Source organism: Polypterus senegalus, chromosome 10 (genome assembly GCF_016835505.1).
Source record: "Polypterus senegalus isolate Bchr_013 chromosome 10, ASM1683550v1, whole genome shotgun sequence".
NCBI lineage: Eukaryota > Metazoa > Chordata > Cladistia > Polypteriformes > Polypteridae > Polypterus > Polypterus senegalus.
In genome coordinates, this window is record NC_053163.1 from 374337 (window position 1) to 436889 (window position 62553).

General features: G+C 45.7%; 2 protein-coding genes across 2 annotated transcripts; one reads left to right on the forward strand and one right to left on the reverse strand.

The window, feature by feature from the left end:
- The first annotated feature begins 20451 nt into the window (after positions 1 to 20451).
- LOC120536163 lies at positions 20452 to 29567 on the forward strand. Its single transcript, XM_039764491.1, has 5 exons — positions 20452 to 20784; positions 21074 to 21388; positions 24005 to 24268; positions 28305 to 28397; positions 28902 to 29567. The coding sequence occupies exons 1-5, from the start codon at positions 20517 to 20519 to the stop codon at positions 29228 to 29230; spliced, it is 1269 nt and encodes a 422-aa protein (XP_039620425.1). The 5' UTR covers positions 20452 to 20516; the 3' UTR covers positions 29231 to 29567.
- Positions 29568 to 35956: 6389 nt separating this feature from the next.
- Positions 35957 to 51435, reverse strand: LOC120536419 (CD276 antigen-like). Its single transcript, XM_039764757.1, has 6 exons — positions 51290 to 51435; positions 42457 to 42795; positions 42060 to 42338; positions 40628 to 40720; positions 38586 to 38948; positions 35957 to 36207 (listed from the first exon to the last, which is right to left on the reverse strand). Exons 1-5 carry the CDS (start codon positions 51339 to 51341, stop codon positions 38596 to 38598), a joined length of 1116 nt encoding a protein of 371 aa, XP_039620691.1. The 5' UTR covers positions 51342 to 51435; the 3' UTR covers positions 35957 to 36207; positions 38586 to 38595.
- Between the last annotated feature and the right edge of the window lie 11118 nt (positions 51436 to 62553).

Genomic DNA, 62553 nt, shown 5'->3' on the forward strand with positions numbered 1-62553 from the left:
CCCAGAATTAGAAGTGTCTAACCGTTATCATGTCCTGGCGGAGCTGGACGGTGACTCTGATAATTCTGAGGTGGTAGGCAGGGTTGAGGAGCCCCAACGGGCCACCTCAAAACCAGTTCCCAAAAAGAGAGAGGTAGTGATAGTTGGGGACTCAATCATTAGGGGGATTGAAGCGCAGGTGTGCTCCAGAGAGAGAGAGTCTCGACGGTGTGTTGCCTTCCGGGAGCACAGGTGGGAGACCTCCTGGAAGGGTGGATAGGCTCTTGGCCAGAGCGGGTGGATCCAGTTGTCATTGTCCACGTTGGAACAAATGACATACATAAGGGTAGTCTGTCAGTTCTGTGATCCAAATTCAAAGAGTTAGGTACCAAGCTGAGGAGCAGAACTGACAAGGTAGTCTTCTCCGAAGTTCTGCCTGTGCCACGCGCCAGTCCAGGTAAGATTGAGGAGATTAGAAGGCTTAACGCGTGGCTCAAATCTTGGTGCAGGGTAGAAGGGTATAGGTTTATGGGGCATTGGGACTCCTTTTGGAACAGATGGGACCTGTTCGCGTGACGGGTTACATCTGAACGGAGGGGCACCAATGTATTGGGGAGGCGTATGTGTAGGCTAGTCGAGGGATAGGGGGGGGCAGGGAGTTTAGGACAGGCCAGATTTAGATCTATACATGGAAGAACAAACAATGGTGTAGAAATAAAATGCATAGTAATGTAAATTTTAAGCAAACACGTAAAGATAGAAGGATTAACACATTAAAAATAGCTTGCCTTAATGCTAGAAGTATCAAAAATAAGGTAAGTGAGTTGGAGTTGTATGTAGCAGAGCACAATTATGATATTATAGCAATAACGGAAACCTGGCTAAATAACAAAGATGGGGATGAGTGTAACATAGAGGGATACACATTTTTAGGAAGGATAGACAGAACAGAAAAGGAGGTGGGGTTGCTGTTTATGCCAAACAGGAATTAAATGTAAGTCATCTTCAGTTGGATGATGAGCCCCATCTTAGTGAGGACATGTGGCTTCGCCTGGAAAATATTAGGGAAAAGGTCTCATTTTAGGAGTGTGTTATAGACCACCCAATTCAGACAGTAATTTCAACACACATCTTTTAGTAATATCAAAAGGCAAGTTTACAGGGGATATTATAGTCATGGGGACTTTAATTATCCAAATATTAACTGGGATAACCTTACAGATGGAGGAGCACAAGAGCAGGAGTTTTAGAAGTAATCAGCGACTGTTTTTAACACAGCATGTTAAAGCACCAACAAGGGGTGAAGCCTGTCTGGATTTAGTATTCTGTAATAATCAGGATAGAATTGAGGGTGTAGAGGTGATTGAACCACTAGGGTCAAGTGACCATAATGTAATACAATTCTCAGTATTTTGTAAGAGTACAGATGCAAAGACTAAAATTGTTAAGTTGAACTTTAGTAGGGCTAATTTTGAGCAGATGACAAAGTCTAAGTAGGATAGACTGGGATAAGCTTTTAAATGTGGAGACAGTCGAGGAGCAGTGGAACAGGTTTAAAAACATGTAATGCAGGACAGATACATACCTAAATTTGGAAGTAATAGGAAACTAAAAAACTCCACGATGGATTAATAAAGATTTAAAAAGAAGTTGCAAAGGAAAAACTGCTGTATAAGGCATATAAGACTAATGACTGCAAAGAGAACCGTAGCGTATGAGAAAATGAGGGCAACCATTAAGAAGGATATCAGAGAGGCTAAAAGACAGTTGGAGAGGAATATAGCAGATAAGGCGAAAGAAGACCCCAAGAGATTCTTTCAGTATTTTAGTAGTAAAAGAACAGTTAAGGAGGAGGTCAAGTTCATCAGGAATAGTAAAGGGTAATTAAAAGATACAGACAATGAAATAGCAGATGCCCTAAACTTACATTTTTCTGAGGTGTTTACAAGTGAGCAAGTGGATAACCTGCCAGAGGTAAACAACTACTAAGGAGGTACTGAGGGATTTGGAAATTGTAGAGGGAGAAGTGCTGCTCAGATTAAATAAGATGAAATCAAACAAATCACCAGGCCCAGATAATATTTATCCTCGTGTTCTTAAGGAGGCTAGTGAGTACATATATAAACCCTTGACACATATTTTTAGGAAGTCACTGTGCACTGGAGAGATTCCAAAGGACTGGAAAATGGCAAATATCATCCCATTATATAAAAAGGGTGACAGGGCAGATCCAAGCAACTATAGGCCAGTAAGCTTAACAAGCATCACAGGAAAATTAATGGAAGGAATTATTAAGGATAAGATTGAGCAACACATGACAAGGACAGGAGTTATTCTGAACAGTCAGCATGGGTTCAGAAGGGGAGGTCGTGTTTTACTAACATGTTGGAATTCTATGAGGAGGCAACAAAAGGATACGATCAAAGTGGAGCTTATGATATTATTTATCTGGACTTTCAGAAAGCATTTGATAAGGTGCCACATGAGAGGTTGGGCATCAAGTTAAAAGAAGTGGGAATTCAGGGTGATGTTTTTAGATGGGTGCAGAATTGGCTCAGACACAGGAAGCAGAGGGTGATGGTGTGAGGAACCTCATCAGAACTGGCGATGTTAAGAGTGGTGTTCCACAGGGGTCAGTGCTAGGGCGCTGCTATTTTAATATATATAAATGATTTAGATAGGAATATAAGTAACAAGCTGGTTAAGTTTGCAGATGATACCAAGATAGGTGGATTAGCAGATAATTTGGAATCCGTTATATCATTACAGAAGGACTTGGATAGCATACAGGCTTGGGCAGATTTGTGGCAGATGAAATTTAATGTCAGTAAATGTAAAGTATTACACATAGGAAGTAAAAATATTAGGTTTGAATACACAATAGGCGGTCGAAAATCGAGAGTACACCTTATGAGAAGGATTTAGGAGTCATAGTGGACTCAAGCTATCAACTTCCAAACAGTGTTCAGAAGCCATTAAGAAGGCTAACAGAATGTTAGGTTATATAGCACGATCTGTGGAGTACAAGTCCAAGGAGGTTATGCTCAACCTTTATAATGCACTGGTGAGGCCTCATCTTGAGTACTGTGTGCAGTTTTGGTCTCCAGGCTACACAAAGGACATAGCAGCACAAGAAAAGGTCCAGAGAAGAGCGACTAGGCTGATTCCAGGTCTACAGGGGTTGAATTATGAGGAAAGATTAAAAGAGCTGAGCCTTTACAGTTTAAGCTCAAGAAGATTAAGAGGTGACATGATTGAAGTGTTTAAAATTATGAAGTGAATTAGTACAGTGGATCGAGACTTGTATTTTAAAATGAGCTCATCAAGAACACGGGGACACAGTTGGAAACTTGTTAAGGGTAAATTTCACACAAACATTAGGAAGTTTTTCTTTACACAAAGAACGATAGACACTTGGAATAAGTTACCAAGTAGTGTGGTAGACAGTAAGACGTTAGGGACTTTCAAAACTCGACTTGATGTTTTCTTGGAGGAAACAAGTGGAGAGGACTGGCGAGCTTTGTTGGGCTGAATGGCCTGTTCTCGTCTAGATTGTTCTAATTCTAATGTGTTCTCAGCAGTGTTTTAAAGTGCTCTACTGTATCAGCCTGGTGAATTCCTACTGGCAGGCTATTCCAGATTTTAGGTGCATAACAGCAGAAGGACGCCTGCCCGCCTCACCACTTCTTTTAAGTTTAGCTTTTGGAATTCTAAGGAGACACTCATTTGAGGATCTAAGGTTACGATTTGGAATATAACGTGTCAGACACTCCGATATATAAGATGGAGTGAGATTATTTAAGGCTTTATAAACCATAAGCAGAATTTTAAAGTCAATTCTGAATGACACAGGCAACCAGTGTAGTGAGATCAAAACTGGAGAGATGTGTTCGGATTTTCTTTTCCTAGTTAAGATTCTAGCAGCTCCATTCTGCACTCATTGCAAGTGATTTCTGTCTTTTTTGGGTGGTCCTGAGAGGAGTGCGTTACAGTAATCTAGTCGACTGAAAACAAACGCGTGAACTAATTTCTCAGCATCTTTTAGTGATATAAGAGGTCTAACTTTACTTATGTTTCTTAAGTGAAAAAATGCTGTCCTAGTGATCTGATGAATATGTGATTTAAAATTCAGATTACAGTCAACAATCACCCCTAAGCTTTTTACCTCCGTCTTGACTTTTAATCCTAATGTATCCAGTTTATTTCTAATAGCCTCATTGTATCCATTATTGCTGATCACTAAGATTTCAGTTTTCTCTTTATTTAACTTGAGAAAATTATTATTCATCCATTCTGAGATACAAGTCAGACATTGTGTTAGTGAATCGAGAGAGTCGGGGTCATCAGGTGCTACTGATAAGTACAGCTGTGTGTCATCAGCATAGCTGTGGTAGCTCACGTTGTGCCCCGAGATAATCTGACCTAACGGAAGCATGTAGATTGAGAAGAGCAGCGGACCAGGATAGAGCCTTGTGGAACACCATATCGGATATCAGGGGTCTTCGAGTTGTAATTCCCACAACTAACAAAAAATTTTCTCCCTGTCAGGTAGGATTCAAACCAATTTAAGACCCTGCCAGAGAGGCCCACCCATTGACTAAGGCGATTTCTAAGAATATTGTGATCAATGGTGTCAAATGCAGCACTCAGATCTAAGAGGATGAGAACAGATAAATGGCCTCTGTCTGCATTCACTCGCAAGTCATTTGCTACTTTAACGAGTGCAGTTTCTGTGCTGTGATTTGTTCTAAAACCCGACTGAAATTTATCAAGAATAGCAGGTTTATTGAGGTTGACATTTAACTGCATAATGGCTGCCTTCTCCAGAACTTTACTTAAGAAATGCAGGTTAGAGATGGGTCTAAAATTATCAAGAGCTGAGGGGTCGAGATTATGTTTCTTAAGTAGGGGTTTAACTACAGCAGTCTTAAGACAGTCTGGGAAGACCCCAGTATCTAGTGACGAATTTACTATGTCCAGAACATTATCAATTAGCACGCCTGATACTTCTTTGTGAAGCCTTGTTGGTATCGGGTCAAGGACGCAGGTGGAGGGTTTTAATTGAGAGATTATTTTCTTTAAATCAGGTAAATCTATCCTAGTGAAAGAGTTGAATTTGTTTATAACAGGATGTTGGGGTTTAGGAGGATCCTTAGTGTTGGAGGGATATACGATGTTATCTCTAGTATCATTTCTAAGTTATTTCTAATATCATTAATTGTTTGATTGAAGAATACAGCGACAGCCTCACAGGTTTTACTGGAAGTCATTCCTTTGAGTTACCTGGTTTAGCAGACGATCAATTGTTGAAAATAAGACTCTGGGATTCCTAGCATTGTTATTTATAATCTTAGAGAAATAGCAGCGTCTCTCAAGACAGACAGTGTGATTGTATTCTGTTATTTTAACTTTTAATATCTCATAATGGATAGTAAGTTTAGTCTTCCTCCATTGACGCTCAGCTCTACGGCATGTTCTCTTTAAATCAGACACTCTTTGGCTCTTCCATGTTATAACAATACTAGAAGATTTTTCACTGTCTTTTCAGGTGCCACTCTGTCAACAGCAGCTCTCACTTTAGTATTAAATCTTTCCACTTTACTATTTATTATCCTCACTATTATAGCTGGCACTATAAACGGACTGATTGCTTAGAATGTTTGTAAGTTTTAAAGCTGCTGCCGAGTCAAAGAAGCGTTTTTTAACAATATGCTTCTCATGAGTGTTTTTTATCATTATTTCTATATTAAAAAGTAGAAGAAAATGGTCTGATAGACGAATATCAATGACCTGTTTTATATCAACTGTCAGTCCTTTAGTAATCACTAAGTCTAACGTATGACCTGCTTTATGTGTAGGCTGATTAACGAGCGTCTTAAATCAAAAGAGTCCACGAGGTTCATCAATTCTTTTACTTTTAGATCACACTGATTATCGATATGAAAATTAAAGTCGCCGACTATCAGGAGTGTCATAGTTTGTAGGCAGTGACACGTTGACCTCTACTTGACAAATTGAATTTCTTTTTGTTGCAGCGTTCTGAATATCGGGCAGGTCTGGGCACTCAAGTGGCACATTGCTATTGCTCTCCTTGCCGCTGGTCCCCGTTTGTCTTCCATTTCTTGCTTTTTCTCTGCTTTGCGCCAGGTGAACTTTCCCTTCCTGCCTTGTTCTCCTGTTTTTCCGTGGTGTGCCATAAAGACATACGCCAGGCACTTGGCTAGCTGAAAATGCTGATGAATCGTCAAAAGACCCCAGGAGCCCAGCGGAGCACGACGGTCCCAAGAGAGAATTCCCTCCAATTGTCAAGAGCTGGCCAGCGTTGAGAAACATTTCAAAAGATCCTTTTTAAGAGGAAGGCTCGTCACAAAGCTTTACTGTAGTCGTGGCTGATCTGCTAAAGCAGAGACAATGAGGGACGGCCTTAGAAAGACTCCTAATGTGCGTGCGGGCAAATAAAAAGGAGCGTTAAAGTCAAATTAAAGCCCCGGCCTCCTCCAAGTGCCTCCAGAGCTCTGCCCTTCCCGAGTCCCACAGGGTGGGTCGTCCTCATTAGAACTTTAGAACATTAGGACACTCTGGACGAGGACAGGCCATTCAGCCCAACAAAGCTCGCCAGTCCTCTCCACTTATTAACATCAAGTCGAGTTTTGAAAGTCCCTAACGTCTTACTGTCCACCACACTACGTGGTCGCTTATTCCAAGTGTCTATCGTTCTTTGTGTGAAGAAAAACTTCCTAATGTTTGTGTGAAATTTACCCTTAACAAGTTTCCAACTGTGTCCCCGTGTTCTTGATGAACTCATTTTACAATACAAGTCTCGATCCACTGGACTGATTCACTTCATCATTTTAAACACTTCAGTCAGGTCACCTCTTAATCTTCTTCTGTTTAAACTGTAAAGGCTCAGCTCTTTTAATCTTTCATCATAACTCAACCCCTGGAGCCCTGAATCAGCCTAGTCGCTCTTCTCTGGACCTTCTCTTGTGCTGTTCTGTCTTTATGGAGACCCAAACTGCACACAGGACTCCAGATGAGGCCTCACCAGTGTGTTATAAAGCCTGAGCAGAACCTCCTGTGACTTGTACTCCACACGTCAAGGCGCTATATAACCTGACATTCTGTTAGCCTTCTTAATGGCTTCTGAACACTGTCTGGAAGTCGATAGCTTAGAGTCCACTGTGACTCCTAAATCCTTCTCATAAGGTGGACTCTCAATGTTCAGACCGCCCATTGTGTATTCAAACCTCACATTTTGACTTCCTATGTGTAATTCTTTACATTTACTGACATTAAATTCTATTGTCCACAAATCTGCCCAAGCCTGTCTGCTGTCCAAGTCCCTCTGTGATGATATAACGGATTCCAAATTACCTGCTAATCCACCTATCTTGGTATCAACTGCAAACTTCACCAGCTGCTTCCTTATATTCCTCTCTAAATCATTTATATATATTAAAAATAGCAGCGGCCCCCACACTGCCCCCTGCTGGTCACCACTCATAACATCAGCCAGTTCTGATGAGGTTCCTCACACCATCACCCTCTGCTTCCTGTGTCTGAGCCAATTCTGCACCCACCTACAAACATCACCCTGAACTCCCACTTCTTTTAGTTTGATGCCCACCTCTCATGTGGCACTTTATCAAATGCTTTCTGAAAGTCCAGATCAATCATCTCATCTGCTCCACTTTGATCGTATCCTTTTGTTGGCTCCTCATAGAATTCCAGACTGTTAGTAAAACACGACCTCCCTCTTCTGATCCCATGCTGACTGTCCTGTCCTTGCCATGTGTTGCTCAATCTTCTCCTTAATAATTCCTTCCATTAATTTTCCTGTGATGTTTCATGTTAAGCTTACTGGCCTATAGTTGCTCTAATCTCTGAGTCTCTCCAGTGCGCAGTCACTTCCTAATGGTTTCTATCTGAACTCACTGGCCTCCTTAAGAACTCAAGGATAAGTATGATCTGGGCCTGGTGATTTGTTTGATTTCATCTTATTTAATCTCAACAGTTCTTCTCTCTCTTTAATTTCCAAATCCCTCAGTACCTCCTTAGTAGTCCCTGTTACTGCTCTGAGGTTATCCACTGGCTCACATGTGAACACCTCAGAAAAATGTGAGTTTAGGGCATCTGCTATTTCACTGTCTGTGTCTTTTAATTAACTTTACTATTCCTGATGAACTTCACCTCCTCCTCGACTGATCTTTTACTGTTTAAAGAATCTCTTATGGTCGTCTTTCTCCTTATCTGCTCTATTCCTCTCCAACGGTCTTTTAGCCTCTCTGATGTCCTTCTTAATGGTTGCCCTCATGTTCTCATACGCTCTATGATTCACTTTGCAGTCATTAGTCTTATATGCTTTATAAAGCAGTTTTTTCCTTTGCAACTTCTTTTTTAAATCTTTATTAATCCACCGTGGAGTTTTTTTTAGTTTCCTATTAATTCCACAGTTAGGTCTGTATCTGTCCTGCATTACATTTTTAAACCTGGTCCACTGCTCCTCGACTGTCTTATCCCAGTCTATCCTACTTACTTTGTCACATCTGCTCAAAATTAGTCTACCAAAGTTCAACTTCACAATTTTAATCTTTGTATCTGCACTCTTACAGAACACTGAGAATTGTATGACATTCTGGTCACGTGACCCTAGTGGTCCAATCACCTCGAGACCCTCAGTTCTGTCCTGATTATTCCAGAATACTAAATCCAGACAGGCTTCACCCCTTGTTGGCTCTTTAACATGCTGTGTTATAAAACAGTCGCTGATTACTTCTAAAAACTCCTGCTCTTGTGCTCCTCCATCTACAAGGTTATCCCAGTTAATATTTGGATAATTAAAGCCCCCCATGACTATAATATGCCCCTGTAAACTTGCCTTTTTGATATTACTAAACAGATGTGTGTTGACGTGACTGTCTGAATTGGGTGGTCTCTAACACACTCCTACAATAAGACCTCTTTCCCTAATATTTTCCAGACGAGTCCAGATGTCCTCACTAAGATGGGGCTCATCATCCAACTGAAGAGGACTTACATTTAAACCTCACCTCCTTTTCTGTTCTGTCTATCCTTCCTAATAATGTGTATCCCTCTATGTTACACTCATCCCCATCTTTGTTATTTAGCCAGGTTTCCGTTATTGTCAGGCTCCAGCACACGCGGCTATGGCAGTTCTGGGTCCCGTCAGACTGGCATGCAAACCAAACGAGTGTCGCCTGAAGAGTCCAAAAGGGCCCTCGATGTGCCGGCTCTGCGGCCTTTGGCAACTTGTGTTACGGCGCCTCTCTGCTGATGCTGTGGGGTTGTCACAGTCCTTCCATCTTGGTGTTCTTCCCATGAATAATCATGAAATATTTAGAGTCCCCCCCAGCACATCAGCACTTTAGTACGGGTCTGGGACGGGCAGGTCACTTGGTCAGGCCGTTGATGACACCAGGCTCAGCTCCAGGGGATCATTTAGCTGGGCTATTGCCACCTCCAGCCAGCCATGCTCTTGGATTTTGGGGACTTTATCAAGCTATGCCCCCCTAGTACTTCAGATGCCCCCCTTACTATTGTCTTCTGGGTGGGTGTCACGCGTGTCTTTCTCCAGCACCTCCTTCCTCTGACGAATCCATCAGAGACGTCGTCTTTGGTAGTCTGGTGATGGCTTGTTGTACCAATTGCTTGGCAGAGCAGTTTTGAGCACCGCTTAGACATTCGCTTTTCCTTATCGTGATGGGGTCCATCATTGGCTGTTTCCTTTCTTACGGAGATTTCAGGGATCACCGTGCCCACCTGTTGGTTGTGACGCCACACTCCAAGTTTCTCATGACATGTTTAGCCTAAAAATGCACACAATACTTCATTCTGTTTTCAAAAACGAAACACAGAGAAGCTGTGAAGGCCTGAAGAGGGGCGTCATTGGGCCTAGAGGCCTCCATGCCAGCTGCTTGACCCTGCATCGACATTTAAGAGCCAAATCAACCTGAAATGTTGCCGTTTCCCCAATTTTGTAGCTTTCTCAGCCGTGTCAAAGCTTGTCGATGTTATATTTGGGAAAGCAGAGGTCGATGTGTCCACCAGTACAGGCCCCTCCATGCCATGAAGTGTTCAGACAGCTGAGAGAAGGCTGAGAAGAGAGTGACGGCCATGAGGGTGTGAAACGCGTGAGAGACAAATCAGTCCTGAGCCGATGAGTATCTGCTTGTAGGCAGACGCGAGGAGCAGAAAAGAAAAACTGTCGAGGCCTTGGCACGGAATGTGATGATGGATAAGCTGGCAGAAACCACTGAGGAAAACGATAAAGAGACGCAGAGGCCGAGGAGTCAGATCTCCGGTGGTGATTCACCAGCAAAACTCCTTAGCTCAGCAGAAGGGCCCAATCTGGGGGTTCCTGTTGAAGTCTTCCCAGAAGTGAGCTCAGCAGCTGCTTGTGAACGTTTCCTCAAGGCCTGGTCCTTCTGTGAAGCTGCCTTTCTTAATCTCATCTCTTCGTGGTTTTCCTCCCTAATGTCTTCTAGCTCACCCAGCAGCACTTTCTCTGATTCATATCCGTGGTTTTGCCTCAGGGCCCCCGTGCCTGACCAAGAACCTCAATCTGAGCTCATGAAGCTCCTCCGTTTCGTTCCTTTGTGGTAGCCCTTACACAAGGTGTGCTCCTTTCAGCAGATAGTGGGTATGCACCACATCCTGGTACAGGTGCTCACGCTCTGCCACTGTGCCATCTGCCAAAGCCCTCCTGTCCATGCTGCCCCCCGGTGGCACTGCATGCAGACACCCCTGACCAGCTGTTCTGCCGAGATGTGACCAGACTTACAAGAAGCCACACACAGAACGAGCGTGAAGAGTCCATTTGACTTTGTCCATTGTATGTCCCAAAGATCTGCACGACTCTGAGTAACCAATCCTGTCACAGAAAAAATGAACGACATCTTCAAACAAAAGAGACAAACCGATGGGGACAATGACGCTTGCTGCCTTTCTTCAGTGCCATACTGCTCGCTGGCTTAGACTCTCAAACAAGAAGAGCTGAGGGAAGCCCATTGGAAGAGCGTTGATCCACAGTGGATTCCTGATGGCTGTCATGCCCTGTAGCCCAGCAGGAGGCGCTGTGGCACCCGTAGTGAATATCTTTGTCTTCAGACCACTTTACAGGAACTGCGGTCAACGGCGGCCATCCCCCAGGGGTCTTTGCACCACTAGCTGCTACTGTAAGTGCCAGCTATTCACATCCGCTCGCCAGTCAGTAAAAACAATCAGAGGGCTCATCGTCGGCCATTGTTTTCAGAGACGGCTTTAAATGCTGCGCACTTCCCACTTTTGAGGTCCACTTGTTACAAATTGAATTCAGACGTCCACTGCTTGTCGCTTTTGAAAATGGACCTCCTAAATTAATTCCCGATTGTTTCGCTGCTGGTCATGAGTACTGTATGACCTTTGGTGATGTTCACATTCGTGTCTGTTGTAATCCCAAACCACTGCTGACCCTTCTCGGTGGAGCTCAGCGACGGTGTGACGGTGACAGTTTCTGCTTATCGTACACAACTTCACAGACCTGCAGATGATGAAATTCAACTTTTGTGACTAACAATACGAACTTTAAACATTAAGCCATCCCTAACATCTGTATGTTTGTGAGTTTCAGGGCAGCATCTTCATGGCTCCTTCAAGCTCACGTTGACTGAACTTCACACACCATAATGGGGTAAAAGGTCTCATTTGAGCAACTGGGAGTTAAAGAGATGTCGGAGTCGGTGGCTCCTCGTTTGTCCTCATCTCACTCTCCCCACTGCCATGCCACTGACCACAGGTCAAATACGACCAGATTGACCACTGTAAGAGACAGACAGACGTGACTCCAGATGTTCAAATCACACACACGTTTCATTCACACTGCTAGATCCTGCGTTGAGGGTTAGGGTTAGGGATTCCAGCAGCACCCTGATGTTCTCACTCACTCTAAAGGACACTTCGTGGACTTGATTTGCTGCTCTGGAGTCACCTCTCTTGATTGTACTGCACATGAACTCCCATCACTGATCATTTTCTTATTTCATCTAATGTTAAACTTGCACTTTCCAACACTAAGCTTTCCCGTCTCATGTTTTTCCGTAATATTAAGAATATTAACTTAGACTCTCACACTACAACACTGGACTTACTGGTATTCTTAAGTCTCTCACTCCATTAAAAACTACATCTGTTTCTTTCTTTCTCCTTTTCTGCTCCCTGCTTCACTCCTGAACGTCTGCTTTTGAAAGCCAAAGGCCGGCAACTTGAACGGTTATATAAAAAACTGGACTCTGTTCACAAAAGGATTACAAACACCGTACGCTTTATTACAAGGACTGTATTGCCCAAACTAAGTCTAACTCTTATACTCACATTATGGAGGAAACACCAAGTCATTGTTTCCACTACTTAATAATATGACATAAGCCGCGGATTCTTTACCTCCTCACCTTTACTCAACTGATTTTTCAATTCCCTTTGTGTCCTTTTTCAATAAATAAATCCAGAAGATTCCCCCGTCTCTCTGTTCGGATTCCTCCAGTACTTCATTTGAATCTCACCCACCAACTCCCTCATTCTCCTCTTTTCAGCTTCCTACCTTCTCAGAAATCTCAGATCTCGTCTGTAAGTCTAAGCCCCCCACCTGTCCACTGGACCCCCGGCCTACAGTTCTGGTCAAAGCCTAACCCTCCCCTCTCTGGTTCCCCCTTATCTCTGCAGTAATCCTCTCTTCTCTCACTACTGCTGCTGCTCCTTCATCTTTTAAAACTGCTGCAATAACCCCAATACCAAACAAACCTGCTGCTGATCCGACTAAGTTCAGTCATTTCCGTTCTTATTTCTAATCTATCCTTCATTTCCAAAATTCTTGAAGACATAGTGGGCATTCAACTTCACTCTCATTTATCTCACAATAATCGGTATGAACAGCTCCAGTCTGGTTTTCATCCCCTCCACAGTAAAAATGACTAACGACCTCCTGATGGCAGCTGATTCTGCTTTAATTCCTATTGTCGTCCTCCTGATCGAGTGTGGCCTTTGTCACTATTTGTCACACGGCTCTTCTCAATAGATGATCTTCGATTGGCATTACCCACGCTCCACCAGACTGGTTCAGATCCCACCTCTCAGGCCACACTCAGTTTGTTCAGCTTCAGACTTTCACATCCCGACCCACCGCTGTCACTTTGGGTGGTCTCTGTCCTGGGCCCCCTTTTCATTATTATATGTATATATATATATAACATTAGCCTCCTCTGTCATGCTGATGACCCCCAGCTCTGTCTCACTAGCAAACCTTCTGCTTCCTTTCCACCTCCTCACTTACTGATTGCATAGCAGAAATCAAATCCTGGTTTTCTTCAAATGTTCTTAAATTAAATAACAAGTGACAAGACGGAGGTTCTCCTCATTGGTACAAACTCCACATTATCCAGAGCTGATCACTTTTCATGTTATTGATAATCCCTCTGTCTCCCCTTCCCCACAGGTGTCATCCTTGACAGTAATTTATCCTTTCAGCCCCACATCAGTAACATCTCCTCGTCTCCGTATTTCCACCTGCGTAACGTTAATCGTATTCGCCCCCGTCCCTCACTCCCCACACCACTGCTATCCTCGTTCATATTCTTCTCACTTCTCGTCTCCACTATTAAAATTCCCTTGTCTTTGCTCTTTCTCGCAAATCTCTTTATAAGCTTCAACTGGTCCAGAATTCAGCTGCCCACCCTCATCATTACCAGGACCCCCTCTGTTCACCACATCACTCCCGTCCTGCAGCAGCTTCACTGGCTTCCACTTCAGTTCCGAATTCAATTCCAAATTCTCCTGCTAACTTTTAAGGCTCTCCACACCCTCACCCTCCATTTCTGTCTGACCTCCTCCATGTTGCCATTGGGGGGCTCTGGAAGTCACTATCACCTGAGCTTAGACATTGTGGAGACCGGCATGGACACAGAGAGGCAGACACGTTCATTTTACCCACCACACGTTTATTTACAGTCACAAACCCCACAAGTCCCCAGAGTCCCTGCCACACAATGCCTTTCTCTTCAGACCACCTCCTTCTCTCCTCTCCAGCTCAGTCCACTCGCTCCCGACTCTCGCCCTTGTCTGAAGGGAGGCGGCCTCTTTTATAGCACCCGGATGTGCTCCAGGTAGGTTCTGGCAATCTTCCATGGACACGCCCCCGTGTGGCGGAAGTGCCGGCTGTATCTCCGGAAGCACACCGGGTGTCCCTGTCATTACCCGTGTCGCTACCTGATCTGCGCACACAGGCGTATTGAAAGCCTAACATGCCGTAAAGTGTTCGCGCATGCGTTAAACAGATTGGGCAGCACCGTAAAGTGTGTGATGACGTAGCCTTTCAATACGCACGCGAGCGCAGATCGGGCTGCCAATGGGAACGAGGTAGTGACACACACCGCATGGGCTTAATGAAAAAAACATTAAAAAAAAAAATCACCTCACGGCACGACCCGATCTGAACTGTGCATGGAGCACAATCTGACATTACGGTTTATTCATTTTAGTTTCACATTAGTTGACCATCATGAAAATATTCATCCTGCAAAATAAACGAAGCAGCCTTTGTGGCGTAACGTTGATGTCCAATGTTTAATAACGGTAAGAAGAAGCTTAGGTGTGCACACCTGATGAGCCGCATTCAGGGCGAACTACACGCTGTGTACTCTTTGTATCGTTTGGCAGGTACTAATATATATATATATGTTATATAAAGTACGTAGTGTCACGTAATAAATCATATAAAGTTTCCTTTCCTTTTGATCTATTGTTGCAGTTTCCCTCTTATGTGCAAATTGTGTTTGTTTAAAAACATCTTTAGACGTCAATTATTATTAATAAAATTGTCATTTGTCTTAAGGCATCAGGTTTACAAAACTTAACGTATGTAACCAGTTTTATAGAAATATAAGAATTATCACAGTGTTACATTTCACTGTGCTGACTGTCCCTGTCCTTTGTGTTAACTGTGACTGTCAACTGTTAAAATTCTGTAATTCATTCTCAGTTGTGCAGTCAGGTCAGATGCTGAAGAAATGAAGAGCAGAAAGCCACCCACCGGTTCAAATCCTCATTTATTCCAATGGCTATTAATGTTACAGAGAAGTTTAACTTGATATCCACAGACTTAAATTAATGAAGTGCGCTGTTATCACTTAAATCAATCTTTTTGGTCTTTTATTTTTACAGTAAGTGCTTGTTGCTGTAGTTCATATTTGTAATACGTTTGTTCTTAGTGATGTGTTTTTAATGTTATTTCAAGGCGTCGCTGAGAAACCAACTTACCGATTAATATAATAAAACTGAAGTGAATTGAACAGCTGTAAAATAAAATATTCTGAATTTAAACAGCATGAAGTAGTTCAGTTTATGGTGAACAGTATGTGGACGGAGGGCAGTGATACTCATTCTTACAAGTTTAATTAACACAACGCAGCGCTGTTGGTGTGCAGACTCCTCGTCTCATGTCAGTGATTTTATTCACCCATATTGACAGAGAGCCAGTTCATTATTATAACTTAAAATACAATACACTTCTCAAACATTTTTATTGAAGGAATAAATGGTACATTTAAAAATAAAAGTGAAAGATCTGTGAACAATGTTTCTCAAAAACAAATTACACACCCCCATATTTATATGTATGTATATTAGGAGTAGAAAATTCAGTAATCATAAAGATGTCTAAATGGGAAATGAATTTAACTAGAATACAACTACAATGAAAATGGCCAACAAGGAGAGGTGTTAAAAATTATTAGGGAAGGAGAACACAAATATATTTACAGATTTTTACCTTCGTATTTAAAACAAAGTTAGCCAAGGGTTTAGAACACAATAAAAGTGAATCACTAAATTTGTCAAAAAAGGAAAAATGCTATTTTAGCTTTGTGAAGAAGATGCTACTCAGAGTCAGAGTTGTTATCCAGCAATATTCCATAAAAATCTGTTCTATTTAAACTGATATCTTTTCTGATCTGTCCTTTAATATTTGTTCACTAATAATATTTTTACATCACCTTTGCTTACAAGTGCAGCTCAAATTGCTCCACAAAATATTCAGTTACAAAGAAAACTGAAGGCATCATAAAAGTAAATGAGAAGCAAATGGAGGGTCCTTGTCCTTTGTAATAAATACACTGCCTGGTCAAATGGCCGGGGACAAAGACAAACTTGCAGCCTTCAAGGACACTGGAGATAATAAACCTCTGGGGGTCCCAAGCCAAAGCCCACACAGCCCCCTCTGCACATCCCACCATACATGACTGTGGCCGTCTCACTCCAATCACAATTCCATTTCAGGACGTCTTGTGAACTTTTCTTCTGTCACAGGCAGTTGGAGTTGATGTAACAGACAGTGGAGACGCAGGGGGGCACCACTGGAATAAACTGGAAAACAACAGAAACACAGCAGAGGTTAGTGCCCAGTGCAGATCTTACAAAGTGTACACAGCGCCATTTCTAATCTATTACAACCAATGCAAGTCACTAAGAAAAAGCCAAATTAGAAAAGTGGGCTTGTTGAAGTTTTTTGAAATGCTTGACATTTGTAGCCTGGCACTTCTCTATTGGCAAAGCACTCCAGATTTTGTTGCACGAGTACAGAAAGCTGCTGGTTTTTATGGTTGATCGTGGAATAAAAAGCAAAGTAACGTTTGAGAAAAGAAATGTTGGGAGCAGACACTCAAAAAAACAGGCAGGGTCTAAAATACTCAAAGCCTTCTAATTATTTAATAGAACCTTGACATCAATTCTATGTGAGACAGGCGGCCAGTGTAATGAGACGGAGACAAAAAGGCCAATACCTCGTGATCACTTGGCAAAGGCACAGCAGATCAGACCAGAGATTGAGATGGAGGATTCTAGAAGTGTCAGGAGGGCCAGCCGCTACTTCAACATGGCACACATCTCTCCGTCCTTCTTCTTCTTCTTTAACTGCTGCCCCATAACACGACGAGACTCTTCTACTTCACTGTAACTGTTAAACACATCAACACAGTAGATATTCACTCACAGAGTTCAAACATTAATAAAGTGTACTCTCACTTCTTGTTCTGCCTCCTTTCTTGGTTCACCTGTAGATTACCAAAGTAAACCATCACAATAGATGAAGGTCTGCTTAGAGTCAAGTCTAACTAATAATATTATTCTTAATTGTGTTTTTTTGTTGGATTTTGAAAGAACCCCAACTTAACTGTCATTGTATGTAACATCATTTTTTCCTTTTACATCACACATACAGTAGACATTGTGTTACAATCTCTGTATATCTGAACTTCTAATCTGATGTGCTCAGGTGTTCATTACTTACATGAATACATCTTTGTTTTGTACTCCTGCCTTAGTTTTGTATTAATTTAAAATTAAGTCTCGGTTCTTTCAAAATCCAACAACAAAGCACAGTAACTTAAGAACATAAATGTTATTTTACAAAACAGAACAACATCCCTGTTTAGTGACTGCTGGGACTGATGCTCCTCAGTCTCTGTGTTTGTGAGGATTCACACTCTGAGGCTTTCTGTCTAAAGTTAAAAAGCCGTGTTAGTTACTGGACAGAGGGAGCAGACATACAGTACAGTATTCAAAGATATTACAGATCAAGTAATAAATATGGGGAGGCTTTGTAGGAATTGTGCACAAATTACTTTTGAAACTGGAAGCCTCAGAGTCTTACCTGTAGAAATAGAAAATCTAACATGAACTGCACATCACCTTGAACTGGAAATCTTAAAAACAGAAGAAAAGAACATCCAGTTGTGTCTCAGAATTCAGGTACACTGGCATCTGTTCAGCCACATGGAAGGCTGGTTACCACCGGGCATCCTGTAGGGTCAATAAAAAAAAATACAATAAAGGGGCATTGTACTTCAAACTGCAACAATAAGAAGTAAGTTACTTCTAAGGAGCGAGGCTCCTCCATTATATTCAGTTAAATGTTTGTATGTGAACTTCTATTAACTTATAACACGTGACAACAGCAGGTGGCCAGCCTGTCACTGTGCCACATCAGACGCACACCACACTTCTCTGATGGCTTTGGATATAAATTTTAAAATTGCCTGTTTTCAACCATGGAATTTTTTTCTACTAAATAAGGTTAAAGTAATCCATTAACAATTTGTAATTCTATTATCTTCATCCTGCCTTCTTGTAATAACTTAGTTGTTGCTACTCTTGTATGTAATTTAGTCTTCATCATTGTATTTTGTTAACTTTATTATGGACAAACTATTGCATTGATGTAATCTGATATCAACATAATAAAAAATACCGATGGCTTTGGAGGGCACATTTACACCGGTCGAGTGTCAGTCCTGCACTCCTAATTCTATTCCTAATTCGACACCTCGATTACATTGTTTTACTTAATTATTAACACGCCGTTCACTCTTTAATATAAAAAATGTGGACAAATGTTAAAAGAAACACATCACCAAATGCTAATAGTGTGTTACGAAATAAATGACATACATCTATTAATCCATTAACCCAAACACGGAAAATGCTGTGATTTTTACGATTAAACCACGAGATTACGAAGTGCTTTAACTAAAAGTGATGTTCTTACAAAAAGCTGTACATATCCATTATAAAGTTCACAGACACACGTCGCATTTCATTTCGCTCCCTCTTCTTTCGACTGGAGTTACATTTTTCAGGCGACACATCTTCCATGACGTTATAAAATTCAAAAGTTGCCATCTTTTCCAGTAACAAGTCCACTTACAGACGGAGTTCAACGACAACACAAAAATGACTCGCAAGTACAAGTCAGACGTGACGGGTGACGTGTGTCGTAAAACATTCGACATGAGCAGAACAAATCGGGCAGCGTCGTGAAATGAATTTTTAATTAAGCAGAGAACGCGTGCGCGAGACAAATCGGATGGGGACTCGTGTCGCAAAGTCAAAAAACGCAGACCGGACAGGGTCGGAATAGTAAAGCTCTGCGCATGCGTGCGCAAATCGGGTAGGCACCGCAGATCGGGTAGCGACAGTCCCCTCTCTTCTTCCCCCAGCACTTCCGGGTGTGGCAGAAGTGCTGAGGTCCAGAGCTCCAAAGGCATGGGGCGCCCCCTGGCAGTGACCACGGGCGCCTACAGGGTGGAGCTTCAAAGCTTTGTAGTCGTGGCCCTCAAAGGAACAGGGCGGTCGCCCCCACATGGTCTGGGGAAGGCGTAAGTCCTCCTCCGGTCTTTTTAGGCGTCCCGGGCGGGTCACCACCCCAGCCATCTCCGACAACATACTGAATCATTTTCACTTTTCAAATCTAAACTTAAAACTCATTTGTTTAAGACGTTTTTTTCTCTTTGATCACAATTTCTCTGCCTGATTTGAACTTCTGCATTTTACTTTGGTTTATAATCTGTGTTCTGTCTATTGCTCAGTGTCCTTGAGCGTTTAGAAAGGCGTCTACAAATAAATAAAATGTATTGTTATTTACAGTTACTCAGTCCTTGGTCCTTTGGCCGCCTCCACTCCCATCTCGCAAGCTCCGTCCTCTTCCACCCGACTCAGATGGAGTGAGACGGCCCCAGATGTGCTCCAGGTGCCTGATGATGTGGCAGGAGTGCTGCCATTGCACCCAGAAGCACTCCCTGATCTGTCAGCACTTCCTGGTGTGCTGTCCATCAGAGATCAGTGACCGTCCAGGTGCCCAGGGAAGAGACGTGCCGCTCTCCCAGTCCCTCCTTCCTCCAGGCATCCCCACAGGGCAGTGTTCCCGGCCATCTATCACACCGCTAAACGACCACACAGCTCACGTCTGGTGTGCCAATGAAGAGCCCATATGGGCACTTGACATTTGAGAGCCACTGTGGTCATTTAACATGGACAGTTAGGATGGCCACTGAGGCCTTTAACACTGAAAGCCAAAGTAATGACATGAAGATGGGCAAGACGATATAATTGACAGGTCAGTGTAGATCACTCACTTCAAGAGCACCAGGTGCTAGGCATGCCCGCCATAATGAAACACCCTCAGTCCTGGATTCCTCCGCTTATCAGAAGATTTAGGTGGACACGTGTACCCGTGATCTAGTGTGCTGATTTGAAGCCCCTTGTTATGCCCATTCTCTCCCATGAACTTGTCGGAGGAGGGCAAGCTGGTGTCAGATGTCCATATCATCACAGGTGTGCTCACCACTACGTCCATCAGCCGACTCTTCATTTGCTGTCTTCTTGTGTTGCTGCAAGTGCTCAGGTCTTCATTAGGCCCGTGTCCGCTCCCACTCAAGCCCACCTCAGCCAGCAGAGCGACACTTTGTGCCTAACGTGTGCTGTGTCAGAGGTGGCCAGTCGTGGTTACCCTTTGTGAGCTGAGTGTCCACACTTGATGTGATTGGCCTGCAGTCAGCGCCTGGCTCTTTCACTCAAAACATGGAGTCACCATCTTCAAGCCCGCTATGAATGTCCTACTGCCTGATGTCCATGTTCTGTTTTCAGGTACAGAGGCCGGTCTCACTGTTTGGTCACCTGAAGCAAATCCAGTGTTTAAATTGGGGTCAGAGGTTCAAATGAAGTGTTCCTTCACGATGACCCCCGATCCCCTCGATCCAAACAAGGTAACGATGGTCTGGACACAACATGGACTGTCCATAGCAAAGTACGATCAAGGAGTGGTGACGACGATACCGAGAATCAGCCTGAATACTGAGGAGCTGGAGAATGGAAGTGTGTCTCTGGTTTACAGATTCATCAACACGGAGGACGAGGGGCAGCACAGGTGTGAAGTGGAATATGAAGGAGAAGAGGGAGAGGTGGACATGCACGTGACTGTCAGAGGTAAGTCCAGCACTCAGACACCCTGCGTGCTTCACTGAATGACCTGGTCAGGCTAAGAGTGTCCACTGGCCTTAGGAACTACACAGCATGTCAGCCTAGGATCAGATGGCTCTGTGTTCAGATGTCACCTGTGAAGACACATAAAAGGGACACGACTGTGTGGAGGGCGCTTTGGGTACTGAGAAGAGCGCTATATAAATGTAATGAATTATTATTAGGAGTGGTCAGGCCCTGACCTGAATGACCACCCTTTGGCCTGTCACTGACCACCTGTTCTTGTGTTTTTAAGCTGCTCCTGATATACTGTACTTGAGGATGGACTCGGACCCTCAAAGCTCTGAAGTTAACCTGACTTGCGAGGCCTCGAACTTCTACCCGCTGAACATCAGCTTCACCTTCAAGAGGAAGGCCGTCACCTTAAAGACAGAGAGGGTGACATCGGAAGAAAATCCATTTGTGTGGCCCGTGTCTGACGGGTCCTTCGCTGCAGAAAGTGTGTACAGCGTTGACGTGGCCACCATCTTGGGCAGCACCGAGCCGTTTACCTGTGAGGTGGCCCATGAGGCGCTGGATCAGCCAATGAGCAGGGAGGTCATGAACCCAGGTGGGTGAGGCTTTTGTGGGGCGCAGCAACACCGTGTACTTTCTGAGGCGGTGGGGGTAAAGACAAAGGGGGTGGGCACTCGATGCTAATTAAACCAATCATGGCCTTAATTAAGACAAACATTTTCTTGTGGATTTCATTGGCTGCAATGGACTGCCAATAACAGACGGCACCTTTGTCAGCGAATGGCAGACAACTTTCAGTGAACTTCGATGAAAAGGCGCCACACGTCACAAGTGCCCAGGAAGAGTACAGCTAAAGAGTTAGAAAGCTGGCGCCATGGAGGATTTGTCACGATGGCATCACCAGCCCTGCGCTTTACACTCAGTCGGCGTTGACACTGAAAAACAAAAGGTGATCTCTCGACGCCAAGGGAGGTGGCAGCTTCAGCCATTAAGTCTGACTTTGCCCAGTTGTCTCACTCGCTTATTGATGGCTCCTTTGCGGTGACAGAAAATGAATTCAGATGAGGGGGCTACGCAATGCAAAAAGCCAACGGACAAAAGAGGACCAACGTCAAAATTCAGAAAACACAATAATGAGCGAAGAGAAAAGGCCACACGTTCACAAAGTAATGCAATATGCAAAACCAGTTGTGTCAAAATGAAATAAATAAAATGTCAATAAAGAAACAAACAATCGCATGCAAAGGTACAGCAAGAGAAGTACATGAGTGGAGAATCAGTGGGGCGGCTCTGAGGCTAAAGATCTGCGCTGGCGTCCCAAAGGTTCGAATCCCCGTCACTGCCAAAAAGATCCTACTCTGCTGGGCCCTTCAGCAAGACCCTTAACCTTCAGTTGCTCCGGGGGCGCTCGCTGTACAATGGCTGACCCCAAGGGGTATGCGAAAACGAACAAGTTCCTAATACAAGAAATTATATAAAGCGAAATAAAGAACCAAAAAAAAACAAAAGTCATCTCTCCTCAGACGTCAGTCTGCTTCTCATGAAACGGCTGACATTGCAGGTCTTGGCCTGTTTTTAAAAACTATTTTTACTGCACAATGCGACTTTCGCACATCCCTTTCATTGCCTGCGCTGCTCCGTCTCATCACCTGTCAATCAAGACAGCGCCCTCCTCCGATTGGCCAATCCCTTGCTCTTCCCAGACGGCCAAAGCTCTTCAGTTCTCCTGGCATTCGAGCTGGCCGTGTTGAGATGGTTAGCTTGGGTAGATGGAGACCACCGTACACACGAGGCTCTCTGGAGACGGACCGATGACACATTGCTTTTGTTGTCGTGGCTCGATGGCCGTCATCGTTCTGCTTATCGCCTCGATGTCGGAGTTGAGGCAGCCGTATATGACTGGAGCAGATCTGCTCATCGAGTGGCGTCCACCCGGCCAGGCTGTTGTGATGAAGTTCCTTGTTCATGGTCCAGCTGTAGATGGTGGTGTGGCGAGGTGAGGTGATGGTCAGTGGGAGAAACAGATACTGAAGTGGACGGTCCGATCCCATCTGGAAAAAGTAAAACCAAGTGAGTGGCCCAACTGCAGCTGAGGAACCTGCACGTGAAATAATGAATCAAGCAGTCAGCCGCAATACAAACAACGAGAATGGACAAGTGGGAGAGGACTGCATGGAAGTGACGACAAGCTTGGGGCACCAAAGTGGAGCTCATGCCATCTTATGGGGTAACATTGAGAACTGGCCAAAGGAGACGCATCACTGAAGGTGACTGGTGGCTCTGAGGCTAGGGACCTGCACTGGCATCCCGTAAATGCTAAAATGTTGGGCCCTTGACCTGCAATTGCTGAGTGCTCTGAGTAGTGAGACAAGCGCTATAGAAATGCAAAGAATTATTCTAATTATTATTAAGGTGGGTTGAGATGTGGCCTGACAACCGAAGGTGGCTGGTGAGGGACACAAACTTCATTCATTTCAGGTCCAGCTTGATGGAGAGTGACGCTCTGATGTTTGCTCTCAGATTCATAAAGATGAATGTGTAGAACCTGCAAGATCTTACCTCTGATGGCCTCCACTCTCTTTCTCTTCTGGCACCACTTTGTCCAGTGAAGTGTTGGGCTCACGTCCTCATCGTTTCTTTCTATAAAGTGAGCCACTGCCATCCCAGGGTCAGGATTAAAATTGATTTGATACTTGTGGGCTGCTACGGTGGGCTGGTGCCCTGCCTGGGGTTTGTTTCCTGCCTTGTGCCCTGTGTTGGCTGGGATTGGCTCCAGCAGACCCCAGTGACCCTGTAGTTAGGATATAGCGGGTTGGGTAATGACTGACTGACTTGTGGGGTGCAGCAGACAGTTAGGGAGGGTGACAGATTGTCTCCATATCTTAGCCTCTTTCTCTGAGGTCAGTCAATCTGACGGTGGGCCGGGTGGTCATTCCAGGTGGGCCGCTCTGTACTTAACAGGCACAGGACTAAGTGACCAAATTCCGGTCACAGCTGATTAAACACAAGTCACCTGATGTCACTGAGGTGGGCATCAATGAGGAGTGTGTTGGTCAACCAGTGCCACCCTCTGGACAAAGACAGTATGGCACTCAGTCCATGTGAAGGCACCCTGTGGAGGTCTTGACAGTCAGGGTACTTGCTGCCAGCTTACGGGTGATGTTTCCTTTCACCTTTAACTTTGCCATTTTCTTTCATACTCTCTTTCCAGTGGCTCCAGTGGTCTCACTGGTGGGTATCGCAGTGCTGTGCAAGGAAAGTCAGGTGGTCTGCATGGCGGAGGGTTTCTTTCCCCAATCAGCGATCTTCATATGGAGGAAGAGTGAGGAAGTCGTGAAGACCGAGGATTCACAATCCATATATCATGACACCTACTCTGCAGAGAGTCACTACAAGTTCACCCCATACAGTCGAGAGCCGCTGTCCTGTGAGGTGAAGCACATGACTGGCGTGTCTGAAAGGAAATACGTCACATGTGAGTACACCGGGTGGGAAACGAGGGGAGGGGAGCTCCGTGGGACTGACCGCTCAGAGTGGATGAAGGACACCCTGTGACCTCTGACCCTCACGAGCCCGTCAGTCTGGGTGGTCAGGCCTCGTGGACGTCCTCCTTTTACGTGAGGTCAGCACTTACAGAATCTACAGGTTGATGTCCAGGTCTGGTCTGATGGCACGCACAGTCACCAGATTGTGACATTTAATGAGAGGACTTTCTGACAGTCTGCAGTAGAAAAGAACAAAGTGCGAGAGGAAGAGGGCCACTGAGGTGACTGAGCGGCGTGTTTGTGTGCGCAAGTGGACAGCGGGATGTCAGAAGGACATCTTTAACCAAGAAGACCCAGAAGAGAAAAAAGACCAAGAGACAGACGAGGTGGGCATCTGCGGTTTAACATGTGAAGGGTCAGCTGAGCGCAGGTCCTTCTTGTGTTGTTTAGTTGACCTTTATTGTCCACAAGTGGACATTTGCTTCGGTTCAGTCGGCAGCCTACCAAAGCACAAAGTGAATGAGGAATCCCAATAGAGATAAAGCAGAGTAGACGTCGAGCCATTTGAACCCACCTGAGTTTGGCCTTTTCTTACCGTCGGTGGATCGCAGTCTACACTTCGATTTGTTGTGCGTTTGGACAGGAAGTGTGGCCACCTAGAAGGTCAGGTTTGGAAGCAACTGTTCAAGCAGAGCGTCTGCTCCTTCGCCATCTTCTCCGCTCTTCTTTTGTTACACAGTTCTGGAGCCCCTCATTGTGAGAGCAGACCCCCCATTTGGTCACTATATAAATGGGGGGGTTAGTCACAGACAGACAGACCCCAGACCAGGCCGCACATCCAAAGTCCATATGGCACGTGTTGTAGTTGTGCAGGACGTCAGTTTCCGCTGCCTTCTTAACAAACAGCTGCACTGCTGACATGTTTGTCGATGTATGGGGGGCTTCAGGGACGGTCAAGCTCTTATCCACGGCTCCTAGCAGCTCGCTTGAGGACCACTACTTGTGCTGCTTCAGCATTCTTCCTAAAATCAATGAGTGGCCCTTTTGTCTTCCTCACATTTCAAAGCCGCTGGCACCACCTCTTCCTCCTCTTCATCAAAATGCTCAATGTTGTCAATGACTGCTCTGTCACCCGCAGACTTGGCAGCTACACCCGGGCTGTCAGATCTTTCCACGTTGTTGGCACTGACAGAGGAGCTCCTGTCCACGTGTGATGAGCTCGCTGTCAGCCTTAGCACTTCACACACCTACAGATGTTAAAGTCCGTCTGTTCCTGACCAAGTCTGTGGAGCCACGGGGCACAAGGCAGGAACACACCTGAGGGGCCTGCACGGGGCCTTGAGAGCAGACGGTCATTTTGGTCAATGTGGATGGACAGTAATGGCCATCTCCAGTCAAAGTGGTCGAGCACGTATGCTGTGTAAAGGTCAAAGGGCTGCCTTCAACGCCTGGGGGGCTACTGGACGTCGTCATTTGTCGTGGTGAGGACCCTGTGCGTGTTCCGTGTCATACACTCCACATTGTCCTCATTTTTGATGTTGTGCTGTGACATTTGAAACACAGTAGGGTGTATTTGAGTAGAGTGCTGTCATTTTGCAGTCACAGTGGCGTGGCGTCGTCTACTTGACTCGTGTGAAAGCACAGCCCCTTTTACAGAGGACTTGGCAGTACTTTCTGTGCCAGGGCTGTCACTCGTTGGAAGCACTTCCGGGTCACTGGGAACACCCCCATAATAGGGAGAACACCTCCCTGCAGCGCCCTCTTGTGGCACCCACAGAGCCCAGCAGGACCGTGCTTCTGCACTACAGTTCCCAGCATTCCCTGCTGGTTCCTGAATGGGCACCGATATGGAGGGCTGCTGCCATTTACCAACTGGGAGGAATAAACAAAGAGACAGTCCTTCCCTGTCTTTGTCTTCTATCCCGGTCAGGACGCCTGCCCATTTGTCTGGGGCTTTCCTCCTGGGTAAGGAAACACGCTGTCTTCTGGCTGGGATGTCCGTCCATCCATTTGGGGGACTGTAGCTGGGTGCGCCATCCTTCCATGCCTTTCTGTCCACTCTGGGCCTCCCGTCTCCTTGCCTGCCCATCCCGTGTGCCACCTACACTTGGTACTCGTGTTGTACCGCGCTGTGAATGAGTCACGATGTCAGACATACAGCCGGTTCGTCGGTCGGTAACTGCCTCGTAAGTCAAGGTATTCCTGTAATTAACGTCTTTGTTTCTTTACATCGTTAATGTTTACTTATTTCTAATTACGCGGATCCCAAGCGTCACACTTGCTTTAGATGATCTGAACAGAGCCCCTAGGATTAAGAAGGTTTGAATTATATCAGAGTGTAATAACTGAGTAATAAAGCCATTTAGTTTTTCTCCAACTCCATACTGGAAACTGAAAAGCCACTCAGATGAAGATTTTAAAATTAAAAATGGTGTCGCTTATTTCTTAAGAGAGAACCTCACAGGTCCAAAGTTCAGGCCGATTTGACCACAAGGCTGCTCCTCTCGTTCAGCTTCTCCAAATGGGCAGCCACTTGTAGTCTTTTCTTACCCGAGTCTCACCGGATCATATCTGACGCCATTCCATTTTCTGTCGCTGGTGGGCCAGGGTGGTCTGCTTGACAGTAGCGAGCTGTGGATGGAGCCGCAGCAGATCAAGCGTGTGCCACGTGTGCCACTGACTTCCAAATGAGACTGCCCTTCAGGTGCCAAGCCCTGCTGGGTTAGAGAAACTTTATCAGTCGCAGTGTAGGGGCGTAGAGCAGCAGAGACATCAAAAAACAAAGATACCAACTGCCAGGAGAAATAACGGAGCCAATGGACAGAGCAGTACATCATCAAGTTATTTCACAATGAACCTAAAGAGTCTAACGATCTAGTCTGGGACTTCAGGGGGAAGCAGAAAAGACCCCCAAAGGCGGAATGAGCCTGCGGCTAAAAGTGCTCCTGGAGGGGATTTTTCATGATGGCGTCCCATGTTGCCACCATCTTTTTGTTCGACCACATCCTCCAGGGTTAGTCCGTTGAAGGAGCAGGTGGGCTGGTAGATCATTTTCAGCAGCACGTCCGGCCTGATCCACCCAATTTATGTTCAGTGCCCCTGAGTTCTCAGTCCAGTCCCGTCCAGTTTGCTGGTCCTTGTATCTCTGCGCCACTTGCATGGCCTCACAGGCTCCTTGGCACCAGCAGCTCTTCTGTCTTAATGACGTTGAGCTGCGGTTGGTTGTCGATGCACCACAAGTCCTCCACAAGCCTGCTGTGCTCCGACTCATCTCCATTATCAACGCAGATCCGAGAGTGCCTGGAGATGGGCTAGAGGGTGAACAGGAAGGGAGACAGAACTGGTGCCCGAGGAGCCCCAGTCTTACCCATCACCATTCCTGATACACTCAGGTCCCGAGCCTCACCAACTGTTGCCCAGGAGATTGTGGAGCCATCTTGATGATGTATCTGTCTTGATGAAGCAGAGTGGTGCTAAAGGAACTGGAAAGAGGAAAGAACATTGTCCAAGTGGGAGTAGAGGGATGAGGGTGTCCTCTACATCCACAGAGGCTCTGACTCTCAGAGGTCTTCATGATGATCAGGCAAGAGTAAGTCACTGGTCTGAAGTCCCAGGAATCACTGGAGTGCCCTTCTTTGACACTGGCACCACACAGGACGTTTCCCACAGTTGCTGCTTGTTTTCAAGGGCCGCAGTATGGACTGTGACATAGCAGATTTTAATGGCTTCATGGAGAAGAACAGAACACAACCAGGACAGAAAGACAAGAAAGGAAGGGAGGAGTTGTGGCGCCGTGTGTGGAAAACAACCTGCAGACCCACAGACTCAAGATGAAAGAAGGGAACACGTCAGGATCACTGTGGGTCAAGCTAGTGAGAAAGAAACACTAAGATCTGGAGACAGGCCACCAAGTCCTGATACTTCCGCCAACAGCTGCTTCTCTTTGGGCATCAGTTGTGGATCAGCCGTGTCCTAATGTCACTTTGTCACTTTGTCACTCTGTCTTTTTTTTCTTCATCTGTGCAGACAGCGGCCTGGCCCAGGTGGAGATCATTTGGATGACTGTAGCCATCACCATCATCATCTTCATCGGCCTCTTCATTCTCTGGTGGTCCTCGGGTAAGCCCCTCTCTCCCTTACTTGTCCATCTGTCTGTCCCCTCCATGACAGCCTCTTCCTCTGTGAGCAGATGAAGTTCTCCATCAATGGCTGACATGTTGCTGCTCCCATTTGCTGCCCTTGGTGCCCTTTCATTTATTTTCTCAATACTCCAGAATGTCGAGTGTCCCTCTGGCCATGACCAGTGGGGTCCACACAGGGTCAGTCGTTACCCAGCTTGAGTGCAGCTCTCTGATTGGATTAAGAAGGTTGGGCAGGTGGACGGGTGGATGGCACCTTCCTGTTAGTGTCCATGTATGGAAATGGACCTCTGGGCTGAGAATCACGCTGTTCTTGGACAGCAGGAGGTTTGCATGTCTCCCACAGCGAGTGGACTGGTCCAGCTCCTCATCCTCACTCTTGCCACCTGTAGCTGAGCTCCTGTCCCCCCACATGTTTCATTTGACCCTTCACTCCTGATGTCTCCTTCATCAGCTCATCTTCTCCTCTTTCTCTCTATTTCAGTTGGTCTTTTTCCACTCATCCCCTTGGAGGTTGACGGTGTACCCCGGGCTCTGCAGTGCACCCTCACCGGCTGGGCACTCAGAATGGTCACTGTGGAGTGGTCTAGAAATGACCAGCAGATCAGTGTGGATGATGATGAGGAGACCCTCGGAGACCCACCTGAATACTCCATGGAGAGACTCCCAGTTAAAGACCTCTGCTGTGTGGATGGGAATGTCCTCAGACTGGAGATGAAGCTCATGATAGAAGAGCCTGAGGGGGCCAAGTTCAAGTGTCAGGCCACCCACAGACTGACCAGGAGAAGCCAGGAGTGCAGCTTGGAGATATGAGAAGAGGACACTAAGGACCACCTGTGTAACTAGTCTGGACTGGACCTGAGTGTGTGTCACTTTGTTGAGACCTGGGGACGACTTTATAGGCCTCGTGGGCTACACTGTGACGTGTGGAGGAGATCACTCAATCAAAGTCCCCACTGGTCACATGTTTGTCCTTATTTCTTCTCTCTAGAGACACCACGCTTCACGAATCCCCTCAGCATTTAGCTTGTCCACGTGAGAGGTGTGATGAAGAGGTGATACGACTGCAGCCTGACGGTGACCTAACAGAGCTGCTTAGGTGACAACAGTGGGTTCCGTGTCACCCTTACGCTGTGTACAATAAAGCACTGGCTTGTTGGCTGACTTCTTGTGCTCTGCAGTTGTGTCATCAGAAATGGAAAATCAAAAAAATGAAAAAGTGAAACTGGTGAGCCAGATGTGTGTGTGAGAGTGTGAGAGTTAGAGAGTGTGTGAGAGTGTGAGAGAGCGTGAGAGAGTGTGGGAGAGTGTGAGAGGGTGAGAGAGTGTGTGAGAATGTGAGAGTGTGTGAAAGTGTGTGTGAGTGTGTGAGAGTGTGAGAGTGTGAGAGTGTGTGAGAGAGAGTGTAAGAGTGTGGGAGTGTGAGAGTGTGTGAGAGAGTGTGTGAGAATGTGAGAGTGTGAGAGAGTGTGAGAGAGTGTGTGAGAATGTGTGTGTGTGAAAGTGTGTGTGAGTGTGTGAGAGTGTGAGAGTGTGTGAGAATGTGTGAGAGTGTGAGAGAGTGTGGGAGAGTGTGGGAGAGTGTGAGAGTGTGAGAGAGTGTGACAGTGTGAGTGTGTGAGAGTGTGAGAGTGTGAGAGTGTGAGAGAGTATAAGAGTGTGGGAGAGTGTGAGAGTGTGAGAGAGTGTGGGAGAATGTGTGTGTGTGAGAGTGTGAGAGAGTGTGTGAGAATGTGAAAGTGTGTGTGAGAGTGTGAGAGTGTGAGAGTGTGTGAGAGTGTGAGAGAGTGTGAGAGAGTGTGTGAGAGTGTGAGAGTGTGAGAGTGTGAGAGAGAGAGTGTAAGAGTGTGGGAGTGTGAGAGTGTGAGAGTGTGTGAGACAGTGTGAGAGTGTGTGAGAGAGTGTGACAGTGTGAGAGTGTGAGTGTGTGAGAGTGTGAGAGTGTGACAGTGTGAGAGTGTGAGAGTGTGTGAGAGAGTGTGACAGTGTGACAGTGTGTGAGAGTGTGTGAGAGTGTGTGAGAATGTGAGAGTGTGTGAAAGTGTGTGTGAGTGTGTGAGCGTGTGAGAGTGTGTGAGAGTGTGAGAGTGTGAGAGTGTGTGAGAGAGAGTGTAAGAGTGTGGGAGTGTGAGAGTGTGAGAGTGTGTGAGACAGTGTGAGAGTGTGTGAGAGAGTGTGACAGTGTGAGAGTGTGAGTGTGTGAGAGTGTGAGAGTGTGACAGTGTGAGAGTGTGAGAGTGTGAGTGTGTGAGAATGTGAGAGAATGTGAGAGAGTGTGAGAGAGTGTGAGAGTGTGAGAGTGTGTCTCCCACTCTCTCTCTTTTTCTTTCTCTCTCTCTCCGCCCTCTCACTCTCTCCTCTCTCTCTCTCTCTCTCTCTCTCTCTCTCTCTCTTCTCTCTCTCTCTCTCTCTCTCTCTCTCTCTTTCTCTCCTTCTTTCTCTCTCTGTCTTTCTCTCTCTCTTTCTATCCCTCCCTCTCTCCCTCTTTCTCTCTCCTTCTTTCTCTCTCTCTCTACACTCTCTCTCTTTCTCTCATTCTCTCTTTCTTTATCTCTCTCTTTCTCTTTCTCTTTCTCTCTCTCTCCCTCTCTCTCTCTCTCTCTCTATATCTCTCTCTTTATCTCTCTCTCTTTCTTTTTCTCTCCCTCTCTCTCTCTCTCTTTCTCTCCTTCTTTCTCTCTTTATCTCTCTCTTTCTCTTTCTCTCCCTCCCTCTCTCCCTCTTTCTCTCCCCTTCTTTCTCCCTCTCTCCGCCCTCTCTCTCTCTCTCTTTCTCTCTCCCTCTCTCTCTCTTTCTCTCCCTCTCTTTCTCTCTCTTTTTCTCCGCTCTCTCCGTTCTTCCTAAACATGCGCCTCGCCTGTCTCTCTCTGTGTGATATAAAAGCCTGAGATGTGCGACATCACCAGCAGTCCACTGAATGGTCACCCAGCGCCTCTTTGGGGTTCATTGACTTGTTCATTGATTTACATGTCACTCTGAAGGAGTCTCCAGCCACGAGCCTCACCGCACCTCACTGACAGACTGAGTCTTATCTGGGCAGTCTGGCCCACCGCCTGGTCTGCTTTGGGGGTCTCACACCCTTTTGCCTTTCTTGTGTGCCATTTTTGTTCAGGAGTCTGAGCCGACACACAAACCAAGACCATCCAAGCGTCACTGTCCCCCATGGTGTGTCTTGTGGCCTTTTTGCCCAAATCACAGAATTACCGAGAGCTGTGCCCCCATTCGATGCCAAAAGGATTTTATCTTCCCGTGTTTCTCTCTCCACCAGTGGAGTTGTTCCTCACATGTCCGGTCCCACCAGAGCAGGACGCCTGGCCAGCAGTGTGGCAGCACGTGAAGTTGGTGGGATTAGCAGGTGGTGGCAGGACCACCAGAGAGCCACTGCTGCCCTTCTCTCCCTTAGGAGACATGCAGTTTGCCCCCCTCCTGTGTAATAAAATGGATGAGCTTCATTCAGTCAGTTTAAGGCTCCTGGACACATGTGGGGGCAGCGAATCAAAAGTGCAACTGCTGATGGATGAGTTTAAAAACATCAGAGAGGAAATCGATGACGAGATGAGAAGTCAGGAGGCCGTGAAGGCGCTGGGTGCCAGTAGTCCATACCCGCCTCAGTTGGCATCTCAGCTCTATCACCGGACCCCCACTGGCTGCTGCCCCTCTGCTGAGGTGAGGAGTTTCATGAAGCTGGGTATCATGGAGATCTGCGTCCTCCTCGCCCTTCTGCTCTTAGCGCCATCTCTTTATCGTTTTCCTCCACGGTTTCTGTCAGCTTTTCCATCAGCATTTTCTCTGCTAAGACTTCAAAGATTTTCCTTCCTGATCTGCCCATCTGCCCGTAAGCCGTGTCACTTGTCAACTCAGGACTGTCACTTGAGTGGCTGAATGCTTTTGCCCATCATGGCCGCCGTGGTCTCCTCCTTCGGAACTTTGTGAGGTCAGCTAAGCTGCTATATGGACAGTTCATGGTGTGGAGGAGCCTGCGCTGGCTTAGACGAGGACACGGACACGGTGACGTCACACATCAAGACCTGCGTCACAGCACTGCGCAAAATAAGATGTTAGTAAATATAACCAGAACAAGGGACAGTCTGGAACAGAAAGAGGGGACAGGAGGAGAAACATCAGCTGGACAAGCCAGGTGAGGATCTTAAATGGAGACATGTGCCAGGCACAGCCCACCACGGATGGACCCTCTGATTGGACTGCAGATGTGTGCCTGTCCTCAGAATGCCAGCTCGTCCACCACATGGCCACCCAGGACTTCTGGACACCAGGCTGTGGTCAAGCAGCAGATCAAGCAGATGATGTCCCTCCCTCCAAGTCACAGTTCTAACAACCTGTCACCCATCAGTGACAGTGGGACAGACGAGGGGATTAGAGAGGAGCCAGCAGGGGGCGCAAGAAGGCGAAGTGCAGTGGAACGACAAGACCACCTCTGGAGTCCAAGGATGACTTCAATGAATCAAAGAACAGAAACCTACTGGTGGTGAAAGTGGAAACGACCACATGAAGAACACGACTTGGAGATGGGGGTCTGAAAACAAAAGGAGAACAATAAAGTGGAGATGAACATTCAAGAGAAGGAGGCAGAAATTAAAAGAAAAGAAAGAAGGTATTAGGGTCTGACCGAGAATGACGAGATGGGGTCTCAGAGTAGCTGGGAGCGGGTGGACTAACGAGGAAGAGGAGAAGATAAAAAGAACAGCAGGAGCAGAAACACAAACAAGAATCAAATTAGGAGAAGAACAATCAGAGCGCAGCCGGTGGTCTGAAAATAAATGTGGGAATAAAAAAGACAAAAGAGGGGCACTTACTGGAGACCTGGAGGAGCAGCAGAAGAAGAACAAGCAGGACGAGTGGAGCATCCATCATGGTGTTGACGCCGAGGTGAGCAGCTGGGGAATTTAAGAGGAAATGGCAAAGGCAGCAAGACAAGCGTGAAGATCAGAGAGTGAGGACCACGGCACAGAGGAGCCCCCCGAGTACCGTAAGGAAGCATCTAATAGGAGGTCCTCGCGTCTTGGAGCTCCTCCTGTAGGAAGACAGTTACTGCTGCAGACCCCTGAGTGGGTAGGAGAGCTGGCACTGACGTTCATGGACTCTCCTTCTGCAGGACGTTCACAAACTCACACACCGTCACAGAGGACCACTTTAGTCAACGCACATTAAGAAATAATCAGACAGCAGGTGGGCACGTCTCACCAGAGCTCTGTGGTGGTCTCCGCCATTTCTTCACCACATTTAATCCCCTGTTTCTTTGTCAGTTTACATTTTAACCAGCAGGTTCCTGGTGTTTCTCAGTGCTCAGGGGTTCATGGGGTCCATGACATTTTGGGCACGTGCTCTGAGTCTTCAACGCCCCCTAAGTCAATTCTACATTTGGGGTAACATCAATCCAAAGGCAAACTCTAGATGGACAGATGGCTCATCTTCTGCCCCAGTGAATGTCCTCCTAATGTTCATCTCTACTACTCGTTCATTTGTTACGACAGAACAGCCCTGGACCCTTGTAGTGGGGAGCGTCACGTCACATCACGTCACATCGTGCCCAGTGTCGCGCACATACTCATGGGAGGCAGCTAGAAGGACCAAAAGAAGGCACTGTTTATGGTCCCTAAACCTAAATGTCACCTTTACTCCTTTAACAATAAGAAGAATCTGAACAGTTTCAGGTGTCATTTTCTGTCCCTCAATTGCCCGAGAACAGCAATGTCCGCTCAGATAAATGTCATCGTCTTTGAAAATCAGCAGCGGCGTCCAAACAGGATGACATCCTGCGCAGCTTTTTGCTTCGCCCGTTGGGCTGATTTGTGTTCTTCTTCCTGCAGTTAAAATGGGCGCCATGATCAGGGTTCGTTATTGGGGTTCTGTTCACTTTTAATTCAGATTGATTTATTTTATGGTAATCAACACCATTTTTTAATTTTTTTGTAAGATCCCAGTCTGCACATGCGCAGCAGCTCCACGCCTCCTGACTTCTCTTTCTGTGCAAACTAAACATTAAAGTGGCCCCCTCAGTACTTGCAGGTATTGGACCCCAGAGCAGCCTGTCCTCAGACAAGAAAGAAAGAAAGAAAGAAAGAAAGAAAGAAAGAAAGAAAGAACTAGAAGTGAGGGGCCGTAGGAGTTTGACGAGGGTCCTCGGCTCAGTTCCTGACGGCCTTAACTTTTAAGCCGGTACTTCTTCCACTTTTTGTTTTTCTCTCGAGATATTTAGTCTTCTTGTGTCTTCGAGAGGCATTGCTGCATGCCGATTGGGTTTGAGTCCCCTTTGGACAGTCATTTTTGGGGGTCCCATGCAGGAGCGCCGCCGCGAGTCATAGGGTTCTCTTCCCGGTCCTCCCTGTGTGGAATGCGCTTTGAGTAGTGAGAAAAGCATTACATAAATGTAAAGAATTATTATTATTATTATTATTATTATTATTATTATAGCGGAACGATGGCTTTTGTTTAAACTGGCCACAAGTCTTACACGCCCATCGTTCTAATTGTGAATCACCCAAATCAGACAAAACGGGCCATTCGACCCTCAGTATGAGACCCTGTGTTTTAGTGTAAATATGCCATTCCGTCTTTGTGTCGCCCGCCGTGCAGTCGCCTTGTGTGTCTGCTGATCGTCTCCCCTGCAGAGTGGTCTCGGCTCTGATTACTTTCATGGATTGTCCAGCAGGTCCTCAGCCTCTCCTCTCTCTCACACACACACACACTTTCGTGCACCTCCATGTCGAGCCGAGCATGACAGCCGCGAGCCCACCTTCACTTCGATGACGATCTGCTCATTGGAAACGCCGTGGGGGGAAACTGGAAACAAACAGCCCTTCAGTGAGCCCACCGCGCAGTTGCAGCAGCAGCAGCAGTTCGAGCGGAGCGGACGGGTGATGTCTTGACAGCTCAGTGCCCCGCCCCTCACTGCCCGCAGCCCCGCCCCTCACTGCGCGGACAGCAGTTGCGCTCTGTTGGGCTGTGGCGCTGTACGACCGAGGGCTGTGGTCCCAACAGCGTGCAGCCTGAGGGTCCTAGGGGTGAATGTCATGGGCTGTCACTGACAAACAAGGCTAGTGAGCTATAAGGTGCAGTAGGAGGGCATTTCTTTTTGTTCACTTTGTAAGGTGGCATGTAGTGCCATTTGTGGGGACCCACCAGATCAGAGGCCCCCTGCGTGGCCAGTCAGTCACATGTCTCTTCAGTGCCCACCAATCACGTGGCCCACTTCACTCACCGCTCCACTTAATCCTGAGTTTCCCCCTTTTGTTTCTTTCCACTAATGGTGAGTGAAGGTGAGGTGACGTGACGGTAAGCAGATGCCAGGGGGCACCTTGGGTATCCCTGCCTCACAGATCTCCTCCATCTTTACAGACGTGTCATGACCTCTGCCCACCGTGAACGCTGTTGGTATCTCAGGACCGTTTCAGACACTGGGCACAACTGTCCAGTTTGTCAAGATGGTCCTTGTCTTGGAGTTCAGGAGTCACTCAGGGGGTCACTGACTCAGGGGGTCACTCACACAGTTGATTTAACAATTTCACTTTTTTCTTGTTTTTTATTTTATTTTTCATTTCTGAGGACACATCTGCAGACCAAAGAAGGTCAGCCAACAAGCCAATGCTTTCTTGCATATAGCGCCTTTCAGGATACGTGGATAAGCACAGCAGAGCATAGCAGGCTGGGTCTTGAACCCGAGGACTCAGACCACCCACATTACGGTTTGGGTTAAATCCAAGTGAGTGACCTGGAGGGGAGGTGACATCAACTTCTTCTGTCCTGTGATCTCAAGTGAGGGGTCACTCATCCTGAAAGAAAAACAAAACCTAAGAGAAGGTCAGGGACGAGCGGTCAGCGGGTATCGACCTCACATGGGGACACTAAGGAGGGTCAGCGGGACACTCACATGTCACTCGGACCTCAAGTACGCAGTCAGACTCAGTCTGGACTTTCCAGTGTCTGTCCATGTCATCTTTAAACCAAGTCAGTGACGTCACTCGGAGTTTGCAGCGCCTCCTCCTGGCAGTGGACTCAGCACACTGACCACTTCTGTTGTCTGTGGTCACTTCAGGCTCTCCACCCTATAGAGTGCCTCTCCTCTCGGTGAGTGTCCAGTACGGCACCGGTGAGAAATGTAAAGAGAGTGACACCACAAGGAGGGGAGGAGTAAAGGGACAAGAAATGTGGCCTGAGGGGGCCGCCTGTTCACTCGTCTCATCCTTTAGTGGCTGTCAGCGATAAAGCTGACCAGGTGATCAGGGGCACAGGTTCAAAGGTCAGGGCAACCCCCTAAAGCTGCTTGGCCAAGCGGTCAGAGGCACAGTCACCAAGTCAGAGATGGTAAACTGGTACACTGAACCTCTCAAGACCAGTGATGCAGACAGTAGAGGGCTATGGAGGAATATTTCGGACAAAATGAAATAAATAAATAAATGCGTAAATAAATAAAAGTACTGTGAAATGTGAGCATAAATAAATAAATGTGTCATAAAATGACAGCCTTAATAAATAAATGTGTCATGAAATATGTTTTTCGTTGCTTATTTATTTATTTCATTTTGTCCGTAACATTCCTGCAAACCGTCATGAAATACGGCTTGAAATAAAACTGTCACTTTCACTCGTCAAAGTTGAGAGGGTGGGCTCTAACACGCCCTCTAGTTACTGATTGGTGAATCGATAGCACAAGAATTAATTAGAAAAATGCTTACTACTGCCGATGAAATGGATTCTTGCTGAAGATATTACGTATTTCAGAGAGAGAATTAAAGATTTATCGGAAGAAATTACAATGTTGGCGGCCCTTTTAGAACTGAGTATTTGACTCTTGTTTTACGAGTAGAAAGTCAGTTGCATATTTGCAGCTACTTTTTCAAACAACTGTACAGCTCTGATCAGTGGTAAAGTTGTTCAGTTCAAAATATTAGTTGGCGCTGCTTTGGGCATTCCATGTCAAAGTACCTAAACTAAGACAGCCGTATATCAAACTGGCTCATTCGCCTTGTGATCGTCTTCTCCGATACGCCATATAGATCTGCAATCTGTCGTACTTTTAAACCACATAACAAAAGGTGTTCTATTGACTCAGCTGGAATGTCAAAGGATGGACGTCCAGAGCAGGGAACTGCCTCACCTGAACTGCAGTGTAGTCGAGTCCCTTCCACCTGTTCTTCGATAATTTCAAAAACAGTTTCATCTATATCGGAGTCTAAAAGGGCCGCCAACATTGCAATTTCTTCCGATAAATCTTCAATTCTCTCTCTGAAATACGTGATATCTTCGTCAAAACCCATTTCATCGGCAGTAGTAAGCATTTTTCTAATTAATTCTTGTGCTATCGATTCACCAATCAGTAACTAGAGGGCGTGTTAGAGCCCACCCTCTCAACTTTGACGAGTGAATGTGACAGTTTTATTTCAAGTCCTATTTCATTGTGGTTTGGAGGAATGTTACGGACAAAATGAAATAAATAAATAAATAAATAAGGAACAAAAAACATATTTCGTGACACATTTATTTATTTATGCTCACATTTCACAGTACTTTTATTTATTTACGCATTTATTTATTTATTTCATTTTGTCCGAAATATTCCTCCATAGAGGGCACTCTGATCATATTGCCCTGGTCGGTAGGACTCCTCTGTGAACACAAATGGACACTAAGAGTAAACTCACCAGCCCAGGTGTGCTTCATCCAAAGCTGCAAAGAGCTGTGCCAGTGAGATGAGGACCTTCAGGACTACCAGCCATTGGACAGTAGACCTCTAACCCCCATGAAACATGCCTGTTAGCATTTAGGGAGATGAAAGAAACCTGAAATACAGGGTCACCCACCATGCCCACTGGTGTCACCTCAGTATCTCTATTAGGTGACCTCACCATTGCCCATCCCAAGTGGGGCAGCAACAGAAGGGATACATGAACAATGAAGGCGAGTGTTGAGGGGAATAGCAAAGCACGGGGTCAACAAAGAGCAGAAATGAAGATGGACATGTGACCAGTGGGCAGTAAGGAGACATGAGGCCAACTGGGGTCCTACAGGACTCTCCAGATGACACAGAGCAGCCCTATCCAGTCAGACCATGAAGCCAATCGTCCTTCCCCAGGCATCACCAATGTGACGTGTCCTAATCCCCCTACACAATCAGGTCCAGTCCAGACTGGTCATACTGGTGGTCACTTACTGCAATCTTCTTATATCTCAAAACTGCACTCCAGGCATCTGCCGGTCAGCCGGTGTTTGACATGACACTTGAACTTCTCCTCCTCAAGCTCTTTATCTGTGGCCTTCATCTCCAGTCTGAGGATATTCCTTTCCACACAGAGGTCTTTAATGGAGAATCTCTTCTTGGAGTATTCAGATGAGTCTCTGGGGGCCTCCTCATCACCGACCTCCACATCTGTAAACTCCTTGTCTAAAAAGATCTGCTGGTCATTTTTAATCCACTCCACAGTGACCAGTTCGAGTCGCCAGCCCATAAGGGTGCACTCCAGGGCCCAGGGTACACCATTAACGTCCTTCAAGAGGATGAGAGGAAACAGACTGACTGAAACAGAGAAAGAGAAGGAGAAGATGAGATAAGGAGACATCAGGAGTGAAGGGACGCAAAAAACATCAAGTAGGACAGGAGCCCAGATACAAAAAGAGTGAGGCTGAGGAGCTGGACAAGTCCACTCACTCTTTGACCAGTCCAACTCTCCTGCTGTCCATGGGATCGGATCAGTAAGAGCCTTAGCATGGAGAACGGAATGGGGGTCCTCTGGTCAGTGTGAGGCGCCTCCTGCTGGTCTCCATGATGCTTCAGCAGACAGACTGACAAACGGGGGGACCTGCCTGTGTGCCTTGAGCTCATCTCTGATGAGGATGGCAGAAGTGAATGAAGAGCCTGACAGGCGCAGAGGAGCGAGCTCAGAGTTTATGAATATGGGACGTGTGAGGGCAGTGAGACAGACCATGAAAAGAAGGGTAGAGATAGATAGATAGTGTGAGGGACGGCCGGGGCCCATGTCTGGCCGGGACGCCTCTGCTGCATATGTTCTGGGGGAGCCACCATGGACAGTTCAATACCTCCCAAAGGACGCTTGGTGGCAGCCTCCCTGGCTGATGTTGATTTTCCAGTCTCCCGTGTGGCTCCATGGGACATGGAGTCCTCCACAGCCTGGTTGGGAGCTGAGGTGGACGCTAGGGGGTGCTGCCGAGACTCAAGAACCTGGCTGGACGAGTCATCAGCCCCACCTGGAGGTGCAATAATTGGGACCATGTGGTCAAGCACCTGGAACACTTCCGGGTGGGCTATAAAATGGGTCAGCCTCCACCACTCAAAGGCCAGAATCGGGAGGAAGAGGGCGAGGTTGCCTGGGAGGAGTGGTGGTGCAAGGTGGAGAGTTGTTGGTGTTGCATTTAAAGTGCTTTGGGACTGTGCTGGACCTGTGAGACACGGAGAAGACGTGCCCCACGGCTGAAGAGAAGTAAGAGCCTGTGAGATTTTACACCTGCATCTGCGTCAGTCTGTGCTGGGTCGGGCACTATATAGCGCCTTTGTCACAATCGACAGACAGACATATACAGTTGATGTGAAAGGCACTATATGATAGATAGATAGATAGATAGATAGATAGATAGATAGATAGATAGATAGATAGAAAGGCACTATATGATAGATAGATAGATAGATAGATAGATAGATAGATAGATAGATAGATAGATAGATAGATAGATAGATAGATTCAATTTTTTACAGAAGCTCCAGAGATATCAAGTTTCACAGCAAACATCAAACACCCAGTCTATGTTAATAAGGCCGCAGCCTCGCCCAGTGAGGCACTATAAAGGTGTTTTGCCGGAGCCATCTTTGTGTTTGTTTCGTGACACACTTCTGCTCAATGCCTGAATGTCACAGAGGATGTTCAGCGTTGTTCATAATGGCACATAGTTTTGTCTTCATTCTCTACTCCACCACTACCTCCAGCAGGGCCAGAGAGCATCTGATCACTGTGCCTGCCTCTTTAAGGGGTCTTTTGAAATGATGTGACTTGGCCAGCTCAGCACACTGACCATCACAGAGTGGATGGACATGTGAAAGATGTCACCACCCCAATAAAGGGGGGCACAGACTCCTAAGACAGAAATATCCACTCTGCTTTTTCTTCTCAAATTCTTCTGTATTAGCAGTTGAAGGACATTCAGAGAAGAGAGACAGCACAAGAGACACAGAGTGGGGCTTACCTGAAGACCACCACAGAATAAAAAGGGTGAGGAAGATGATGATGATGATGGTTACAGCTATCCGAGTGACCTCTTCCAGTGTCAGGCCGCTGTCTGCACAGGTGAAGAGACAAAGACAGACAGACTTGTGTTAGAATATGTCTGACAGTTTAACCTTCTGTTCCTTAAATCCAAAGACTCAGTGTCTGAGATAAGGCAGACCGTACCATAAATCCTGGCATGGGGAGATGTCAAGGGTGCACCAGGCGGGCACTTGTGTGGACCTTCTCCTCTTCTCCCTACACACCTCTTTACTAGACCTCATCATGGTTTCCCTATCAGTGCTATGATGATATTGATGATGATGATGATGATGATGATGATACACAGCTATACCCTCCCAAGGACCACATGCTGTCAACTGGAATCTCTGCATGGCTCAATGATATGGCAGGAAATCTCAAGCTTGACCTGGCAGAGCTGGTCCTACTTGATATCCCAGCTGGTCTGTCCCTGCTGAGCGTGGCTCACTATCGCCAACACCCGCAGAGCTGGTATTGGACCTTGGGGTAGCGCAGTGATTGATGACCAGCTGTCCTTCAGGGACTACGTCATTATGGTCTCTCGATCTTGCAGATTCCTTCAATACAATATCTGCAGGATCAGAGCACATCTGACAGAATATGCAGAGTAAGTGGCTGTGGTCTTGTCACGTCTGGACTACCGCAGCTCTCTGCTGGCAGGATGTTGGCATGTGTCACCAGGCCACTGCAGGTGATTCAAAAAGCAGCGGCACACCTGCTGGTCAAACTGCTGAGGTGGCCACATGTCACCCCTCCCTGTAGATCACTCTGCTGGCTTCCTGTCATAACAAATATTAATTTTCAAATCATTGATGCTGGCCCAAGGACCGGTCAGGGGGTCTGCACCTCTATGTGAAGACACTTGAAGGACTCAAGTCTGCTGTTGAACGGCGTCTGGTGGTGCCACTTGTGTGCGTTTTATCAAATCTCAGTCCAGTCTGGTGGAACGAGCCGCTCGCCTTTGATTTGAACCTCAGACCCCCTCAATGTGTTTACGTTGTGTTTGAAGACCCTCTTGTTTGGTGAATTTCTCTCCAAATAGTATTAGCATCTTAGGGTTTTGTACTCCAAGAATTGTCACTCGCTTGTATTTTGTCCTGAGCTTTACACTTGTGATGATCAATTTTGTCACCTTGTCCTGTCACACTTGTTCTCAAACAGCCCCCCATACTGAGGTTTGGATAAAAGCGTCTTCTAAGCAAGTGAATGTAACTGTCACCTCTTTTCGTTGACTATTTGTAACGTGCTTACTAGTAACGCTTACCCAGGAAACTGTGCTAGAGAAGTCGGTGTTGGAGATATCGTTACTAAACGTCACCCAAGAAGGCCACTGCCAACATGACTCCTCATGGGTCGGCCACTCTACTCACACGTGACGGATCTCCTCAGCGGCTCCTTCAGCGCCTCATGCTGCACCTCACAGGTCAGCGTCCTCCGGCTGAAAGGTGTGAAGCAGTAGACGCTCTCTGAGTTGTAGGTGCCATCAGGGTTCAAGTGCGGCTCCGTAGTGCCCATTGCTGAAACCACTTGGCCATTCATGGTCCAAATGAAGCTGATGTTTTTAGGATAGAAGTTCTTGGCAGAGCAGGTCAGACGGTGTTCAGTGAGCAGATGGACCAACTCTGGGAGTAAGAGGACCTCAGGGGGAACTGAGGAGACAAAGAGAAAGAAACCCAGCAAGGTCAAGGACATCTGTCACCTTCAGTGTCATTGTGGACCTTTCTGACCTGATGTTTAGGACATTAACTTAAGTGGAAAGTCACCTACCTTGGATGGTCAGGACCAGGCTGACTGATTCTTTGTCGCCTTCATAGTTGACCTCACATTTGTAGCGCCCCTCGTCTCGTTTCACGATGGATTCCAGAAGCAGGGAGGCATTTCCTTGAGGAACATCTTTTTCAAACATGCTGGCGTGCTGTCTTGTTTTGACCTTTCCACTTTCGAATTTGGCAACTACGAACCCATAATGGCTCCAGGTGACATTCAGACGACTGACTTTAATTGGGTATTGTTCAAGAGAGAAGCGACAAGGAAGCAGGACATTTGAGTCTCGCAGGGCCGTCACATTTGGTTCAGATGTGAAGACGGAAACTCCTGCCTGGGACCCTGAAAAGACAAGGGGTGACATCAGAGAGTAAGCGCTGTGGCTCAGTGGCTAAAGTGCTGGACTGGTCAATGGCCTTCACTACCTTGGTGCCAGAATGTCAAGTTCTCCACTTATTGTGAGCTGTTTGTCCATCACAGATGAGCACAACATCAGGGTGACAGTAGGAAGATCAGAGCCGACGGCCAGGTCAGTGTGTGTGTGTGTGTGTGTGTGTGTGTGTGTGTTATTCAAAACAAAAATGGACTGGAAATAAGAGGCTTTCAACACAGTGTGATGGGGGCACTTAAATGACATCAAGGTCCCCAAAGTCCTCCTGTCTATCACACTGCTTGGTCACTTATTCCAACTGTCTGTGGTTCTCTGTGTACAGAAAAACTTCCCAATGTTTGTGCAAAATTCACCCTTCACAAGTTTCCAACTGTGTCCCTGTGTTATTGATGAACTCATTTTAAAGTCACCGTCTCGATCCACTGGAGTCATCGCTGTCATCGTTTTTAACACTCCAGTCAGGTCTCCTCTTCGTCTTCTTTTGTTTAAACTGTAAAGGCTCAGCTCCTTCCATTGCCCTTTGTAGCTCAGACCTCTCATTCCCAGAATCCCAGAATCAGCTTCCTCTGGACTTCCTCTGGTGCTGCTCTGTCTGCTTTTGTAATCTGGAGAGCGAAAAGTGAGTGCAGCAGAGCAGGCTGTTCATTTGGTTCAAGAGATCACGTTGGGTTTAGTTAGGATGTATGACTGGCTAGCTGTGCTGACCGTCTATCTGTCTATCTATCATATAGTGCCTTTCATCTATCTATCTATCTATCTATCATATAGTGCCTTTCACATCTATCTATCTATCTATCTATCTATCTATCTATCTATCTATCTATCTATCTATCTATCTATCTATCTATTATATAGTGCCTTTCACACTATCTATCTATCTATCTATCTATCATATAGTGCCTTTCACATCTATCTATCTATCTATCTATCTATCTATCTATCTATCTATCTATCTATTATATAGTGCCTTTCACTCTATCTATCTATCTATCTATCTATCTATCTATCTATCTATCTATCTATCTATCTATTATATAGTGCCTTTCACTCTATCTATCTATCTATCTATCTATCTATCTATCTATCTATCTATCTATCTATCTATCTATCTATTATATAGTGCCTTTCACTCTATCTATCTATCTATCTATCTATCTATCTATCTATCTATCTATCTATCTATCTATCTATCTATCTATCTATCTATCTATCTATCTATCTGCTTCCTTCCTGTTTCATTGTCGCAGTGCATGTTAGGTGGTTGATCTGGCGCGAGTTCTGGTGGTGGGCTCTGAGTCTGGTGAGTGAAGTGTTTTTGTCTAACTTTTTTTTCCCATTTTTATTTTCTTGGTAAATTGTTTGAAAGTTTTTCCGTTTTCTTTTGTGTGAAGTGGCACCTGGCCACAGCAGCCATAATGGCTGTGAATTTAGAACGGTTGAGCCGCCGCCATGGGATAAAACTTCTCTGTGATGTTTTTTTCCCCTTAGAAAGTGCGGTGTTGGCGGTAGGCACTGTGATCGGTTGTGAGAACATTCAGTCCGCCTCATGAATGAACGGCTCAGTCGTAATATTTTTGAGTTCTGTCGATCTGGTGCAGACGATTGTAGAGAAGGGTGTAGTGATCGATGGCTCGTTCGTGCAGGTGTCTCCGTTGGCGGCGCCAGCACGTAAAGTAACGTTATCGAATGTCCCCCCCATTTTTGAGGAATGAGACTATAGAAAAAGAATTAGTTCGTCACGGTCGTTTAGTTTCAAAAATCCGCTATATTCCTTTGGGGTGCAAGTCGCCGGAGTTAAAACATGTAATGTCTTTTAGGAGACAAGTTTACATGGTGCTCAACAAAATGGATGAAAGTTTAAATGTTGCTATGAGGTTTAAGATTGATGGTTTCGATTATGTGATTTTTCTGAGTTTGGGTGTGGAAGTGAGGGGCATTTAGTTAAAAATTGTCCAGTGAAAGTGAACAGAGCAGTTGTTCGTGATAACCTGCATGTCACTAATGACGATTTACAAGATCGGCCTTTACTGCTTAATAGTAATAAAAACACAAAGACACCAGAGGAAGCGCGGCCCGAGGAGAGTGTAAATGTTTCTGAACCTTTAAATAAGGGAGATGAGTTGCTTCGTGTGGAGATGCACAGACCAGCATCGATGGGGGACATCGGGAATGAAAATGCAGCACAAGATTCTGCTACAGCACAGGGAAGGGTGTGGGGAGAGATTGAAATGGAGGAAGGCGACGATAACGCACCTGAGCCATACGATGGGTTTAAACGGCCTGCTAAAAAAAGACAAGCCGGGGAGGAGGAAGGAACCGCGCGAAAACGCAGTAATGTTACGGCTTGTGCTGCTGAGGAAGGCGAGGGTCCCGCTGCAGCCCCACCGGTTACACAGGGCAGGTACGCGGCCCTAGCTGAGGCAGACAGCGAAAATGCGGCTGGGCTGAGTGAGGGAGACGAGGAGGCGGAGGGGGAAATGTCGGATAGTTCAACTGTGTCTGACCTACAAGAATGTAAAGGTAGAGGGGGTTACAGTGCTCAGAGTATCAGAACATTTGTGACGGAAACTGAGGGCAGAAGGTGTGTAGATGTGACCGATGACTTTCCTGATGTGCAACTTTTTATCTCTTCAATACAAAGCCTAAGAAAAGAAAAGTCCTCTTCTGTCTTGTTCTCTGATAAAGAGCTTCTTAGACTAAAGAATCTGTCAAGCAGACTGAAGAAACAGTTCAAACTAAATAAGCAGTAATGGAGATGGCAACTGCACCATTTCTAAGATCCTGTATATTCTGGGATCTGTGGTTTATTTTGACTATTTTTATATTTTCATTTAACATGGCTTGCTTTAATGTAGGAAGCTTAAATATTAATGGTGGAAGAAATAATAATAAGAGGCTAGTTTTGTTTGAATTCATAAAGCAAAAAGACTTAAAAGTTACTTTTGTACAGGAAACCCATATAGACAGCACAAATCAATGGGAGTGGAGTAGGGATTGGAAAGGAGACATTTATTACAGTAACGGTACAAATATTAGTGCTGGAGTAGCCATTTTGTTTTCTAAGAATGTTCACGTAGTTCTTTGTGATGTTGAAGAAATAGTGAAGGGGAGGCTGCTCAAAGTGCGTCAAACTTCAAGGCAGTTCTTTTACTTTTATTAATGTATACGCCCCGAACGATGGGAATGAGAAAATCGCTTTTTTTAAGAAGTTGGAGGGTGTGCTGACACAATGTTGCACAAATGAAGTCCTCGTTCTAGGTGGGGATTTTAACTGCACCCTTGATACTCCAAAAGACAGAAATAACGGGCTGGAGCCGCACACACAATCAGCCCAGGAATTAGAGAGAGTTGTGAGCGAGATGGGACTGGAAGATGTGTGGCGAAATAAAAATGGGGGCACCAGACAATATACATGGGGGAGGATGAATGGGGGGATTATCTCAATGGCGAGGCCTGATCGTCTTTACTGTTTCAAGCACCATATTGGTTTATTTAAAAACGGTCACATTACCCCTGCAGGGTTCTCAGATCACAGTTTGGTGTCTTGTTCTGTGATCCTAACTGATTATAAGCCTCGTAGTGCCTACTGGCATTTTAATACGCTCCTCCTTCAAGACCAAAGTTTTAAAGACTTATTTAAATTTTTTTGGGCAAGTTGGAGACTCATGAAGAAGGAGTTCACCAGTTTACAGCAGTGGTGGGAGGTCAGGAAGACCCACATTCGTTTATTATGTCAGGAGTACACCAGAAATGTCACTAAGTCACTACAGGCTGACATGGCAGTGTTAGAAACTGAAATCATTCAGATTCAGCAGCTTCTACAGCAGGTCCAGATGTCCAATTGTTGGAAACTCTTGGGGTTAAAAAGAAGGGCCTTGCCCACTTATTGGAAACAAGGGCTCGGGGGGCTCTAGTGAGGGCGCGATGCCAACAGATAACTGACATGGATGCACCAACCCAGTATTTTTTTGGACTCTCAACATAAGGTCTTACATTGCATAAGACAGGATAACGGTGAGGAGACTCAGGACCCTGGTGAGATAAGGCGGGCGGTCCGGAGGTTTTATGAGACTCTTTTTGCAACAGAGGAAGGTGAGGCTGAGGAACAGCAGACCTTCTTGAAGGATTTACCGCACCTTCGTGATGCAGACTCCGAAGAGCTGGAGAAGGAGTTGTGCTTAGGAGAGCTCACTGCTGCACTGAATGAGTTGAATAATGGAAAAGTCCCAGGCATTGATGGCATTCCAGTGGAATTTTATAAAGACTTCTGGGATATTATTGGTTCTGATGTATTGGAGGTATTCCTCCACAGTATTAAAATGGCTGTGTTACCTCAGAGTTGCCGCAGGGCGGTAATAACACTACTGCCAAAAAAAGGTGACCTACAAAATCTCCAAAACTGGCGGCCTGTGTCCCTCCTTTGTGCTGATTACAAAATCCTGTCAAAGGCGCTAGCTAACAGATTGAGGACTGTTTTAGCTCAGGTGGTGCATCCTGATCAGAGCTATTGTGTCCCTAATAGAATGATTTTTAATAATATTTTCTTAATTCGAGATATTTTTGCAGTAGCTAAACTCTTTAACTTTCCGATTGGCCTTATTTCTTTAGATCAAGAGAAGGCCTTTGACAGGGTCAGGCATTCGTATTTATGGGAAGTCATGCAGGCTTTTGGGTTTGGGGACCGTTTTGTTAAATATCCATCCATCCATCCATTTTCTAACCCGCTGAATCCGAATACAGGGTCACGGGGGTCTGCTGGAGCCAATCCCAGCCAACACAGGGCACAAGGCAGGAACCAATCCTGGGCAGGGTGCCAACCCACCGCAGGACACACACAAACACAACCACACACCAAGCACACACTAGGGCCAATTTGGAATCGCCAATCCACCTAACCTGCATGTCTTTGGATAGTGGGAGGAAACCGGAGCGCCCGGAGGAAACCCACGCAGACACGGGGAGATTTGTTAAATATATTCAGCTACTGTATGGTGACATTTCTGGTGTAGTTAAGGTCAATGGTGGTTTGTGTGAACCTTTTGATGTCAGAAGAGGAGTCAGGCAGGGGTGCCCTTTGTCTGGAATGCTCTACGTGTTGGCCTTGGAACCTTTTTTAGTTAAACTGAGAGGAGCGTTGACTGGTCTGTCGATTCCATGTTGCACTGCAGAGCCTGTTAAGGTTTCAGCATACGCTGATGACATCATCATCGTCATTAAAAATCAGGAGGACGTTGACATTTTGCTTCAATGCCAGAGATCTTTTGAAATTGTTTCATCAGCTAAAATAAACTGGGGAAAGAGCAGTGCTATCTTAGTGGGCAACTGGACTGGTTTAAAACCACCACAACTGGTTGGGGGCCTGCAGTGGTCCTCTGAAGGACTGTTATATTTAGGAGTGTTTCTTGGGGATGAACACTTCATACGAAAGAACTGGGATGGAGTTCTGCAGAAGGTGAAGGATTGGCTTGCTCGGTGGAGGTGGATTCTACCTCAGTTATCCTACAGAGGCAGGATGCTCATCATTAACAACCTCATAGCCTCAGGACTGTGGCATAAATGCATTTGTTTAGAGCCTCCTGCACAGCTGCTTCAAAATATTCAGGAAGTTTTAATCAACTTTTTTTGGGATGGCCTGCATTGGCTTAGGAGAAGTGTCCTGTTTCAGCCACTGGATGAAGGTGGACAAGGCATTATAGATGTGTTCAGGAGAGTTGCTGCATTCCGGCTACAGACTTTACAGAAATTGTTGTATCCTTCTGAGCACCAGCCGTGGATGGATTTGGCACAACGTTTCTTTGACCAAATTGAAAACCTGAAATTTGGAAAAACTCTGCTGCTGTGCCAGGTGAATAAATTTGATATGTCGGACATACCGGACTTTTATAAGAGTCTTTTTAAAGCCTGACAGATGGTGACAATTAAAGGGGATGAGGACAGCATGTCATTGTTTTGGAAGAGCCCATTGTTAATAATGTGAAGTACAGTAGTTCAGTGGGACTGTCTCAAACTTTCATTAATCATCTTAAACATGGAGTGTGCACAAAACTAAAACATGTTATTGACTGTGAAAAGTTTTGTTGGAAGAACGCAAATGAAATTGCACACCAGATTGGAGTGCGGTCAGTGAGAGTGGTGCAGACCTTTTTAACACAAGTGAAGGCTTCACTGTCAGCTGAGAGATCAACACTCCTGAGAGACATGTTTAATGAACGGACTCATCCACCTGAGGATCCTGATTTTACAACACTTTTGGTATCTCCCGGGGGTGACTGGATATTCCTTTGGGTGACACTGGGATTCTGAATGTTCTCACAATAAACTTTATAAATATTAAGTGACAAGAATCAGAAGATCAGGTTTCGGCCGCTGGCTATTTGAGTCTTTCAGGATTATTTAAGTAGTAAGCAGACACGTTCAAACACAGGGCTCTGATAATTGATCTTCGACTCCAGCGACGCGTGACTAGCTATCCAAATTCTCATCAAGGTCCTCCTCTCCGTAATTTCCTGCTCCTCTGATCTAATGGCGCACTTGCTGAAACTGAGATTTCCTGATAAAGGCGCTTCCTTCAGTGAAGTGACAACACAAAATGTCCACTCCAGTCCGCTGAGCTGAGCACTTTGTCACATACAAGACAATAAAGAGTCAGAAAACCGACATTCAGAAGGTCGTCGTCCAGCTCAGGAGTGAAATGTCAAAGTCGTCAGCATTAGGCTGTCCTCACAGTCCATGAAAACACACCAAAAGGAGTACCCACCATGAGTGTGTGTGTGAGTGGCCAGCATGAAGGTCAATATGGTGATGACCAGTAAGCTGGTCTGCTGTGGTCAAGTCCAAGTCAACTGAGGTGTCCATGCTGGACCACAGCTGGGATTCATTTACCAGTTGACACCAACAATATGGCCACACCAAACTTTGGAGCCTACAGTCAGAATGAAATACAAACTGGTGGAACGTCCCAAATAAGACAGTTAAACCCAACAATGACTTTGTCTGGGGTCTCGGCCCACTCAGACCCCTCAGTCCCCACATCTGCTCTCGCTGACCTGCTCAGTCTTTGGTCCCCCAATTCTTCAGTCCACTTCAAGATGTCTGCACGTCTGCCCCTCGTCATCCCCTCAATCACAGGCAGAACACCACAAAAATGACTGAGAAAAAGACAGCGAGAACGAAGGCACAAAATGGTGACACTGCATGTGACAGCACAGTGACAATGACAAGCAAATGATAGAAACAAAGAAAATGTGCAGAACATGAAGGCAAATGAAGCGACCGTCCATGAAGTGCTAACGCGGCAGCTCATCATTGCTGACTTGACGCTACGTGACATGTGCACTCGGGGACGCCACTGTCACACACGCCGTGTACCTGAAGTAAATGTGGAGGATACCAGCAGGGCGTGAAATCATCACAGGGAGTGAACAACGTCAGGTTTCGCTGTGCTGGGAGTTGAAAGAAGAAAAAAATAAAAACGAGCTGAGCTGCATTGTGATGCTGTGGAGAAAGTGCAAAAAAAAAAGAAAAAGACGGCAACAGCGACGCAGAACATCGAGACGGGCGGTGAGACCTTTAACTGTCATTACGAGGGGGAATGGATGAAGAAAAGCCCCACGAAAACGTTTGCATGGCAGCATTTAACTTCACGCGTTGGTCCTGCTGGAGCTGCAAGGCCGCTGCTGTCACAGGTCGATAGCAACGGGCGATGCTGACGTCACGTCCTGAGCCTGAGCCTGAGCTTTGGTGGCGCTGCAACTGGCATACGTGTCCTGGTCACTTCTGAGGACGCGTCTAAAGAGCGCCATGATGAGTGCGTGTAATAGAAACACAAACGAACGAACACGAGCTGTCGAGTTACACCTCGTTAAAACGGCGCTTTACAAACCGACGGATCTGAAACTCGCAGAGTATCGACATTTTGCAAACCGCCAGCTGGCTGCTGACCCTGACACTGACCAATGAGACAAGAGAGGGGATTACAGGAGGGTTAGAGAGGAGCCAACAGGGGGCACTAGAGGGCGAGGGGCAGTCAGACAACAGGACCACCAAAGGGAGATTTAAATGGAGATAAAAATGAAGAAGAGAAACCTGAGAAGAAGAAGAGCTAAACATGGAGGACTTCAAAAGAACAGGAGGAAGAAAAATAAAAGTGGAGGAGCAAAAATAATTAGTGGAGAGGAAAGAAAGAAAGAAAGAAAGAAAGAAAGAAAGAAAGAAAGAAAGAAAGAAAGAAAGAAAGAAAGAAAGAAAGCGAGACAGGAAATCAGAGATGCTGAGAGCGGGCAGAACATAAAGAAGAGGAAGAGATAAAATGGAGTGCCGCCCAAGTTAAAGGGCCTGTTCACGTAATAAAAGTGGAGCAGAAAGAGAAACGAGAAGAGCGGCGATGTGTGAGGATTTAGAAAAAGAACAAAGAAAGTGAATGAATAATAAAAGAACGTCACTTACTGGGGACCTGGAGGAGAAGAAGAAGGAGGAGGAGGACGAGTGGAGCGTCCATCGTGTCAACGGCGAGGCTGCGAGGCGACTGACTGACTGAGTGACTCTGAGATCTGAAGTTTGATTTGGGAGGAGAAGGCAAAGGCAGCGAGATGAGCGTCAAGATCAGAGTGGGGCGGCACAGACAGGAGCCAGCGAGTGCCGAGATGAAGAGGGCAGCGGCAGACAGCCGTGTGACACCGTAGTGCCAGTCAGACGTCACATCTCAGAGTCACTCGCTCGCCTCGCCACTCGTCCTGCTTGTCTTCTTCTGCTCCTCCAGGTCTCCATTAAGTGCCTTCTGCCTCCTCTTTTTTTAGTCATCCCTGTTCTTGATTTTGTTTCTGTTCCTTTTATTAACGTCTTCATTTCATTTTATTTATTTGTCCTCCTCTCTTGTTCTCTCTCATCTTTCTTGTGTCAAACCCAAATCCTCTCCTTTCTTCTTTACATTTTCTCTCTTCCTGCCTTCTCCATTTCATTCTTTCAGCTCCTCCATCTCTGGCTCTCGCTCTTCATCGTGTCTCCCCCTGACGTTTGTCTTCTTCATTTTGATTCCGTTTAGATCTTCTTTTACATGTCAGAGGGGGTCTCCTCACCCTCTAGTGTCCCCTGTCCTGTCCACTGTCCTCTCATGTCACCGCTCAGCTTGTTGGCCATAGCAGCTAAGTGGCTTTATTTAAGAGACAACTGCTCTGCAGAACTTTCAGTGCATTTTTGGGAGTTTAAATGTTTAAAACACGTCAGTTAGAAAAAAATAATAAGAAGAAGAAGACGACGTGTGCCCGCCGTGTGACTGAAAGTTAACTTGACATCGGGCAGGCGAGCAGATCTTCTGCTTTTGAATAATTCAGCAGTGAAGAGCGGCACGTCTGCCTACTGTGTTGGCACTTCAGGACTGACGTTGTTCTTTCCTTTTATTTCATTTTCATTGATTGTAAGATTTTTGTCATTATTACTGTGACGTCACCATTTTGTGGCTTTGTCCCTGCACAGGCGCTGCTATTTTTGGTCTTTTTCATGCTGTCCTGCTAGTTATTGACTGGGTGACGACGTGCAGACATCTTGAAGTTGGCTGAAGACTTGGAAGAGCAACGACTGAGCAGGTTGGTGAGAGCAGCCTGGCAGAGCAGATGTGAGGGTTTAGGGGTCCGAGAGGTCCGAGTCCACGTCTGCTGTTGCTTCTTGTCTTTTCTGTCACCCTTGAGAGTTTTCTGTGTCACCGTGTTGCATTTCATTCTCATTGCAGATTCCACCATTTTCTGTGATGAAGTTATTGGTGCAGTGCCAACTGAATGCCAGTTACAGTCCAGTATGGACATGTCGGCTAACTGGTCCTCACCACACTGACCTTCATGCTGGACACACACACACACACACACACTGCGTATTTCAGATGTTAAACATGTCTGCTCTCTTACTTTACTTTTCGTATTCCTTGTCGACTGTAAGGACAGCATGAAGATGGCAGCTTTGACATTTTATTACTGGGCTGGATGACAACGTCAATGAATGTCACTTATGCTAAATCAGTAATTGAGCTGAACACTTTATAGTCCTCAGGTCGGTGATTCTGAAGCCTGTGTCCTGTCACTCTCTGTGTGTCCCATGTCTGTAGCAGGTGATCGTAATGGGCCTGGAGGATTGGCACAGACACGTCCTTAATGAGGACTGTGGACGAAATCTCAGACCAGACAGCAGGTGCGGTTATAAAGCATCTTTATTTTTCAGAGTCACGGTGAGAAGAGTTTCAGAAAAGCAGACAATCCAATATACATGACAGCGTCAGGGCTTTTCTGAACCCCGTCTGTTGGGTGGGGTCCAGTTTTATACCCCTAGAATGCATAATTTAATATCTTTATAAAATATAACAGTCAACACATTTATTATACACAAACCTTGAGCCCCTTTAATGTCCCTTGTAAAACTTGATTTCTTGGCCCCTTTTGTTATGGCGTTCAGATGTAAGCTAAGGGAAAACTTGATAAGGCAGACTCATGTGTGGAATGTCAGACCTTGAGTCCTTTGCACAAAAATTTTTCTGTTTGCTAATAAAAAGCATGCTATTACTTGGTTTTGTAAAGCTTACTTCTCAGACATGAATTAGTACAAGGGAACGAAGAGAACATTCGTCTTCCACATTCCCCCCTTTTTTAGCAAACAAAAAATATTTGATCAGGGAGAGATGAGTAGGAAAGGGTAGGAGAGGAGGATGGAGTTGAGTAGGTGGAGGAGTGTGGGGTGGATGTGCTGATCTGAAGCATTTTTTCTTTGTGTAAAAAATAAGCCTTTGCCATCGAGGCAGTAAAATACTTGGATACAATGTATCTTATCAAGGGAACAATACAGCAAGCTACAAGCAGGAGAACAATTAAAGCAACTGTAAGAGATGAAAACTGATTTAAGCCATTGGCCCCAGGACCCAAAAGTGGACATAAACCATTTGTCCCAAGGATTAGAAATGCCAGAATTAGTAGCTAGTTCATGTCAAATCAGCTAAAGCACGGGTGATTGATCCATCAGGAGCTGTATTATTAGGGATATAGGTACAGCATGCATCACCAAACATAGCACAAACGCCTCCTTTCTCAGCCAAGAGCATATCTAAAGCCAATCGATTTTGCCAGGTCATGAGGGATGTTTTATCAAGTTGCTCATGGATACCTTCAACAGCTTCTTAGTAAAATTTAAGAATCTTTGTTGATTGTAATAGAGATAATTAATCCAATCTACATTTTTGTTTATAGTAACCTGAGGAAAAATAGACTCAAATTCGGCAACAACTTGGTCCCTTGCCTTGAACTTATCAGGGACTCCACGAGGGACTCGAATGGAATCAAAATACACCCCAGGGCCATGTAGGGAAAACTGGGAAGGGTCCACAGAATGGGGTTGACGTCGCCAAACATGGTCGACACATGGAAGGCAGTTAAAGGGAAAAGTCGGAAAGGCATAACAAATTGTATTAAAGCAGAAGTGCCAGTCCAGTCAGGTGGAAGGATGTCAAGCAATTTAGACCTATGGCACATCCACCAAATATCAGTATTCTGAGTAATCAGAAAAATTGATAATTTGGAAGCTAAAGAGGAAGAATTAATCGGAAAAGTTTGGAAACAAAAAGAGGATGGGATATTACCAACATTTGTGCCACGAGAGGAAGTGAGGTTTCTAAAAACAGGTATATAAAGGAATATCGGGGGAGTCATGGGAAGAGTAGGGGGAAAAAGAAGGGAAAGTGTAATGTAATTAGAGTCGATTGGAATAGAGGAAGAGATAAAAAGGGCAAGTAGGCAAGGAAGGCCAGTAGGATCAGATATGTTAGAAAGAGGAAAAGGGACAGTGGCCAAATGTGGCCTAGCTATAGCACATGCATAGCAATCAGATTGATTCACTTGTCTAGCGAATATCATACCCATTGCAGCCAACGGTTCTGATCCCCATACCCAATTTCAATCGAAAAGTGGAAGAAGAGGTGGAAATATTCATGACCTTGACAGGGGCGGGTTTGGACCAGGGGTAGGAGAGAGGGTGTGTGTGTGGGGAAATGGGAGGTGTTAGTAACAGGGTTCTCAACCTTAATTTGAAATCTCCCTAGAGGATCTATTCCAGATACACATGCCCCTAAAATACAGGTTCCTGAATCATGTAAAGAAGGGTTCTTCAGAGTAATGATCAAAGGGTTACAATGGTATTCGGCACATTCATGAGGGGCATGTCCTTTTATAATAGAAGAACGATATTTCAGACCATACTTCTGGGCCTTATAGGGTTAATAAACCCCAGTCATCAGTTCCAGTATTAGCCAAAACCCAGTCCCACTTGTCACAGTTACTTCGAATCCAGAGTTTGTAACAGTTACACACACATTTGTCAGACCAGTTCCACTGGATTTGTCGATCAGTCCCACAGTCAATAATAGAACAGAAATCCACCTGAACTGATGTGGTGATTCCGAAAGGAAAAGTCAAGGTGACCAGAGCAGTCGACAAGGGATGGAAAGACATAGTAGGACCACAATCAAGGGTGCCATCTTTTGCAATGTGAGATGTGAATCCAAGCAGGCAGTCCCTCAACTTTAACAGCATGTGGTGTCTACAGCAGAACTTGGAACGGTCCTCTCCACGAGGGTGATGCCAATGTTTCCTTCGAGTATCTCTAGCCAGAATCCAGGTTCCTAATGGAATCGGGAGTCCTTTGATGGAGGACTAGTTCTCCAGGCCTGATTCACCTGCTCGTGGACTTCCTTCAGAGAAGCTCGGAGACCTGTAAGACTGGAAAGAAGATCATTGTCCACAGTATGCAGTGTAACATTACCTATGACCATGCCGACTGGCATGGGCCATCCGGTCAGAATTTCGAATGGCGACAGCCCTAACTGCCAATGTGTTCTTCCCCTTAATCCCATCAAGGCCAGAGGCAGAGCATCAGGCCAAGTTAAATTTGTTTGCTCACAGATTTTAGCCAATTTAGATTGCAAGGTACCATTGCATCGTTCCACAATACCTCCACTCTGGGGGTGGTATTTGCAATAATGATGCACATTTATCTGGAGCCAGGTGGTTAATTCATTTATAATGGAATTTAGTGGGTGCCATTATCAGTTTGTAATTTCTGTGGTATTCCCCATCTAGGAATGATTTCCTTTATCAAAGCTTTTGCCACAGGTTTGGCATCTGCATGTTTGGAAGGGAAAGCTTCCACCCATCGGAGAACACATCAACAATTACTAACAGTATCGGTACCCCTTTGATGGTGTTAATTCAATGAAGTCCATTTGAAGGTGTTCGAATGGACCCATTAGGTTAGGTGTAATGGCGGGACTTACCTGGGTGCCCTTTCCTACATTAAACTTTTGACATAATGCACAGCACCTGCAGAACTGCTCTGCATATGTAGAGAAACCTACAGCTTCCCAATATTTTTCAACATCTTGAACCATGGCGTCTTTTCCAGCATGGTCTAGGCCATGGGCGATTTTTCCATACCTGGGAAAGAAGCTTTTGGGAGGAAAGGTTTGTTAGTTTGCTTATGGGTCCAGACTCCATCAGAGAGGGACCCTTCTTTGGACCATTTTCTCTTCTCTGTGTCCGTGGCTGCATTCTGTAAAGAAATAATTTGATTATCAGTGTCCTGGTCATTTCTCTGTTGGAATAAAAGATTGGTGTGTTATTATACGCAGCCCGTTTAGCAAAATGATCAGCTAATTTGTTTCCTTTACTGACAGGATCCTGTTTTCCTGTGTGAGCTTGACATTTAATGATCGCTAGCTTTGATGGTTTCGTTATGGCCTCTAAGAGGGATTCTTTTAGTTTTTATGCTGAATGGGCTTGCCAGTACTGGTCTTGAATCCCTGAGTTTCCATAATGCCCCATGATCATGGAGACTCCAAAAGCATATCTAGAATCAGTATAGATAGTTACAATTTTTCCCTCTGACAACTGACAAGCTCGGGTGAGAGCTATCAACTCAGCTGCCTGCGCTTAAACTTGAAGAAATTGGTTTGCTTCCAGCAGGTGGTCACCTTTGACCACTGCATAGCTGGTTGAAGGTGTTCCATTTTCCAATCATAAAGAACATCCATCCACAAAAATTATCTCTCCTGTTCCTAAGGGTGTTTCCTGTAGGTCTGGTCTAGGTTTTATAACCTTAGTTATTTTATCATGACAGTTGTGGGGTTCCCCTTGATTTTCAGTTGTAAGCAATGTAGCTGGATTTAAGGTGGAGCACCTTTCTATGGTAACGTTTGACAATGTACAGAGTATATTTTGGTAGTGTATTTCCCTAGCAGTAGTGAGATGTGAGGTTTTAGCCTGTACTAAAATGGAGTGTACGGCGTGAGGCACTTTTACCACTAGGGGGCTCATGAGCACTATATCTGTACTGGCTAGCACGGCCTCTGTTGTGGCTGCTACAGCTCTGAGACAGGTTGGAAGTCCCACAGCCACTGGATCCAATTTTTCAAAAATAAGCTAAGCCTTTGTTTTTCTCCATGGAGTTGTGTAAAAAATGCATTCATATATCCCCCCTTTTCGTCCACAAACAGAGTGAATGGACGAGATAGTCAACAGTCCCAACGCATGCAAAACAGTAGGGCATTTTTTTTTTTAAGTTACATAGAGCCTTCCCAGCTTGATCTTTCCATGCCACCTGACCAGAAAGGGGGAGATCAGGGGTGACCGCTAAAGTTTGCAAAAGCTGTGCTCTTTCATTGAAGTTTAAAATCCATTGCCGGCAGTATCCTATAATGCCTAATACAGACACAACCTGTTGCTTTGTAACATGTCTTGGTCTAGGAAGATTTTGAATGGTGTTTATACGGTCGCTAGAGAGAGAGAGAGAGAGCTCTTGTTTCACAAGAAATGTCAGTTTTGTTTTAGAAACTTTGTGGCCATTTTCTGCTAAATAATAACAATTTCTGAGTATCCCGTGCACAATCTGCTTTCGTAGTACTACACAACATTCCACATACTGTATCAATACACTGTCTTTTTCCGGCCAAAAGCCTTTTAAATTTTGAGCAAGAGCTTATCCAATACAAAAGGGGCTTCAGTATATCCCTGAGTCATAACGGTCCATGTCCAACAGCGGTTTTGGAAAGTAAAGGCAAACCAGAATTGAGAGTCGGGGTGCAAAGGAATACAAAAATAAGCATTAGCAAAGTCAATAACAGAGAAATAACAGGCGGACGAGGGTATCGTAGAAAGAATAGTGGAAGGATTAGTAACAATTGGTGCCCTAGGAAAAACTGCAGAATTTACGTGTCGAAGATCTTAAACAAAAACGCCATGAACCGTCAGCCTTTTAAACAGGTAAAACGGGGGAGTTGACTGGAGAGTGTTTAATTTGAATGATTGCTCCATGTTTCACGAGATCGGAATGTACGGTGGAGATGCTATCCTTCCATAATCATTTTTCCCCTGGGACCAAAGTGCATCGGGAAGTGAGGAAAGCCAAGTGGGAGAGGCGGTTTGCAATGAAAAAGCAGAAAGGGAAGGACGGCGCAATGCACGATGTACTAAAAAATCATTTTGAAGCACAAACTTTAGTTATCAAATGATCTGAGGTATCAAAGATACCCGAAGCAACATGTAGCCAGTCCGTCCTATTGAAACATTGTTCCACCCAATCCCCAATTTCAACTCAGTGAACGGTGCTATAATTGGCTAAAGAAAAACATGGGGAACTGAATCTCCTAAATAGAAAACGCTTTGTGAATATGTGAAGTGCACTGACAGCAGCAGCTGTGTTGGATGAGAAAAATGCAAGGGATATGAAGGGTCTCTGGGCTAGTACCTGAAAAGAGAAAAGATTCTAACCAAGGTGTGTCCACTTCAGAAGGGAAGTACTGGGCAGTGCAGTGGAGGGTGTTGGGGACTTGCAAGTGGGGAAAAGAATATAAGAGTGTAGGGTTTTAAGGAGAATGGTGTGTGAGGAGATGTTCAGGGTCCAGGCTGCAAAAGAGGGCTTAGTGTGGGGGAGGTTTGGCACAGGAATTTAGGAATAGAACAGTGAAACCCTCGTTTGGTTAGAGAAATAGAGAGGGAGAGCTTAGTCATCATCCCTTCCTGAACAGATTAACAGGGCAGAGCTGATTTAACAAAGAACGGTGCATCAAAGTGGAACCACTGGAAATGAAGCTGAACTCGAAGAGGTTTAGACACCAGTAAAAAATGTGGTTGTCCAGAAGCACTAAGAACAGGCAGTGTATCGTTCGAGGCAGACTAGAAAGCAGTTTCAGTGCCATTCACCAGCAAAGTCAATAAAGGATCTGTGTCCGTATGGCAAGTGAGCAAAGGCAACTGAAGAGAGTGGCTGGGGGTCCCTGTGAAAGGAATATCCTCAGGTTCAGGTAAGGAAGGCGGGGGAGGAAGCTGATGTGGGCAATTGCGGCAGAAGTGTCCCATCGTAACAGGCAAGATGTGTAGGTGCTTGATCTGAGGGGAGAGGCGGCTGAGCAGACGAAGAATTCGGATTAGGGAGTAAAAATCCACGACCTCTCCCCCGGTTTCGCCCCTGTTCTCGGAAAAATCCACGTCTTTCACGTCCTCTCCCCCTGCCTGAGCTCCACCTGCATAATAATTCATTTGTGCCGCGATTAACTTGGTCTGAGTGTCTGACTCTTTTTGTTTAGTCTGTCGTTCAGCATGCTCCGCGTGTCTTTAAACTTCATCAAAAGTGGCACTTTCTCATCCAAATACAGGACGTGCGTACTTTATTTTGAATATCACTTCTGAGTCCTGACACAAACGGAGGAACCGCTGCCTTGTTACGGTCGTCTGGGCTGTCTAAGTCAGAATGGTTTGTCAACAAGTCCTGAATGCGGTGTGCCCATTCATCTACCGTCTCATCTTTCTTTTGTTTGGCAGCTGAAAAGGTATCAGTCGGTGCCCTTTTTATATTTTGCAGCTATTGCAGTTTTCACAGATTCCCATTTGGCAAGGAAAAGACCCTCATTATTTTGTCCACGAGGCAATGCCTCATTCCAATGCCACTGTACTCCATTATGCTGCCCATAATTGACAGTAGCCCAAATAGTCCCCAACTTTCTGCGTAGCACTTGGGTCCACTCGGCCGCACTGGTTTATATATGTTGTCTAGTTGCTGCACCTGTTCCACAAACTTCAACCCACCGATTACCTTACGATCAGGCAATTCGGACACTACGTCTTTCAGCTCTTGAATATCCCAGTTACGGTGTATCATTACAGTAGTGGGGTTATCGTTTCCTGGGGGCAGTGTGGGATCGTGTCGGGGGTCAGGAACCTTAATTAAAGGGCATGAAAATGTGGGTGCTAAAGGTTTTCAGGGGTCTTATCTCTGAGGGTTTTGCTTCTAGCACGTTGTGAAATGGAGGGCTTTTTGTGTAAGTTAGAAGAGCCTCCCATAGCCCCTAACAAGTGGCCGTCAGTCTCATCATCAGGATCTGTAAGTGAGGAGGGGTCGCACTGATATTGTTCATCAAAGAAATCATCAGTAACTGGGCATCGGTAACCACAGGAGTCGTTGGGGCAATGAGTGAATGTGGCAGTGGAAGGGGTTGTGGGTAAAGTGTTGGGAAAGAGAGCACTGGATATAAAAGTTTTTTTTTTTTTCTCCTCCTTCCTTCAGACTGGGGTCCCGTATCAGCCTACACTTTCTGTAAAGCTATAAGCAGCTCTTCTTTTTCCTTTCTATTCTTAAGTTCAGCAACTAAAAGCTCATTCCGTTTTTGTGCCGCTTCCAACGTACGGTCTTTAATAACCAATTCCCATCTGTCATAATATCCATCCGATAAGGACCTCCATTACAACAACCCTGTGTATTTCTGCACAGTATTTTTCTAATTCATATCTCCAGTTCCTTCCACTGGCCATCTACCTGCACTGTCCTTATTCCACCTCCTACATGCTTTTTTTAATCCTGTCTTCTTTTCAATGAGCTTTCTAGGGGACCCGCCTTTCGATCCCGACAGCACTAGGAGCCTGGCGATCCCCAAAATAATCCTTCTAACGTTAGGTTTTAGGACTCTTGGGGACTGTTTGACTGGCTACTGATTGTTTTTCCCATAGTGAGTGGCAGGATCTCAGCAGAAAGTGACTCAGCCCTCGATAAACCCCGTTCCACCCGCCGTCCGCTCCTATTCCCGGATTACAGCTTCAGGTGACTTCGTGTCCGTTATTTGCATCAGCAGAATCCTACATCAATACGCCCCGTGGAGTCCAGGATATGGAGGTTTTTACCCCGATCCCTTCATCAGACGGTTTGTATGCGTCAATCTGCCAGGGTATTGTCTCCGTCACCTTAGCAACCCGTTGAAACAAGAGTATGACCAGACAGCAGATGAAAAACTCGACCTCCCGTTTATTTAGACACACATTCTCTAAATACGCCCTTTCACCCCCGTTCCTCAATTATTACAGGAGCGTGCCACTCGCCCTTTTCTAATCCTTTCCACGGGGTGACTAGCTAACATTCACACTGTGCCGTTTTCCGTAGGGTCCCAAAGTCACTTTCCGTGAGCCCCTAGAACCTCCTATGTATTTTCCATACAGTATGCTTTCTTATTCTTTATTTTGCATATGCTTTTTATTCCTTTTCCTTCTATATTCATATTACTTCCAGCACACCAGTCAAACTAACAGGAATCCCCCGATCTACTCACCGTGACTCCATCCACCTGCATGGAAATGCCCGTCAAGTCGTGCCTCGTATCGGCTAGGAGGAGGTCAGGGACTCCCCACGCAGGAAACGCCCAAGGCAGGCCAATCCTACATTTACCGAAGCTGGACCCGACCCGGCCGGAATCGGCTCCACCACGGTCATCTGGACGATCCTGCACGAGGAGCCGTCTGCCGTCTCCTGCCCCACGTTGGGCGCCAAAACTGTGGACGAAATCTCAGACCCGACAGCAGGTGCAGTTATAAAGCAGCTTTATTTTCAGAGTCACGGTGAGAAGAGTTTCAGAAAAGCAGACAATCAAATATACATGACAGCGTCAGGGCTCTTCTGAACCCTGTCTGTTGGGTGGGGTCCAGTTTTATACCCCTAGAATGCATAATTTAATATCATTATAAAATGTAACAGTCAACACATTTATTATACACAAACCTTTAGCCCCTTCAACGCCCCTTGTGCAACTTGATTTCTTGGCTCCTTTTGTTATGGCGTTCAGATGTAAGCTAAGAGACAACGTGATAAGGCAGACTCATGTGTGGAATGCTCAGACCTTGAGTCCTTTGCACAAACATTTTTCTGTGTGCTAAAACAAAGCATGCTATTACATGGTTTTGTAAAGCTTACTTCTCAGACATGAATTAGTACAAGGGAACGAAGAGAACATTTGTCTTCCACAGGACCAACGGGACAAACAAAGACAACACACGAGGGGCTTATCGACCGCTCAGTGAATGTTCCTGTGTTGCCCATCCAGAGCCCAACAAACATCTCTGAGGGTCCTGAACTCTTAAAATCGTTTCTTCGCTTTGTCATTCTGGGGTATTGAGTGTTGCTTTATGAAGGAAAAAATGAATTGAAATGCTAATAAAATGAGAAGAAGGTGTAGCGGCCTGAATGGCGTACATAATACGTGTGTGTTAAATGTAAAGGTGTGTGCAGAAACAGACACAGACACTCACACTACGTACGTATGGCGCGCCAAAACTCCGGGACCTTCTCAGCCTGACCACAACCCTGCCGCCATCATTAGTGAGCTGATCTGCCTGAATTGACAAATCGCGGGGCACACGAACGTCACA

What these genes read in the sequence shown, in the direction of transcription:
- LOC120536419 (XM_039764757.1), bottom strand. Translation starts at nt 51,341, where the DNA reads ATGGACGCTCCACTCGTCCTCCTCCTCCTTCTTCTTCTCCTCCAGGTC. An exon ending in GCTGAGGAGATCCGTCACGT is followed by an intron (nt 40,721 to 42,059) that starts GTGAGTAGAGTG and finishes TCACCTGTGCAG; the next exon opens with ACAGCGGCCTGACACTGGAA. An exon ending in TATTCTGTGGTGGTCTTCAG is followed by an intron (nt 38,949 to 40,627) that starts GTAAGCCCCACT and finishes TCTCTGTTTCAG; the next exon opens with TCAGTCTGTTTCCTCTCATC.
- LOC120536163 (XM_039764491.1), top strand. Translation starts at nt 20,517, where the DNA reads ATGAAGTGTTCCTTCACGATGACCCCCGATCCCCTCGATCCAAACAAG. An exon ending in CATGCACGTGACTGTCAGAG is followed by an intron (nt 20,785 to 21,073) that starts GTAAGTCCAGCA and finishes TGTGTTTTTAAG; the next exon opens with CTGCTCCTGATATACTGTAC. An exon ending in TGAAAGGAAATACGTCACAT is followed by an intron (nt 24,269 to 28,304) that starts GTGAGTACACCG and finishes TCATCTGTGCAG; the next exon opens with ACAGCGGCCTGGCCCAGGTG.